Source organism: Physcomitrium patens, chromosome 6 (genome assembly GCF_059467195.1).
Source record: "Physcomitrium patens ecotype Gransden chromosome 6, ASM5946719v1, whole genome shotgun sequence".
NCBI lineage: Eukaryota > Viridiplantae > Streptophyta > Bryopsida > Funariales > Funariaceae > Physcomitrium > Physcomitrium patens.
The window spans coordinates 13,597,263-13,662,193 of record NC_143415.1 but is presented as its reverse complement, the minus strand read 5'-3'; the positions used below and the strand labels follow the sequence as shown (position 1 = coordinate 13,662,193).

General features: G+C 35.2%; 3 protein-coding genes and 1 long non-coding RNA gene across 7 annotated transcripts; 1 reads left to right on the top strand and 3 right to left on the bottom strand.

Annotated features, from left to right (window-relative positions):
* Positions 1 to 13,986: 13,986 nt before the first annotated feature.
* On the bottom strand, positions 13,987 to 17,284 carry LOC112283850 (nuclear cap-binding protein subunit 1). The gene has a single exon (XM_024523107.3). The coding sequence runs from the start codon at positions 17,081 to 17,083 to the stop codon at positions 14,438 to 14,440; it is 2,646 nt and encodes an 881-aa protein (XP_024378875.1). The 5' UTR covers positions 17,084 to 17,284; the 3' UTR covers positions 13,987 to 14,437.
* Positions 17,285 to 21,687: 4,403 nt separating this feature from the next.
* Positions 21,688 to 24,150, bottom strand: LOC141045568 (uncharacterized). The gene is made up of 2 exons (XR_016503392.1): positions 24,018 to 24,150; positions 21,688 to 23,737 (listed from the first exon to the last, which is right to left on the bottom strand). It is a non-coding gene; the product is annotated as an uncharacterized LOC141045568 (long non-coding RNA).
* On the top strand, positions 24,121 to 29,826 carry LOC112283212 (uncharacterized). Of its 3 annotated transcripts, none has more exons than XM_024521653.3 (19): positions 24,121 to 24,263; positions 24,406 to 24,496; positions 24,640 to 24,752; positions 24,913 to 25,042; positions 25,171 to 25,239; positions 25,499 to 25,624; positions 25,935 to 25,997; positions 26,214 to 26,330; positions 26,466 to 26,540; positions 26,673 to 26,858; positions 26,946 to 27,092; positions 27,230 to 27,346; positions 27,440 to 27,601; positions 27,709 to 27,906; positions 28,005 to 28,190; positions 28,386 to 28,550; positions 28,660 to 29,007; positions 29,176 to 29,411; positions 29,541 to 29,826. In XM_024521653.3, the coding sequence occupies exons 1-19, from the start codon at positions 24,121 to 24,123 to the stop codon at positions 29,734 to 29,736; spliced, it is 2,868 nt and encodes a 955-aa protein (XP_024377421.2). In that variant the 3' UTR covers positions 29,737 to 29,826. The 3 variants fall into 3 exon arrangements, with proteins under 3 accessions (XP_024377421.2, XP_073391096.1, XP_073391097.1); XM_073534995.2 differs by having other exon boundaries at positions 27,706 to 27,906; XM_073534996.2 differs by lacking the exons at positions 24,121 to 24,263; positions 24,913 to 25,042 and having other exon boundaries at positions 25,151 to 25,239; positions 27,706 to 27,906.
* A 135-nt stretch (positions 29,827 to 29,961) lies between these two features.
* Positions 29,962 to 33,307, bottom strand: LOC112283213 (uncharacterized). 2 transcript variants are annotated; one of them, XM_024521655.3, is made up of 4 exons: positions 31,714 to 33,307; positions 31,345 to 31,435; positions 30,718 to 31,227; positions 29,962 to 30,511 (listed from the first exon to the last, which is right to left on the bottom strand). In XM_024521655.3, the coding sequence occupies exons 1-4, from the start codon at positions 32,559 to 32,561 to the stop codon at positions 30,410 to 30,412; spliced, it is 1,551 nt and encodes a 516-aa protein (XP_024377423.1). In that variant the 5' UTR covers positions 32,562 to 33,307; the 3' UTR covers positions 29,962 to 30,409. The 2 variants fall into 2 exon arrangements, with proteins under 2 accessions (XP_024377423.1, XP_024377422.1); XM_024521654.3 differs by having other exon boundaries at positions 30,682 to 31,227; positions 31,714 to 33,298.
* Positions 33,308 to 64,931: the final 31,624 nt, after the last annotated feature.

Below are 64,931 nucleotides of genomic sequence, written 5' to 3'. Positions count from 1 at the left end.
TCTACCCAAGAGAGTTACAAGGCATCTGCAGATAAATATCAAAATGAGGTGCCTACTTTTAAAGTTGGAAGTAAAGTATGGCTTCTTCGAAGGAATATCAAGACCAAGCGGCCATGTGACAAATTGGACTATCGGAGATTAGGGCCATTTGTTATCGAGAAGCAGATCAATCCGGTGGCATATCGTCTGGAGTTACCAGCTACTATGAAGGTACATCCAGTCTTTCACGTGTCTTTGTTGGAACCTTATCGAGAGTCAGCTTTTCCCCAAAGAGTACAAAGTCCGCCACCAAGTATCGAAATTGAAAACCATGAGGAATACGAGGTGGAAAAGGTACTAGATTCACGACGTAATAGGAGAAAATTGGAGTATTTAGTGGATTGGAGTGGATACGACATCAATGAACGAACGTGGGAGCATGCCGAAAATCTTGCCAATGCACCAAAAAAGGTACAAGAATTTCATCAACGATATCCTCATAAACCTAAGCCGATTCAACGATAGCTTCTTGCTGAAGCTTGCTCATCAAGTAGCATAAAAAGGGGGGAGGGCACCTCCAAAACCCATAGTTCGATAGTGTAGAACTTTGTTAGCAACTATAGTTTGCTCTCATCATTTTAGCCTTTGGACATGGATAGTCAAGATACTACACTTGTTATGTCATCTCAAGCGACTAGCTCACGAAGACGACCGCGAGATGAAGAACCACCTGTACCACGACGACGTCGGAGGATACCGAGCAACAGATCGCTAGTAATTGTATTTGAAGTTGAGCCTGCCTACGACGGTCAGCCAGAAGGTGTGTTTGGAGGACAGTTTCACAATGAAGACACAGAAGTCCACGCTTGGTCAGAGGTTGAAGGTGTTGGTCACTACCGTTGGCTCCAAGGGCCGATGAATCATTTGCCTTGCGAACAACAATTGGAATTCATAGCGGATGTGATGCGACAGATTTTCATTTTCTTGCGTTGGTATTGACTGATAACAACATTGCTTCTCGGAGACCTCGAAGTTAGAAGAGGAGGTGATGTCATGGACATACATTAGAAGATTCTTCGAATATTCTTCTAGAATATTCTCTAAAGATTATCTAAAGATTCTTTTAGAAGGTTCTAGAAGATTCTTAGAATATTCCCTAAAGATTCTCTTAAAAGGTTCTAGAAGATTCTTAGAATATTCTCTAAAGATTCTCTTAGAAGGTTCTAGAATATTTTGATAGATTCTAGGAAGTTGCTCGAGAAGTTTCCTAATTAGTAGAAGTTGTTGGAGAAGCGTCCTAGTTAGCGGAAGTAGCTCGAGAAGCTTCCTATTCAGTAGTATATATAGGAGTCGAGGTTGAAGGGTTCTTCAGTCTCGACAACACATCTCTTGGAGTTCTAGCTCACCTTTCTGGTGTTGTTCTTGTACTCATCTGTTTAATCTAGTTCTGCCACTTCTTCTTGAATTTCTTGTTAGATTTCAAGTCTGTATTTTGTATCCGTGACAGCCTCTTAGCCAATATGAGACCTGAATTGGTTGGGCGACTCAATGTAGTCCCAATTACGGGGTTTCGATTCTGTTTCAAGCTGTCCTGTTCTCTGTGTCGTTTCAGGGAACATTGTTTTTGGTAAAATGATCTCTTAGAGATAAAAACGGAGGAGAGAACTCTCACGAGGAGCCAATTCCGGATCCAAGACGGAAGATTGAAGAAAATTCAGAGGCTAGGATTTGAAAGAGGAGAGAATTAGGATTAAAGGAGAGGATAGGTTAAGAAATGAAAGGGAGAGAATAAGTTTTTTGGGGTTTTGAAGGATCAAAGAGCTAGCTTCATGCTTCGGGGCGGGAAAAAAAAGACAGAGATTGGGGTTTTTTTTTCTTCATAGGGTTTTGGGAAGACTAAGGCAATCGTTGCTGAAATCAGTGTTGTAATGGTGAATTGAGATTTTTAATGAAGTGGGTTTGATTACTCTTGACTGTTTTATGAAATCGAAGTTACGTTTGTGATTGAAGAATTAAAAGGGTGTCTATAGGATTGAGTATGTGGAGTGAATGAAATTTATTGGGTTAATCTAACGAGACAGTCAGTGGATACAAGATCGTGAATATAAAGCGGTATCGAAGATTAGCAGTTTGGGTTATTCGGGGTTCTCTGTAACGTCTAGAGACCTACCGGCTGGGGCAAAAAGGACTTCGGCAAGCAGTCGAAGGGCATCAGTATAGATTTACGGTGTATTCTTGCAGTCGTTTATATTCCAACAGTCAATAACCGATAGATTGCTTCAATATTGGCGAATCTCCAAACTACTTTCTACAGCCAAACGCCTGACACGTTCTCGAGCATGAAAGCACGTAATACGACAACGTCATGAATTTCTAGTAGCCAAATATTTTGGATACAATAAGACTTTAGAATTTATATCTAGAGATTTTTGGTGGCGACAAATATGGAAGGCAATGAAAGACTTTTTTTTAGTTATGTGATATTTGTTCAAGGTCAAAAACTCCTTGTCATCAATTGTATAGACTTCTTCAACCATTATCCATTCTAAAACAACCATGGTCTTTTGTTTCTATGGATTTTATTATGGATCTTTTAGTATCAAGTTCTTATGGTTCTATATCTATGACAATAGATCATTTTACTAAAATAGTATATTTTCTATTATGTATAAAAGCTATTATAGGTGAAGAAATAGCCAAGCTTTTCCTTGACAATATCTATTGCTATTATGGATTGTGTAAGGATATTATATTAGATAGGAGAACTCAGTTTGTATCAAAATTTTAGATAATGCTTTTCAAGATTCTAAAAGTCAACACAAAACTATCTTTGGCTTTCTATCTTCAAATTGATGGACGAATTAAGTATATAAATCAAGTTTTAAAGCAGTATTTGAGGTGTACCACCAACTACCAATAAGATGATTGAACAATTCTTTTGCCATTGAAAAAGTTTACTTATAATAATATGGTACATTTTTTTATGCAACAAATACTTTTCTTTGTTAATTATGGTTATCATTGATGACTTGATGTTTTTGACTTTTCAAAAGTTGATAATTTTGTAGCAAAAGATTTGACAAATCATTTATTTGAGTTACATACAACAATAAAGGCACATCTAGAAGAGATGGATATCATGGCTTGGGAAGAGAATCTCAATATTTGGTGATTTTATTGGTGGTAGGAACAACTCTTGATGGTATTATAAATATTTTTTTTGAAGGAAGTTATGAAGATTTCAAAAATGATGAAATAATAGGGTGGTCTTTTTTCCCTGAATGGGACATAATTGATGGCTATGAGGACCTATCAACTAACTTTAAAAGAAAAAAAGATCAAAGTACATGACAAATACAATTCATTACACCTTAGACTTTTTCAACATGTGATTGCTACTCCTTGTCAAATTCGTCCCTAGAAGAGAGGATAATATCACAGATACATATCTATTATAATTATTATCTAGATAATATGAATAGATAGAAATAAATAAAAGTAAAATAATTTCATAATACATTTTAGAGAATTTTCTTAAAATCTTCTTAGATACTATTTTGACTTTATATGTATTTATAGTTAATTGGTAGGTTAGAAATTTGATCAACAAGCTAACCACATGCCACATATGTTGATAGCTTGCAAAATAAGCTTATTATATGGCATCCATATAAAAAACTTGCCTTGCAAATTAAAATACATGTCATGCAAAGTTAATATATTTTTAGAGGTCTTATAGAATGTCACTACAAAGATCCTAAATAGATAGTATAAATAGATGCAAGAATGAAGCCTTCTTTTTTCTTGTCAATTCCTTGCTTGCTTCTAATTTAGTTTCAAGAGTCTTCAGTTTCTTTATCTTTTAGCAATAGCCATTTTAGTTTCCTTTTCAATATACATATTTTTCTATTTCTATTTTGTCATATTTCTTTGAAAGAGTCTCACTTGTTTATTTGCTTTCATAAATTTTTTGTCCTTGACAACTTATTGGTTGTTGTAGTTGTAGTATTATACTCAACTTCAATAGATAACAAAGCAATATTGGATTACTTTTTATTGCTCTAAGATAATAAATTTCTATTCAATTAAATGATATGGCCAAAAATAAATCATTTTGAATCTAATTCACTTATCAAATTTGCATTATTCTATCTAGCAAGTAAATATTTAGAAAAAATAAAAGATAAAAAAGTGTAGATAAGACACAATTACAAGTATATTTTAAATAGTAGATAATTTATTTTTATGTCATCTAATAAGAATATCTTGGATGAATTATAAACTAAGCTAAATAATTTACAATAAATGCTAAATCAAAGTAGTACTCAATTACGAATCATTATGAACAATCAATAGTTTAGGCATAAAAATTTCTTGTTATCATATATATATATATATATATATATTGAAAAAATATCATATATATTCTTAAAATTTGCCAAAGTATGAAGAATATTCCTATATTTTTTTAATAGCAAATTTATCTATTACTTTTGTGATAATTGTGAATTTTTTGTTTAACATGATAAGCTATCTATTTCTCTTTTTTTATGGTTTGAATTTGGCCTAACCAAGGTACTTTGTATTAGTTACTAGGCCCTGTACTAAATGGATGTCTCCGCCCTTACTGCCATATCCTGCCTAGAACATGATCAATAGATCAAGTGTTCAAAAATAAATACCAAATTTTGTTTACCACAATGTAAGAATGGCCAACCTTATTTTTACATTCAAAAGGTATAATTGGATTTGAAGAGAAAACAGAACCAAAGGTAAGAAGATTGTGACTATATCAAAGAGACAATATTGAAAGGGTGTAAGATACCAACGTGATTTTGAGAACAGAGAGGTTTAAAGAGATTTTATAAAAAAAAATATTATTTTCATGTGAACAATATTTCATTTGTATCACTTGTATCAAGGTTGACAATCCTAAGCTTAAGCCATAGATGATGGTACAAAAACCAAGAGTATACTTACAAGAATATATAAATATGAAGCCTAATGTATATCATATTATATTATTATAAATAGTAGACTTATTTGGACTCTAAATATTGAGATCTTAATATAGCAAATCTATCTCCAATAAGGATATTTTTGATATTTTAGCAAATTCCAAGGACATATATAATATTTTTTTCTTTTTTAAAAAATTTGAGACTTTTAGCTTAAGTTTAAGAAGATTAAATTCTTGAATCAAATAGTGCAGATATCAATTTGTAGTTAGTCATATTAAACTTATTAAAAAGATCAAAAATATGTTTTTTTGAGACAAGTTGAGTATTTTTTTCTTGTTATGAAGTCAAATTTGAATATCTAGTAAGTATTTAAGTTTATAACTTTTATACATAATTTTTTAAAAAAAATTTGCTTCAAAAATAAAGAAATATTTACAATTTCTAAAATTTAGAATAATTTTATTTGTGTAAAGGCCAATAAGTATAAGAATTAATGGTGATTTTTTGAAGTAGAAATTTATTTATAATTTATACTGAATAATTCTTTGATTAATAGGAAACTTTTTTAAAAAAATATTTATCAAAATCTCAAGGCTTTACAAAGCTTTGAGCAAGACCCATATTTTGTTTTTACTACCAAGAATAAGAAAACCCTTAGACTAAGATACATAAAGTACTATTGGAGTTGTATTTGTATAAGAATAACTACTTAGTACCAATAATAGAATATTTTAGAAGAAAATCTATTAATTTTTAGGTTTTGTTTGCAATAAGAGATGTATATCCTTATTCCATAGTTTTAAACAAGTACATAGATTCAAAACTAGTAGGAATAGTCTAAATTGATGTGAGATCAAAAATTTAAATTATAAAGATATGAAACAGATTTTTTATTATAAAAATTTATGAATTTCCATTTATCTTTGATATTTTGAGAGAAAATAAAAAATAAAGAGCTATTTTTTATTTTTGTTTCTTGAAATTTAAGAAAAAATATTCTAGAGAAAAACAGAGAAGATTATTATTTTCATTAAAGTAGAAGATAATAAAGAACTAAAGTTAGGAAATTTAATTGATTTTCCATGCTAAGAAAAATTAATAAAGGTGTTTAAAGCTAAATCATAAGTACAATTGAGAAGCTGATCAATTTACACCAATAATATGTTAGATTAACTAGAAGTAATAAGAATAAAGATAATATTAATTACAATAGTTAAAAGTATAAAAAAATTTAAATAACTCTTTCGTGAAATCAAGAATCTTATAGAAAGATTAATTTTCAACTTAAAAATAAATAAATTGGTTATTAAGATAATATATATAATTATGTTTTTACAATAGTAGGTTTGTTATAGATTTATTATCATATATATGAAGTTAAGCCTTACAACTAAAAATTTAAAAACATAAAATATTGATTATGGATGCCATCCGTAATTCATATAAAATAGAAATTTTCATTAAAAACCTAAAAAAGAAGTTTTAAAAATAACATGTTGTATTAAGGTTTTTTTAAAATAAATTTGGAAGATTATTAATATTAAATATATTATGAACAAACTCAATTAAAGTCTAATTATAATATTTAGAAATACTATTTTAAAATAGATTATATGAATTAGTGAATTGATGCATAAAATCATGAGTAATAAAAAAAACTTCTTAAATTGATTTGAACAAAATGTATCACTATTATTACAAAAAAAATATCTTTTTTTTTATCTAATTTTCAATCAATTTCTTGTATTATAAAAATTGGTGAAAAATATCAAATTTCTTAATTAAAAGATACATATAAGTACAATAAGAATAATCTATCTATAACTTAATAAATAATAAGAATAAATAAAGAAAATACTATTAATATATTTTAAATTATGGTTTAAGAAGTATTGTAGATATATAATTTATAATAGATAATCTAATACTAGTATCAAGACAAAAAATATTTAATTATTAAGAATCTTAAACATCATTTGTTGATGAGGAATGAGTGATGTCAACTTTAAAATACACTTATCACATGTAAAATGACAATATTATTAATTATGTTTATAATTTGAGTCATAGAAAGAAAACTCTTATCTAACCAAAAATAAATAAAAAATCTCTTATAAATAAAGTTTAATTAGTTAAAACTTGTAGAAAGATGGAACTAAAACCAACAATATTGTAGGTGGTATTGGAACCAAGTATTGAAGTAAGTCACTTAATAAAAGATATTACCTTAGATAAGTTGCAAGTGGTCAAAATGAGGCAAAAGAGTATAACAAAGTTATTATGGTGGTATGTAGGATTTGTAGATAGCAGCTAGATTAAGAAAGAACCTATGATTTAGTTGGATGAAGTAAAAATGGATGTAATGTTAATGGAAGTTGCCTCGTTAGTTGGCAACCACCACCTATAAGTAAGAAGTGTTGGAAGTAAGAATTATCTTACTCCATACTCCCTTTTGTAAGCAACCTTGCTGATGCTAAGTATTGTGACTTCAAAGTGCTTGTTCTTCAATAGGATATGTGCCCACTCACCTTTAGTTGTGAATTTTGAAGTTCTTTGAAGTCTTTGTTGGTGTTAAGAATAGATCTTATGGTTGTTATTGATGTTGAGATTTGGTATCTTCTAAATCTCTTTTTATATCTAATTGTTGATGTAGTTATGCTCTTACTTGTTATTAAGTACATTCATAATCTTGGAGGTTGTTAGATACCTTAGATTGATGTTTAAGGACACTTGTGTTGTGTTTCCTTGCTAAGTTTCATCATTGGTATTCTAACTTTGTGCTTTTATGTATTAATCTCCTTAAGAGATCCACTTATTATGATAAGAGGTGCTTTGTGAGGTTAGAAGTATTTTGTAAAAGAAGAGAGGTGATTAAAGATAGACAAAGCTTATTCAAGAGGTTATTAGACATGTCAAAAGTCTTATAAGTAAAGTTGAGAGTGATTGAAGAGTATAAACAATAGTTTATTCATTAAGAGGGCATTCTAATTTTCTAAGGCACCAACATCTTCTTTTTGATTTTGAGAGTTCATTCTTCTTTTTTTCTTGATTTTCTTTGATACACCTCTTTCCTAGATATGGCTGCAAGTGAAGGTGAGGGTTTGAGAGTAATTGAGAAGTTTAGGGGTGACAACTTCTACCATTGGAAGAAGAAAATGGAGCTCTTGTTAGCTTCATTAGACCTTTGGGACATTGTTGATGAAAGTGAAGACCCTCCAAGTGACAATGCTGATGTGAAAGTGAAGAAGGAGTACAAACAATGTGAAAGGAAGGCTTTTGGCATGATTTCAACAAATCTTGATGATGCCAACTTTTCACATGTAATTGCTTGTACTTGACTAGCGGAAGTATGGAAGTCTCTTTACAATATCTATGAGAGTAGAAATCTTGCCAATATTCTATGGACAAGAAGGTAGTTCTTAACAATAAAGGTGGAAGAAGGAAATGACCTCATGGCTCATGTCAACAAGGTAAAAAGACTTGCAAACCAACTAGCAGTTATTATTACATTAGTTAATAATAGAGAAATTATATTGATATTACTCATGAGCCTTTCTAAGGCCTACAACTACCTCATTGTGGCATTAGAGTCCATCAACATGAAAGAACTTGCTATGAACTATGTCTCGTCAAGACTTGCCTATGAAGTAACCAAGAAAAAAGAAAAAAAGCATAAAAGTGAGGATTTGACTCTATTTTTAAGACAAGGCAAAGGTATCTTTTCTCACCAATATGGTAATTCAAAGAGCAACATGAGAAATTGCTATATTTGTGGAAAACCGGGTCACTTTGCTAGGAATTGCTACAAAGCCAAGAAAGGAGATAGAGAGAATACAAACAATACTTGTGATAACTTTGGTAAAGATGGTTATGCTTTCATGGCAAGTGAAAGAGCCTCTAATCTATGATGTTTGAGTGGATTATAGATTCATGTGCTACTCAGTATATGACACCATATAAGTATTCATTTGACACTTATGAAGAAATTTCAACAACCAAAGTTTGGTTGAGAGACAATGGCATGGTACAAGCCATTGGAATTGACTCAATTGTTGTGGAGATCATTGTGAAGGACCAAATCAAGAGGATTAGATTGCAGGAAGTCTTACATATGTCAAAGATGAAAAAGAACCTCTTATCGGTGAATAAACTTGTATCACATGGTTGTAAGGTTCAATTTGACATGAATGGATGCTTTGTGAAGACAATGGGTAGACAACATGTTGTTAAATGCCTTAGAGATGGAAATCTCTACTTCATCAATTGTAAGAAGGTGAATGGAGTTGAAGTGGCTACATTTGCTGATTTTTCACAAGACTAAGACAAGTTTGGAATCTAGCATCAATGATTTGGTCATTTGAATGCCAAATGCATGAAAGAGCTTCAATCCATGGTAGGTGGCTTGGATCTTGGTCATTTTAGCCACAATGCCATGACACTTGCTTGTGAAGGTTGTATACAAGGCAAACAACAAAAGAGTTCATTTCCAAATGGAGTGGCAACTTGTGCAACCAAATTATTGGAGATTGTGTATTCTAATGATTGTTGACCTATGAAGACACCATCAATTGGAGGAGCAAAGTACTTTGTTATATTCATTGATGATTTTTCAAGAAAAGTATGAATTTACATCATAAAAGCTAAGAGTGAGTGTTTTTCAAGGTTTAAGGAGTTTAAAGCTCTTGTAGAGAAACAATGTGAGTGCAAGATCAAAGTATTGTGCACTAACAATGGAGGTGAATACATGTCAAAGCATTTCAATGAATTCTTGAAGATTCAAGGTATTGCAAGAGAAATCTCTACTCTTTACACTCCACAACAAAATAGAGTTGTTGAAAGAGCAAATTATACCATTGTAGAGATGACAAGGAATATGCTTCATACACAATATCTTGCATATGAGTATTGGGCTGAAGCCGTCGTTACTTCAGTGTACACAAGGAATATGTGCCTTACAAGTGCACTCACATCAATGATTCCACAAGAAGCTTAGGGTGGCAAGAAACCTTGTATTTCACACATGAGGATCTTTGGATGCATTACTTATGCAAAAATACCAGATTGCATGAGGTCCAAATTTGATGCAAAGAATACAAAATGTGTATTTGTTGGATATTGTGAAGGTACAAAGGCATACAAGCTAATGTGTTTAGAAACCAAAAAGTTCATCAAAAGTCGTGATGTTGAGTTTTTGGAGCATAAGAGTGCTTTTGAGCACTTGGAGATGTGTCCAAGTGGAAGTAATGGTGTGTTTGTGGACATATCATTAATTTCAGCAAAGAAAGAAGAAGTTGATGGTAACAATGAAGATGGAAGAAATGCAAATCAAGGTAAAGTGCCAAAGAAGGTAGACCATAGTGTGCCTTCAATTGTTAGAACCAACAATAAATACAATGAAGATATTGATGATGATAATGATGATGATGAGGAGTATCAACCTTTAAGTGAAAAAAGACAAGCTTTAAGGAAGAAGAAGCTTAGAAGAGAGCATGAAGTATAAGAAGATGAAGCCTCTCCAAATGAAAGAAGATATCTTTTGAAAGAAAGAAAACCATGTAGTGAATGGTGGAAGGACCACATATTTCCTTAAGTTAGTGAAGAACATGTCAATGTTTCTCTTCTTGTTGATCCATTAAGCTTGTGTCATACAATGAAGTCCACAGATGCTATCAAGTAGGAGAATGCTATGGAAGAAGAATATAAATCACTTATGGACAATGGAACATGGGAATTGATTTAACTTCCACCAAATCGAACTTCAATTGGTTGTAAGTGGGTATTTAGAACCAAAAGGGATGCAATGGATAATATTATGAGATACAAGGCTAGATTGGTTGTCAAAAGCTACTCACAAGTTGTTAGTGTTGATTTTAATGAAATATTTGCTCTTCTGGCCAAATTCACCACCATTAGAACCATTGTGGCAATTGGGATAGCAATGGACTTGGAGCTGCATCAAATGGATGTGAAGACGGCATTCTTGAATGGAAGCTTAAAAGAAGACATCTATATGGATCAACCTCAAGGATTTGCACAAGAAGGCAATCAACATCTTGTTTGTAAGTTGAAAAAATCTGTGTATGGACTAAAACAATCTCCAAGGGCATGGTACTAACGCATTGATACTTTCTTTGTGATTGAAGGATTTGTAAAGAGTGAAGTTGATCATTCCTTGTGTATCATGCAATCAAATGAGTTCATATTGATTATCATCTTATATGTTGATGATCTAATTATCTTAACCAATACTATGAAGATAATAAAATGGTTGAAGGCAAAGTTAGAAAGAGAGTATGAGATGAATGATTTGGGAGAACTTCACTATTGTTTAGAAGTGGAGTTTGTAAGAGATCGTGCTAAGAAGACCATTTCAATGAGACAAAGCAAGTATATTGAAGAGGTATTGAAATGATTCAACATGAAGGAGTGTAAGCCTATTGGAATACCATTGGAGGCCAATTTGAAGTTGATGAAGCTTACGGATGAAGAATTTGCTGAAGTTGAAGGTCAAATGCAAGGAATTCCATACAAGGCAACAGAGGGCTTATTAATGTATGCAATGGTTGGCACAAAGGTGGATCTTGCATATGCGGTGAGTGTTGTGCGCCAACACATGTCAAAGACTAGACCAATCCATTGGGCAACTATCAAAAGAATCATGAGGTACTTAAAAGGCACTTTGAACTTCAAATTATGTCTTGGAGGTGATAACATTACTTTATATGATTATTGTGATGTAGATTAGGCTGGAGATGCAAATGATAGAAGATCAACAATGGGATATGTATTCTTTGTTGGAGTGGGAGCTATATCATGGAATTGCAAGAAACAACCAACAATTACAAGGTCAACAATGGAGGTGGAGTATATGGCAGCAAGCCATGGTGTAATGGAGGCAATATGGCTAAGATAACTTTTGGAAGACATTGGAGATGTGCAAATGGAAGCAACTCCAATGGAGTGTGACAATCAAGGATGTCTTACATTTGTAAAGAATCCCAAGCATCACTCAAGGACAAAACACATTGACATTCAACATAACTTCATAAGAGAGTAGATTGAAATAGGAGTACTTGATATGAAGTATTGTGCAATGAAAGACATGCTTGTTGATTTGTTGAGAAAGGCATTAGTAAAGGATAGACACCACATGTTGACAAAGGCATTAGGATTGAAAGCCCTTGATTAAAAACAAAGTGGGAGTATTGAAGTAAGTCACTTAGTAAAAGGTATTACCTTAGGTAAGTTGCTAGTGATCGAAAGGAGGCAAAAGAGTATAAGGAAGTTACTATAATAGTATGTAGGATTTGTAGGTGGCGGCTAAGTTAAGAAAGAACCTAGGATTTAGTTGGATGAAGTAGAAATGGATGTAACGTTAATAGAAGTTGCTTTGTTAGTTGGCAACCTCCACCTATAAGTAAGAAGTGTTGGAAGTAAGAGTTATCTTATTCCATACTCCCTTTTGTGTGCAGCTTTGCAGATGCTAAGTGTTGTGACTTCAAAGTGCTTGTTCTTCAATACCAAGTAGAATAGTGTTTTCGGTTCAGCTAAAAATATCGGCTTACTCTTTGGAATCCTTAAGTTTTCAAGCAGCTAATCCAAACTCATCAAACTCTCCAAGAGCAAGTTCGGTGCCATCTAATATGGCTCATAATTTGGACCTGAACACCATATGTGATTCACACAAATTGAGGTGGTGCAAGACGATTCGGTTTAACTTCAGGCAAGTGGCTGATAGAACCATTTGCAAAACCAGCTTGATTGAGAGGTGATTCAAACAAAGGTCTGGCTGATAGAACCAATTGCAAAACCAGCTTGATTGAGAGGTGATTCAAACAAAGGTCTCACCTCTGCTTAAGTAGAGCTCATAGTGATTGAGACGTATGATCCAGCTCTGATACTATGCTTGAGGAAGAACAGTAGATAAGAAAGTAAATTGTTTCATATATATATTTATATTTATATATTTCTATTATATGTTAATATCATTGTAACAGAATATTGTTAGATACGAAGATGATCACCAAGTGCAACTCTAAATTAACCCTAAAGTTGTGACTCTTGCTAATCTGACTGGATGCTAGCTGATAATCTGACTAGATAAACTAATGTTCTATTAACAGATTGGCTCCCAACTCCGCGACTTCCTCCAAAGCCAAGTTCGCCACTGACGCATAGCCTATGGCTGCCGCACTGCTTGACAAGTGAAGCTGCTGCATAGTAAATTTGGATCCGAATCCGAATGAACGTCGAGGGTATAGTCACACGGGAGCGGAGGAGACCTAGAAATCAATGCCTGTACGAGGTGGGTTTGTGCCAATGGTCGCAAGAGTTGCAGTATACAACCGTCCTGCTGGACGTGTCGTTGATGCTTGTCGAATTGTCACCAATTTACTCCGCTACCTCAGAATGTGTTCTAGCATTCGGAATTGGTTGACGTTTCTATTGACGGGCGTGCACCAGATACCTTTCGATATCTGTCTCGTTTCTCTCCCCAGCCAACTGTGTCGACTTTTTCTTCAGACATTCTAAGTAGCATGGTCGAGTCCGACTCTTCCAGCTCCTTTGGGAGCTTCAGGAGATCTTGAAGCAGTAGCCATGGCGAGTAGCATCCCAGCGAGTCGAGCAGTCGAGGCGAATCAGATCTTCGGAATGCGAAGGTCAAGAGTTCCGGAAGTGGGTTGATGGTCATGGCTGCGCCGAGGATGATGAGGATGGTGGGTGCACCGAGTGTGTTCAACCTGAGAGCGAATCTGGGAGCTGGGGCCTTGAACGGGAACGTGTTCAAGCCCTTGATAAGCGAAGGGTTAAGATGGAGAGAGGAGCACAGGAGCGCGGCGTTTCCGGCAGAAACGGAGGCTTCTGGAAGCCCGGAGGAGCCTGTGAAGCAGGAATAGAACTCCTCAGAGAAAGTTGTGTATGTGTTAAAGACGATGTTCCCTGCGTGGATCATTCTTGAGCCTTTCATTACAATTTTTATGCGAACGAGAATTCTTTCGCCCGTTGCACGAATCTACAGAGATCTCAAGCATCACCCAGCACAAGGTGAAAGTAATCATCTGGTATGAGCACGTAAAATTTTACAAAATTGTCGGTCGATTACAACTTCCTGGGACTCTCAGCAGAAGTAACATAAGATGTGCTAGAGGGCAGAAATTTGAGTCATATAGTGATCGCTGCTATATCAGACACCTCGAAGTAAGCCTCTACGCTCGTTGCGAGTCTGGCAAGATGAGGGAGGTAAAGTAGAACAGAGCCATAAATGAGGAGATCTTGCAACATGAAATCATGTTACTCCAAACTTCATCTTCGTGAGTAAAATTCCAAGCATTTCGTAGACCTAAATGAACGGCCGGCTCATCTGCAGCTCACATTTGTGACTTAGAGAATTGGGAGGTACTTCAGGCCAAGTCTGAACTTGGCAGTAACTCGAATCCTCTCCGCCTTCACAACTCGTCAAAAAAACAAAATGGACAGGAGGAGGTACATGAAAATAATCATGATGACCGTTGAAGTCCAGCGTAAGTTGTCGACAACACCAGAGGGTGAACCTTGTCAGTGAAGACAGTAGAGTCAAGCTTCTCCATCAGCAACCATACCTCGTCACAGTACTGTCTTGAAATGGCGCGTAGATAGCCTAGGGTACACTTGCGCCATTGCTCTTCCTCCTGTGCATCAGCAAATAAGGTTGTAGTACCATTGATTACGTCTTCTTGATTTTTCTGCTTAGTACCGTCTTCCTCGATATTTTCTTCATCAGGTTCCATGGCAACTGGTGCTTGAGCATCTGCATCTTCCCCTTTCGTATCTTCCATTGGATTCGGCGCTCCATGAGACTCGGGAACCGATTTTGAGAGGCGGTCGGTTAGTAAATCTGCAAAGCTTTGATAGACGGCCATAAACAAAGCCTCCTGCTCTCGTAGTGCCCGTGCAAGCAGAGCCTCTTTGGATTCCAGAGAGTCCTGTGCGGAAGTTTCTTCGTCTTGGGCTTTGTCAGCTACAGTTTTAGCCCAGTCAACCTTGGCACTCAACGCATTACGATTATCTTCACTTTTGGCTTCAGCTGCCTTGAGAGCTGCCACAGCTGCCTCCCACTTGGTATAAGCTTTGGCTGTACCTGCAGTTGCCAGCTTCAGGGCCTTCTCGGCGGCTGCAATTTCCTTCCGCAAATCGACTGTACGATTGTTGGTCTTATTGATTGCATTCCGAATAATTTCCCAAACCTGATCGGAAGTGTGAAACTGCTGCACGTTTTGAGGACTAAATACCCAGGCCACAATGGATAAGTTCGAGACCATGCGATACCCCATCATGCGGTCGATGACAATGGCTGTCATCTGAGCTGAGTTCCGCCACAGCTGCGAAACGGTGTCAATCATTAAAATCTGAGAGGTCTGGTCGGGTGCTATCTTCCTAAAAATTTGACCATACTTCTCAAGGACAGTAACAGTGTGGGTGAAACTTTTTGACCCAATGTACAGCAACGTTTGCGCCACAATTTGGATTGAGGCTTGCTGCCCTTGTGTCGGTAAGATGCGCTCATCAATCCATACTTGAATTTCACGAACAGTTTTCTTGCCTCTCACAAGATTCGTGAATTCAGTGGCGAGAGTAGTTTCTGCTTCAGGAACCGATCCTCTGTTCTCAGGTGCATACACATATACAGGCGTGTTTTTTGGAGGAAGAAGCTCCATGAGCCTTGGCGTCGATGTAACACTGTCTTTTACTTTTTCCCAATACGCCAACCTGACCTCCTTCTCCAGCACCTCCTTCGCAAAGACCCGCTCTGGCGCCCATTTGGGAAGGTCTAGAATGTGTGCCCATTCTTCCCACGGCCACACAAACTGGAAGTTGGAGAGATGATGAGATAGCCACTGCACTAAGCGAATGCGACACTCCACATCCATCTCTGCGACCCTCTTGAAGAGAGCACGAACTGCACCAGCCACTACAGCAGGAAAAGCGCCTGGAAGCGCCTTACACAGGTCCACCATCACTACTGTGTAATAAATGAGACGGAATGGTGGCTTTGGAAGCAACAGAAGCTGCGAGAAGACTGTCTCTGCCATGATATATTCATATCGAAACGGCACTGGAAGGCCAACCATGTACGCAGCACACTCCTTTCGGCATCCATTGAGATAGAACAGTACATCAAGCAGGTACTCCTCTACCACAAACCTATCAATCGGTGTGATCTTCTCATCTGTTTTTGAGGAGGGAAAAATGCGCAGGCGCATGTTTCTTCGAGGATATGTGCGCTCCGCCTCTTGGCGTTGACGGCCCAATGTAATCTCGGTAGCATTCTCTGGAGCTTTAGGATTATCTGGAATTAGGACTGGATCAAAATCATGAGTCTGCGAGTTCACAAAGCGTGACTCAAATGAGAGGTGCGGCCGCGGCACGCTGTCCACTTTCCATGAATTTTCCATTAGCGCCTGGATGCTGGACCAGAGATTCTCCAGATAGTCCTCTGACTCAGGGAGCTTCATCTCTGTGTCGTCCCCAACTTCTACGAGCTTCTCGCTTTCCTCGAACACTTGGAGGGCGCTATACACCACCGGTTTCCGCAAATTCAAGTAAGCCTCGATCCCGTTGAGGACACGCTCTAGCTCCTCTGGGACACGCTCTGAAAGCTCAATACCACCCCATGGCAGAGACGCAAGGATACAAAAGACGTAAAAATCAGCACGCGCCTGCCATGCGGGGTTACCGGTCTCCTCATCTACCGTAGTTGCGGCTGAGGACACCAACGATTCATACAGCTCAATGAGCGACGTGGGCGACACCACGCTATTGCACATCAGTACCGTCAAAAACCTGGTGAGAATCCGGAGCTTGTTACAATTGTCTGTGTCCAGCGCTTCCTGGACCCCTGCGTGCGTCCGATTAACGACTTTACCCACAAACTCTCTATCCTCGGTATTGATAAGCCCCACCAGGGCGCCATACAAGGGATCTTTGTGGGGCAGCTCCTCCACACATTGCATCAGCAGAGCCAGGATCTCACTCTCGTTGTGCGACAAGTCCCTCGCGAGATACCCAAAGCAGGTTTCCACATGCTCCTCGGCATCCGCCAGCCCTCCATACTCTGGACACCGTTCTCCAATTCGCACCAGAAGCGAATGCCAACTCGCACTCATCTTGCCAATCTCCTGAGACCCACCCCCGAATTCCTCAACAACCACGAAAACAACAACAAAAACAACAGCTCTTGCACGACATCACCAGCAATCTCTCGTATCCGTCCTCAACCGTCGAACCTCCCCCTTCCGCAAAACCCCTTCTCGTGTCCACTAACCCTAACCCACAACTCAACAGTCACCCACCCAGCACAGACTGATGTACCATCTAGGATTCATCCGTGGTCGATCAGCTCCTGTGCCTGGCTCTCCGTCAAGGTGGCGCGCAATTCATTAGCTGCCAGCGTGGAATGGCAGCGTGGACTGGGGAAGTGGGGAGGAGCTATTCAAACCAAATAAAGGCGCCAAATTCCATCAAAAACTCCGTTGCCCTCCATCCTGATATGCTGATGATGCTCAAACCTTGACCTTCCATGCAACCATTGTCACCATGGGCTACACCACTTACCTTGTAAACTCCATATTCTTGCATGTCATTTTGATGCACATTTTGCATATTTTTAATCTCAAATTAAACATGGTTGTTGATTGCATGTAGAAGTGAAATTCATTGCTTATATATATATATATATATATATATAACAATTTTAAGTAAGGCAAATACACAAAATATAATAGTATATTTGATATAAGAATTTTTTTGGTTTTCTTATTAATTATAGAAAGACACAATTTGGCAGTACTCTATCACTATATTTTATACTTCATTTTCCATTCTATTGGTGACCTACACAATCCTTTGATTCTCTTGCTTGTAAATAGACTAGCTATATATATATTTTTATAAATTACTTAATTCATGAGATATACACATGCATAAATATATTTTAATATTTTTTAAATTTATTACAACCAAATACAAGATAATAATTTTTTATAAATTACTTAATTCATGAGATATATACACGCATAATTATATTTTAATACTTTTTTAAATCTATTACAACCAAGTACAAGATAATATTTATTTTGATTTTATATTATTCAATTACTTAGTTGATTAAAGTTTTAAATTTATTTGTATTAACATGAAAGTAAAAATAATATAATATAAAATAAAATCAAAATATCATATTTTCAATATTTAAAGGCTAATTATTTATTATAATGATTATATATTGTTATTTATTTATATATTTGCATAATAATCATAAAAATGATCTTATTTATAAATTTAGGGAAATGATAAACCAACCTAAATTTTTACTAAAGCAATCCACTCTATCTTAAGCATCATTGCACCTTTGGAGCTCCAATCCTTGTTCCTAGGCATTCTCCATTTTCAACCATTGCTAAGGACGGGGAAGAAGGCTAAGAACTTTGGGAATAGGAGCAACGGTTGGAAACAAGGAAATAGCTGGGAACAAAGGAATGGCGCATATGAATTGATTTAGTAAAAATTTGGATCACTTTATCATTTCTCTAAATTTATTGCAATACTTCTTATTCATGTTTTACATTTATATATACTTCTACTTTATTTCAAATTCAACAATGTTTTGACTTATGCTTTATGATTGATTAAGCTTTCTAATAGTTCTATATTTTTTTGTGCTTACCAATAATTGATAAATTAATTTATCTAATATAAAAATCACATCTTATTTTAATATTTTTTTGTTTATTATTGACCTACATTCATAATGATCTTTCTTTTAACATGACTTGTGGATGCACATCATTACCAAAAAATGACATATGTTAAAAAATTACTCTTTTTTTTAACTTTTAAGTTATCAAAGCTTATTCTTAGTATATTCTAAATATTAAAATTACTATTTATTTAATCTCTATTCAACTCTTATTATCTTTTTAACATTTGTAAAACTTATTTTCAACATCTCATTCTCTTTTTTTTTCTTCTTAAAAATAAAGCCATTACTATTAGACTCAAAAGTAGGCCATTGAATAATTTAATAGTTTTTGTTTATCAATCCCAATAAATTTGTCGTGCACCTTCTCTCAATATCCATAAGAATAAATAATAAAAAACTTAAACTTATTTCTTTATTAATTTCTTTTATATTTATTTTATTAACATTTATAAAAGAATAATCTATTAATTTTGAACTTCTAGTTCACACAATTAATGAGCTACTATTACTAGCAAATAAATCATCTATGTATACAATACCTTTAATTTGACCTTGATTCTTTATATCATCAAAGAACAAAAGTACTTTATATTTTATTAAAAACAAACTAAAAATTTCTTAAGCTTCTTTTATATTCTTTGGTTTTGATTTGAAATTAAATTGATCTAAAATATTGTATAGCAATCAATACTACCTTTAATATACTTAATAAAACTCGATGCATTATACATGTAATTTATATTATTAAATATATATATATATATATATATATATATTTGTTATTGTTATATTATTTATTCCATCTATTGTTACGAACATATGCATGTAGGCTAATAATTACATGTATAAATAAGTAGAAGTAAATAAAAGTAGATAAAAGTAAGTTAATTCTATAATATTTATTATAAAAGCTTTTTAGAAGCTTCATAGATGTTACTTTGACTTTATAAGTATCTTTAATTGACTTTTTAGATTAGAAACGTGGTCAACAAGTTGGCCATGTACCATACATGTTGTTAGCTTAAAGACTAAGCTAATTATGTAGCCTACATGTAGAAAAACTTGCCTTGTAAGTCAAGGCATGTGTCCTACAAAGTCAATACATATTGGAGGCCTTATAGAACATCGCCACATAGCCCCTAATTAGATAGTATATATAGAGACAAGAGTGAAACCCTCTTCACTCTTGTCAACTTCTTTCTTACTTCTAGTATAGTTTCAAGGGTCTCTAGTTTTGTTGTCTTTTGGCAATAGCCATTCTAGTTTCTTTCTTAATATACATATTGACTTATTTCTATTTTGTCATCTTTCTTTGAAAGAAGTCTCACTTGTTTATTTATTTTTATCAAATTCTTATCCTTAACATCTATTCCAACAAAATATAATACCTTAGCTTCATTTGCACATATTTGTGTAGTTTAAAATAAGCATTGTATTCTACCCAATACTTCTTCTTCAAATAAATTGACATGCATTTAGAACTTAAATCCCAAATAAACATAAACTAAAATAAAATAAAATTACATTTTATACTATAATCTAGTTTTAAAAACCTATACTAATATTTAGATATCTAACCATTACCATAACATGTAAATATTTGTATTAAAATTAATTCAATACATGTTTATTACAAGTTTTTATATAACTTATTATAAGCTTGTTAGTGACTAGCAATTTATTATAAGCTTGTTGTGAATCTATATTTTAATTAGTATTTACTTTGACAAACCACAATATGATACTTTGGCCATACTAATTTCTACTTAAAATCATTTCTTTAATACTATCAAATTTTCACAAATATTTTCAAATTTTGGCCTTTGTGAAGAATTAAGGCTCAAATGTTCTTTGATAGATTTAGTCAATTCAACACAATTCAAAAGTAACTTTGGTGTTTCACATTTATTTTTTTATTTTTATGAAATGTCTTTTGAATCATTAACATTGTAAACTTGTCCTTTATTTGAGAAAATCTTACAGCACACCATGACAAACTCCCACCAACCTTGCAGGCCTCAAATTTAAACTTCAAATTTATGTGTGTCACAGTTACTTTCTTTTATTATCAGACAGCAAAACCCGAAATTGGTAGCAGTAGTAGAGTTGGTAACACGGACTAGTCGCCACACTCGTATAATCTCCAACTTTCCATGGAAAAATATAAATAGTTAAGTAGAACGGAAATACTGACCTCTGCACTGGTTCAAAGCTCGTTCAACACCAATGACTGCGTCAGTTCCTGCACACAGAACCACCGTAGAGAAAACAACACATGTTCATCAAACGAATACCTCTCAGTCTGCGAGTGCAAGCAATTCAAGCCCCAAATGCAGTAAAACACCGATAGTTGCAAATCAACTACATGAATCTTTGGTGGGATAAGGTTAGAAACATCCCAAGGAGATAATCTTTAGAAATCTTGTCACAAAACACCTCTCTTCTTTGATCGAGATATATCTGAACATTGCCTCCCCACTCACTTTAAAGCTCGGGCTTTAAAGTCACCCTCCCCCAAACTGCATCAAGCCAAGGGTCAGATGGATTGATGCGACGCTGCCCCCTTAAAGCGGATCTCCCCCACCATGACAATACATTCACAAATAGATTGATACATACAGCCATGAACACGGCATTGATCCAGGTTGCTAAGCTAGGCGCAACCGCTACACTAGTCATGACTGTCTTCCATTCGAGGCAAAGTTGCAGAAGATATTGTCTTAGCTTTTGCACTCTGCGACCAATATCGATGACTCATGAACCACTCGTATCCTCTGAGGAACAGAAATCGTGAAGTAGTCAAGAAGTTGAGTCAGAATCCGCAAGAACAGCCCAATGTAGTGTAATTGAACTGAAATGTAAGTTTGCAATGAATAACTGTCAACGCTTCGAACGCAACATCAGGAACATATACATACAGGGAAAACAGTGATCACAGGAAAAAGAGGCGCAACTCCAACGGATTGCTGTAGGTAAGCAACCGAAAGCTGGGGAACGGAAGATACACAGTGCAGAGCCGAGTAGAGCAATTGCTCAACAATTCACTCAAGGATGGGAACTTGCGAATCAGGCCTACTTTCAAACACTCACGGGCACATGCACACCAGCAAAGCAACTGTTCATCCAAACAGTCCAAACAAACTTACTGTTATATCAAACTACGCATCATCTCGACCTTCACGATAAATCCTCGAACTCATGTGCTCGCGCTTCAATCCACTCAATCCACAGCGCCCTATGCAGACTACTTCTTGCTACGTGCTAGTCTAGAAGCTAGCTGTCTCAAGAAGAAGCACACTGAGTGCAATGACCTATAGCAGCTACTTATCCACGGCGCAACTCGCACACAACAGAGCAACGTTACATGATGTGCATGTCCATGGAAGCGAGAGGGCCCAAAGCTATTGGTGATGGCGAATCGAGTCGAGCAGCAGTGGGTAAGCCTCTTCACTAAGGGCACAAAACTTTTGGTGATGACAAGGCGAGGAGAGCAGAAGTGGGCAAGACTCCCCGTGCGAGGCTCGCGATGGTGGCCAGCCCTTTCGTCTGCGGGCAGCCACCCAGTTTCCCTCGATCCCCTCCGTATTCAACTTCTTACTTTTCATCTTTGCGCACTTTGCTTCCTTGACGCCTAAAGTCTTTATCGTGACGCTTCTTCCTCAACGACAGCGCTTGTTGTTCCTGCCTGAATTTGTCTCTTTGTAATTTTCTCATTTTTATTTTTTTCCTTTCTAATGAGCTTAACTCTTATAAAAAAGGAATACCTTTGCTTTGCTTGAGATCGTGCATGTTTTCAATGTAGCTCCTGCACTGTGTCATTGGACAACCTCTGTCACACGAGCATTTAAAGATGCTGCTGTTGACATCAGTAAGCGAACCGATCATGGTGATGTTGGTATTTTTTGCATCTCGCAATAAGTAGGGACGTGTATGATCATATTGAGACCAATTGTGAAGTTATCAGAACCACTCTGATTGAATTGAAGCATCTATCAATGCACGAGTGAGCCATGGGAGTTTCACCAACAAATCCTGCTAGCGATGGAACTGGTGTAGAGGCCTCCCGCCTTTAGTCCATACGGTGGCATAGAGGAATACTTGAGCTCCTCCTGTGCTTCGTCGATTCCAAACACTGAGTTATACTCGAAGGGGTCGTCGATTGAACAACCTCATTGACGGAAGGGCATTGCAAACTTGTTCCCACCTTTGCTTCGAACATCCGGTTGGCAGCTTACCAACGATGTGGTACTTCAAAGAAATCTTTTCTGCCGCGCACATTTCGACGTTTTGTGTATATTCGGTGATAAAGGGGGCTCAATCTTAATGTTTGAAGAAATGAGTTCATCCGTCGGCACGCAAGCCCTGAGAGACAGGAATAAGATATATACACACACACACACACACAGATACATAATATACACACAGATACATAATATACATACAATATATACACACAACGCAATTGTCAACGCGACTGAATCACTTTCATATTCAAAAGATCGGTCATTAATGTTCAAAATTCACTTTGCAATGTTCATTGTATAGATTTAACTTATTTCTCCAACTGGTTTTCCTAGCAACAAAGAGCACTGTTTTGCTCACAGCGTTTTCAGCAGCTACTGGACACCTTACAAACCCCGGACTTCGTGTTGGCGGTTATTCATGCCTCATGTTGTTGGCTGAATTTGTAACTTCTAAGTTGGTCTTCTGCCTTGCTTGGACGTATACTAAGCCGGAAATGAGACACCTTTTTGGCTTGCGACGGATTGTTGTCTCTTAACGAATGTACTCCGTAAGTACATTCAGCCGAAGGCCTCATTAGGGTTGCTGCATGAGAGGCTGCCGTTGTTGTTGAATCAATCTGGACCTCCTCTACCCTGCCACGATTATTACGTAACCACTGCAATGAAGTTGATGGGGGAAGTGAATCATCGTCGCACTTGCAACTGCCGAGCACCAATTTGCTTGAGTCTGTTTGGAGAGGCAGTGCGTAATATCTGCGCTGAACGGGAACCAATACCCAGATTGGCGAGAGTCTGGACACCTCACGAATGCTCTCCTACACAGGACCACTCGGAAATTTGGTGATGGTGGCGATGTACAATATGCTTTGTGTGATTATTAACAAATTCGTGTAACTGGGTGAAGAGAGTGAGTTATCTCTTAACCTACTTATAACTAATGCTGCCTCTTAATTAGACACAACTGGGTGAGGGGTGATTGATGGAAATCCATACCTCAGCAGCTATATTCTGAAACACTGCTCTAACGTATGAACAGGAGGAATATGCGCGAATGGACCTTGGCATTGAACATGACGGGTCGTTTCACCCACTTACAGTTCATACGAAGATTGGTTCCCCAAGAGCTGATTTAAGCTATTCCATGATCGTATTTCAGTCGCGTTGACAATTGCGTTGGCATTATTGTTCCGCAAGCACAATGATGGAGCCTGCAGAGATTGCGAACCCAGAAGGCTACTGTCTATTGAAGATCGAGAAGATTGAAGCTGTCCATGGCTGCCTCCGGCTGGCTGTCCAGACGGGTCGTCTCAATCCTGAAAGAAGGGATCAACTGAAAAACAAGTATTGCGCGGATTCCCAAGCGTCGTCTCACCTTGGTTCTGGGATAAATACTTCAGTTCGTTGCCGTCAAACTAAGCGTGATGTAGAAACAGTGTCTAAATTATCACTTGAACTATTATTGTATGGGCTGGCATGGGTTCAGATTTGAAGAACTTCGAGCGGTTTTACGGCAAAAAATTATACACGAGAGGAAGATCTTTGCTGAAAACACTGAGTTGACCATGGAAAGGGAGGTAAGTTGTTGCTATGTCCTGACATTGTGCACCAATGCACTACCTATTAGGTCCCACAAGTCAAAGCTGGTGATTGGCAGTCAAAAGTACATACCTACTTCGCCTACATGTCTTATGCTCTGTATATTACCTTTTGGTTGCAGCAACAAGAGAAGAAACTCGAAAAGTGGCTGAAGGAGGCAAAGAGAGAGGAAGAAACGGCAGCCATGATCAGTGAGGATGCAGAAGAAGCTGACTTCGAAGCCTCCATGGCCACGTACTACACCTCCGCTTTCTGATTCTAGCTTTTTATTCGATTATATACCTGACTTTTGGATATCTTCCCTTATCTTCTTCAACTGAAGCAGTAGGTAGATTATTGTCTAATCTATGCGATAATTGCCAGCTTAAATTGGGACCAATTCTCGCATGATCAGAGAGAGGGCCGAGAGAGCGCTGCTGGAACTCGACGAGCTGAAGCATATGAGACAGACCTATGGGGATAAAGTTGAAGAGATTAGACGGGAGCATGTCTTTGCCTTAGAGCCTGTCATTGCACGAATACAAGTTGGTGAAATTAGCCCACTATAGTTTATTAGCTATAACTTTTGAAGCAGCCCTTAAGTTTTCATCTGAATTATGTCTACGCCTAAGTGATGCTATCTTGTGCTACAGCTGGCTTTTGGTGGGTGCAGCAAGAAATCCAAACGGCTGGAGAAGAACTCAAGGAACGAGATAAGCAGTTGGATCAGAGTAGGAAGGAGGTGTGGTTACGCATGTACATCTTGGGCACCCAAACCTACTTCCTTGATTTACTTTATAACAAATCACTGCTGGATTAATCTTGGAAAGCAGTTTAATTGAAAAAGGTGAGTAAAGTAGAGAAGAGCCCAATTTTGTAGAAATATCTTTGACCTCTGCACAAGGAGCTCTGTATTAAGTTTTGCACGCTGAAAATGCAGGCTCTCTGGAATACTCATGTTGACCTACGTGTGACGGCCGAAGCTTGTTGTGCATTTGCAGATTGAAGACAGCAAAGCAAATCACACGCAGCTAATGGAGGATATGAAACTTCTGAATCCTACGAAGTTCGACTACAAAAGCAAGATGGAGGACCTTGCTGGCAAAACGGAGACACTGAAAAAACAGGTCCAGAGTTGGATCCAAACTTCACTTACGTTGTCATTATTACAGAATTGATGTTAGCAGTCATGAATTAACGTTGGCAGTCATGAACTTCTGCCTAAGAAGAATCATTGAGTCTCCACATCTTGCAGAAACCCAAAGCCCCGAAGTGGAGCAGGTATTGATTTCCTGATGCAATCATTAGATATTCAAACGATGAAACCACTCATGTATTTCTAAAGCTACTGTTCCTCAATTATGTGCTGTAGTCAGGATCTAACGAGTTGAATGTATCAGTTGAGAATTAATGCGATTCAACGTGTTGTTGGTGTAGGTTGATATTATACTCAATGCCATCAAAGTTTCTCGTGTGCAGTTAGAGAAGTGGACTGGCAAGGTTCGACACTCGACATTTACATTCCCCAGGCGATGACACTCCTGTATTACGCAAACCATGAGTAGACACTTATATATATTATGAGCTTACTGCGTGTCACAAGCTCTATGGTATTTTGTCTAAAGAATCCTCTTGATTCGATCCCATGAATGTGGATCATTAGTCAGTATACACATCAGCATTCACAGCACACTAAGAGATGATCAGCATTCGCAGGTTGGAGAGTGTGAGAAACAGTTGCTCAACGCAAAACATTTAATCAAAGTGAAGAAGGAAGAGCATGTCAATGCAGTTTGCGATTTCCACAAGACACAATTGCATGAACAAGAGCAAGTAGGACTTAATTGGTCATAAGAGTGCTGTACTACTTTACCTTCTCCTGCATCCAGCTTGCCTTTCTCAAGCTTAGATCGCCTGAAGTAGCTGAAAATTAGGACCTCACAAGGTTAGGGCTCCAACATTGTGTAGGAAAAAATGTCGCTCGTCTTAACCAAAGATCTGGAGACTGCAAAAGCTGACGCCGAGAATCACCTCAATGATCAGGTATCCATCTACAATGCATTACATGTGAAAGATTGAGTAGCACCACGATCACTAAACCGCCGGCCGGCCCACTAAATTGACGGCTTCAAATTGTAATCCTAATTCCTCGTGTGTGAATTGCTACTGTTATAGATGTACTTGGACCTGCAGCTGATGGGCAAGTTGTCGGACTTGAAATACGCTCAAGAGCTGCACAGCAGAAGCTTGCGGCAGCGGGATAGGGATCACACCAGACTTCAACAAGTCCATCAAGCGCTGGAAAGCCTTCAAGCAAGCATTCCCAGCTATAGCCAAGAGAAGAAGAACGCTCAAAAGGAGGTTCGTTTCATTGTGATGTGCCCAGTTCTCTGTCCTGCTTCCAATGATATCGTGGTCACGGATTGAATATCTGCGGCCAAAATGCAGTTCATTTCCGCGGAAGAAGAGAGCATAAAACAGGAAGAGCTAGTGGTCGGCATTCGCGGAGAAGTCGACTTCATGATGCGAAGCTTGAGAAAATCAGAGCTTTTAGGAGACAATATTCTCAAACAAGTGCGCCAATGTAACCAACGGGTATGATCTATCCTACCCACTTTCAGCCCGATGCTGCAACTCATTGGCAACCACAGCCTATTTCATTATCCTTTTTTAAAGATTAGACCCACCAAAAATAGATCTGCAAGAAAGGAATTCTGTGACATGACTTGCAGGTGGAGGTGCTGGAAAAAGAATTGATAAAGTGTGCTGCAGAAGATCACAGTAATCAAAAGCGCTACAACCATTTGAAATTGACATGTGAACGTTTTCAACGTGTTGTATCGGAAAAGGTTATTGCTTACCCCACCCTCCCTCCCTAATGGATGTTTGAAATCATCTCCATCCCCCTCGTTAACATCATGTTCTCGTTTCAATCGATGTAGCATATGATGTGGAAGAAAACTCTGAAGACAATCGAAACACAGAAGAGTTATCACAAGGGGTTTCTTAAACGGGAGGAGCAACTAAACAAGGAATACCAAGCCAACATTCTACTCTACAACGACATTCGCAGTCAACGCAACAAATATCTGCGACTTGTCGATGTAATCAACTTCTCAACCATTCTGCAATTTGAAGACACAATATTACTTAAACCTTATCTCCTGATATCCTTGAAGCTTCCGAATGAAATAATTCCTCTTCGAAGCAGGAAAGCAACGTTAAGTTGATGGAGATGGAGGATAAGATAAACCCCGCACAGAAACAGGCGGAATATCTTCACGATGATGTTACCCACAAGATGAAGATCTTCAACAGGCTTCACAAACACGTTCTTGACAGCCAGCAAGCTTGTGGCTGTGTGAAAATAGATATCAACAAGTGCTTCATAGTTCTGGCGCAAAAAAAGGTCTCCAGCATGCCTCTAAGTTATGCAGATGCAATTCTACAGCATGCAGAATGTTTATATCATAACTTAGAAATGGGTTGCTCTTGGATTTGTGTCAGTTCATTGCTCGTGAACTCAAGCTGGAAAGGAAGCGGTTGAAAGAATCGCTTCAAAAAAATGTCATTGCTCAGAAAAAGATGCAAGCTTTATACGCCGTTCACATTAAAGACCGAAATAAATATGGCCTCAATGTGATAGATCGGAACGACGAGCTGACTATTTTGTACGAGAAAGCGAATGTGCAGGTCCGCTGGCGAGCCACCTGCACTCTTCATTATGACCTGAAGTATATCAGATCTAATTGTGATAAGTCAGTGATTACCTTGAGCCTGGAGTAAAGATGTATAGGAATCAACCAAGGATGAATTAAGGGCTTTACTCGGTGGAAGAAGAAAATTATAGTGTCATGTTGATCGATGTTTCTGTTCTCATGATTTCAGGCTGATTTAATGAAATTTTCAGAGCTAGACCATCTTAGACGGCTGGGCGAAATTGCATTACTTCGCCGTGAGTGCAAGAGCGTCGCAGCAGACATTGCCACTGAGAAACGAATTACTCCTGATCCCACGGCTCTCTATGAAGAATTCAGGTCCCTTAAAAAGCAGGTGCACTTCTAAAATGAGTCATGATCAATCGTCTTAACAATGATCTGTAAGTTCGATTCATACATTTCCGACTGAGAAAGTGGGCACAAATTACTCAACCGTTGGGTAGGTCCATAAAGCACAAGTCAAACTGGCGCAGCTCTCAGACTTGTGCGAGAATCCCTTGGAAAAGACCAAGCGATGGCGCCAGTTGAAAGGGCATGATCACAAACCTATGGATCTAGAACGCAAGGCCCGGATAACGCAAGCGTTTATAAATCAGAAAGAAAACCAGGCCACCGAGAAAGACATCATTCTGGAAGAGTTGACAGAGTTGCTGGAGACCTCCACGATACAGGGGGCTCTGAAATTGGTGAAGGGCATAGAACTGAGCAAAAAACTCAACGATACTGTGCGGCAACGGATCACTACAAGCCGCGCGGTGGTTGCAACCATCTCTGAACTCGCTCTTGTTCAGGTACTCCCATTCTGCACACAAAAACTGACCCCCCAGATTTCTGCTCCGTTTCACTGGTTTCTATCATTTTCTTACGTTTACAGAAGTGAAGTTCTCTTCAGCAATGCTTTCCGCCATATGTTGCAGATTTTGTATAAAGTTCATTTCTTGGGTAAGAAACTTGTGTAGGCTAAAGCGATGGCGATGAGTCGAGAGAAAGAAGACGCATGGAACCAGCTCGATGAAGCTCAATTACGACTGGCTGCTGGAGAGCCCCCAACGGAAGCGGCAGCAAGGGAATTAGCGTTCAAGAAAAGAGAAAGTGCGGTGGTTCGTAAGATTGAATCGCAACGGCAAGCTTTGCAGCAAGAGGAGCGGGACTATCAAGAAGCGCTACATCACCCATCAATTGGCAAGAGACCGAAGTAAAGTCCCACGATACTTGGCACCGTCTTTGCGATTGCACTATTAGTCTTTGAAATTACAAAAAACAATTCATCAGCTAGAGTGAAAGATGAGAAACTCACCATTGATGTGCATATGTGGGAGTGCAGGACGACACCCAATGTCACCTCTCGAGCAGAGAAACGACCCAATGTCTATCTAGGGGGACCTCACGGCTTGCCTCAGCCTTTCCCTGTCCACTTACCCTTCAGACCTTCCACAGGAGGCAGCGTCCTGCGACATTTTCGCAAGCCCAGCTCCGCCTCCACAGGCCTCCGCCGCTCACTTGTTGCTACTAAGTCATGAGATATATTTTCTGCCCGACAAATAACATGATGCATTATGGTTGCTGTATCTCATTTAGGCTTCTATCACACAACAGGCGAACAGCAAAATACCATTCCATGGTTTCATTGTGGACGGCGTCAGCTTTGGGATGGCTCTGCAGGAGGTTTGCTCGTCTTACTAATAACCAATTCCTTCTTGCTACTCGACAACAACCAATCAAAGCAACAGCAAGGCCCCTGGCAGTAAGCGAAACTTCATAGGTTCCTTGTCCAAAATTATTCTCATCAAAGAGGTGCGATTTTACAGATCTCACACTAGAAACGAATTACTTTCTTTTGTGTGCTTCCTCCCTGCAGTTCTTAGCTTCTACTCTGCATCACAAGGAAGTGACACTCACGCCCCTTCCACCATGTGGCCCTATACCGGCCTTTGCTTTGAAGTCTTCGTCCCAATTCAAATCTCTGTTGAATTTAAATAAGCTGCCAGATCTTCATATGTGATTGTCGAAACTTGTGCTGCTTTTGTCAACAGCACGACGTGGCAACGAAAGGCTCCCAACGGCCTGTCTTAGAAATGAAGCTTTACCCTCACCTTGCTAACTTAGCTCCAAACATATAGTCCGATCACCTTTTGAGCTCCTCATGATTGTAAATATTGTTTGAAGGAGTTGAGGGTCTGTCTATCTCTAAATCTAATGAACCCCGACAACAAGCTCACCTTGTTGACAGGGTCTTACAAAGATGTCGATTGTGTCATTCTTCCACATTTCGACTCTCCCGCAAAGTCTTCGCGGCTGGAATCACGAATACACATTGTGCAAGCAAACGAAGCCCATAAGAAAGATAATAAAGAGGGATAGGACTCGATCAACAAACCTTAACCCCGAACTGAAAGAAGGTCACAGTAGCTATGCATTATCAGAAGTGAGCTTGAAAAACATTAAAATGGGTAAGAAAATTTCACCATAAACCAAGAATGATCTAGAGGGGTACTACGGACACGAATTCTCTCCACAGAGTTGATTCTCTCGTCGCAGCCATTTGAATTCGATTCGGAGAGCCTATGCTTGAGGTAGACGGTTTCAATGCACCCCGAAGCGGTATTATTCAAAAACCTTTTGGACAGGAAGAATAGGGTGGGCTTCTCACAAGGATCGTCGGGAATCTCTCGTACGTCAAAAGGGAAATGATCGTGGTTCTTACTTCCATACCATGAGTAGAAGGTGCGCGGAGCTTCTTCGAGCTCCCACGGGGCCACGAAACCTTGGTAAACGCGCACCACGTAACCGGAGGAGATTGAGAATGAGTATCGTCTCTGCTGGGCGTACGTGATGGTTTGCTGGAACATGCTAGCTTGCTCGACCCTGGCCGCTCTCATCAGAAGTCGCAGGGCTACAAGCCGGCTCTTCCTCGGGAAAAGCGACCCGATTATGTCCAAATGGTGAATCGACAGCACTGGCGTCATTGGGTGTGCCGCCAACAGACCCATCGGATTTCCCCGAATGTCAAACTGCGAAATGCATAAACAGATTGCGCGATCGTGACGGATTGATACAAATCTGACACCACCATTTGTCAAAACCTTCAACACTCCAACAATCTGTACAGGGAAAAATCTGAGTGTTACCTGGTGGAACCCCTGATTCTTCGTAATTGGAACTCCAAGTTCTGTAATACACGCATGAACCCGATCATCACTCCCGAATAGCTCCGGATATCTGGAAACAAGGTCGAAATGAAGCACCAGCGAACAATCACATATAAAAAAGGGTATGATCAAATTTTCGAACTAATTGCATATCGCCTACTTATTCCACACTTTGTCATCAGAGTAGAATCCACAAAAAGTGTCCGAACTGGACAAAAATGACAATCATTACGCTTTCGAGAATTCGAAGCTCGGGAGACTGTCAGTTGCAATCTTCGGAAAATTAATTTTGCAGATTTGAGGCAATATAATCGGCCGATCAATCGAAACTGTAGAGAGGAGCAGTACCGATTTAGGCAGCCATCCTGCGTCGTAGCGAGGGCTCTGGCGAGCGGATAGCTGATGGCGAATCCCCCGCCACCATAGGCCATGCTGTAGGAAAACCGCGTATTCTGGACATGGCTCTCAGAGTGACTGCCAATGTAGTGCATCTGCTTGGGATCGTAATTTGACAGCATACGCACAAGATTGTCTGTGAAAATGATGGTGTCATCATCACCCATGACAAACCAATCCACGTTCTTCAGCCCCAGCTTGAATGTCTCCGTGACAATGCGCGTCAAGCGCAACGCAGCCCGGTTGCCTTTCGGACGCGAATACTTAAACTGGGAGGTGTTGGCGCTGATTTTGAAAGGGGGTGCGAATTCGTCCCAAGTCCCGTTTATCGGCGTCTCTAGCCACACGTACCCTCGCATCGTTCTCTTCTGCCACCATTCTCTCACATAATACTTCCGCGATTGCCACAGCTTGGACGATGCCGCGATCCCGAAGACAATGTTTTTCAAGTTCGTGTTGTAGCTTTTCTTGAACACATCGTCGATCACAATTTCCTCTGAATCGATCTTCCTCTTCTTGCTGGGTGAGTGATCCTCGCTGCTATAAAACGAATGCATTCGGTAATTTTGTGCCATCCTTTCCATCGAGGCAGATCGAAACGTAGACGCACTGATTCTTTCCTCGCATGAGTTCGTGATGATGGACAACGCCGATAAAGCAAAAATACTAGAAAGCACGCAAGCTACTGTGAACATCAAGCAAGGCTTCCTGTTACCACTTAGTTTTTCCTCTATCTGAGGCGATAATCCCCCAAGCAACCCGCTAGTACTGGTCTGGCCACCATGTTCCCCTCTCGCCATAGCTACAACAACGGCTTCACACTGTCACTGCTCAATCTAAGCGATTTGCAAACTCACGCTTTTCAGATTCCAACGTCGTCAAAGATCATTGAAAGAGTACGTCTCTACTACGATTTGGAGCTTTCAACGTGCATCGTTCTTAATCTACGAGAGCCACGAATTCACTGGCAGGAGAAGCGTGAGATGAACATCTATATCAGCGCGCGATGGAATTCGATCACCTCAGCACCCCCACCAAGCACCGACGAAACCCTCAGTAATTTCCATCATTCTCACGGTCCAAACTCAAGATATGGATCCCCCCCAGCAGCTCAAGAGGCCCCAACAACATTTCGTAATGGAATATCCCATCTAACGGATCCCTCCTATCATGATCCCTCCACCGAAGTACATTTTTGATTACGACTCATGTGCAAAACTAGCACCCGATTCAGCTGCCATATTTTTTAAAGTATAAATATATGTATATATCCTCACATAATTCCTCGATTGCTCATCAACGAAATGCACAGAATCTCCGCAACAACACCCTGCGCAGCACTGATTTTGTAGCTTGGTACAGTGATAGTACGATGAGCAGGGAGATCAAAGAAGTGGGAGCAAAATCAGCCGTACGAAATCAACCAGTGTCCGATTCATAATAGAAAAAAAAAAAAAATAAAATAAAATAACGCTTCGGGAGAGAATTCGAATCCGAAAATGGTAGACGCCCGTCAATGAGGGGAAGGCAAAAAAAACCGCGACCCAAGAGCTCCCCCACCTCATTATTGCGAGTGACATCCTGATGTTGACCGGTTCTAAAGGCGATGTGATGTGATATTGTCCCATTCCAGACGCCGTGCCGGGAATATAATAAAGTGGATGGCGGGGTTGAATTCAGAGTGACGGAGACTGGGGGTTCAGCGATGCCAACGTGGCTGCGAATGAATCCACAGCGCAGACTGATTGATTGCAGCGGAAGTGCGCCATGCAACCCTCCCCCCCCCCCCGCCTTGCCATGCCATGCGCGCCTGCCTGCCTTGACAAAAGCCTGCCGCCGTGCTTGCTTCACCATAAGAATACTAAGGATATTAAGAATGCATGGGTACCCTGGGTAGAAAATTATGAGGAACGAGTGGATGAATACATGGATGAATGAAAATGTGGAATGTTGAATGGGTGGTTAGATGAATGTGTGTATGATCGATGGATGACTGAGTATATGGATGAATATATGGAAGGTTGAGTGGACGGCTGGATGAATGGGTATTAGGATGAATATGTGGAAGGTTTGATGGATGGGTGGGTGAATAAATGGATGGACGGATGGATGGATAGATGTAGGGAGGATAATTTTAGTTGGCCGTTCATTGGAGAGGGACTGCAAAAAGACAAAATCACAAAACATTAAAAAAACCAAAATACTATCATAAAGGGAGAGAGTTCGTTTTGACTCGTGATACGTTGCTGACTGTATTAATGAGGGTGTTTTTGGGACCACTGTTTAAATCTGGAGGAGGAATTGTAGCCAAACTTAACTACGTTTTTTTTTTTTAAGTTCGGAATAACAAAAATAAATTGCTAATGTATCTGTTATTTTGTTTGTTTGTTTGTTTGTTTGTTTCTCTTTTTTGACAATTTTCTTTGAGTTTTTGAGTTTCGTCACTTCTGTTGGTCTTTTCTTGGTATGTGTAATTTTTGAATGTTTATTTGTTTGATCATTTCCTTGAAAGTAGTATTATTGCATTAATGCATTCATTTATAAAATGATGGAGGTTAACATTAGAAGTTTTGTGATGGAGGTTAACATTAGAAGTTTTGCCTTGATGTGCTTCAATTGTAATTTGATGTCAGTGTGTATGTGTTCAGAACAATTGAGATCTTGTTATAAGAATTATCAATTTGTTATCAATTGGTTTGCTGAATTGTTATTAGAACTGTATCATGCATAATGTATTTCTAATCAACATATTTTATCTACCATTTTTCAATTGTGGTGTGTAAATTTATAGAATGTTTAGCCATTTTTTGTGATTGTCTGAAGCACATGAATGACAATCAAAAGCAGATTTTCTGAATTTGAATTATCAAGCTTAATAACAATATATCAATTTGGCACATTACACCTATAGATATATCTTTATTAAAACAAAATATGTTAGGTTCTAATTTTGATATGATTTCATTCATGAACTATATTTATGATAAGTGTATATATATTGACCTATTTACTTTATTGAAAGTATAATCAATTTTGTTGTCACTAACATATTCTTGTATATGTTGAAAATGTTTTATAGAGAGACATAAGAGTAGCTAGAAGTAATGTACATACATACAAAACACACACATACACACACACATAAGAGAATATATAGAAGAAAAGAGAGCTTCTAAACAAAACTATGTATTGATATAATAAAGAGAGGATAAGCAATTTCTCCCCACTACATTCTAAACATTATAGCTACAATATTTGTTGTAACTATAGTGAATGTTATGGAGAGTGTTGGCTACATTTAATGCTCTCAAAACTCCTCCTTGCTTATTATAATATTTATATAAGATAGAATTTGCATAGAATTATAATCTATACTTTTTTGTAATCTTGCATGATTAACAGTTGTTGTCTCATTAAAACCTTATCTGAAAAAATCTTATTACATTCAAGGGCAAAAACCATAGATGAGGAAAAAAGAGTACAACTTCATTTTTCTTAATTATTTAAAAAATTCATTAACTTTTTTTCTTAAGAAAAGTAAGTTGCCTAATATCAATGCCATAAATAAGTCGGCAATAGGTGCACAAAGAAAGAGCTTTGGTGTAGAAATCAATAAGATTATTTATAGATTTAATTTTTTTTAATTTTAAAGGCTTGATCAATAACCAAGTCATGGATATAACTAAAATATTTTGGATCAATATGCTTTTTCTTATTGCCTTTAATGAAATCAACTTGCATTTGTGTAACATAAGCACTATTTTCTTCATGTAAAATAATTGAAGAATTATCATATGAAAGTCTATAGGTTATCTAAATGAGTTTATCAATTGATCGCAACTAAATACATTCTCAAGTTGCTTCATGTAAGGCAATAATTTTTGCATGGTTAGATAAAGTTGCAATTATAGTTTATTTCACTGATTTCCTTAATATTGCAACTCCATGTCTTAAGAATACATAGCTTCTTTGAGATTTAGCTTTTGCAATATCAGATTTATATCTCGCATCTTAATATCCAACCAACTTTGGATTTGCAGATCGTGTATAATATATTTTAAAGTCTTCAATGTCTTTTAAATAATGTAATAAATATTTGATGCCATTCCAATGTCATATTATTAGACGTGCATTGTATCTTATAAGAACACTAACTGCAAATGCAATATCGACACTTGTAGATGTAGCTAAATATAAAAGTGTTTCAATTCCTATAAGGTATAGATATTGATCTCGTATTATTTCTTCTTCCTCCTTGCACAAATGGTATGGATCATCACCATCATAACTACATTAAATTATTGGTCTTGATAATAGATAAGCATCAATCATATTGAATCTCAATAAGATTTATCTAATATACATTAGTTGGTAGAAAATAATGCTACCATATTTAATATGTTTAATTTGAAGACAAATATAGAAAGTTTTTTTTCCTAGCATTTTCATCTCAAATTTATAGATAAGTAGGTTAATAGGTACAATACATGCAGATCTAGTATCCAGTAGGTTAAGATCATTAACATATACAACAAAGATCACAAAACTAGTTTTTATCATATTTGATAAACAAACAAAGGATTTGTAGATCACTTATAAATTTATTTGTAATTAAATAATCTCAGAGACGTTGATACCACATATGTCTAAATTATTTTAGACCATACAAGGCCTTATGTAATTTAGTACCACAATATCATCTTTGAATAGGTGCTTCTGGAGTTTTTGTTTCCAAACTAGGTAGAACTTTCATATAAATATGTACATCAAAAGAACCATACAAATATGTAGTTACCACATCCATGAAACACATCTCAAGAGTAGCATAGACTACTATTTCAATAATATATTAAAATATAATTGAATCCATGACTAGACAATATGTGGATTTATAATCAATGCCTAATTTTTGGATAAATCCTTAGGCAACAAGATAAGCTTTATAGTAGATTATTTGACCTTTGGTATCGTGCTTGTATATTAATACCATCTTATATTCTATAGGGCAATATATAAGAGTATCTACAATTGGACAAAAGACTTTTCTCTCATATGAAGAGATATACTCTTCTTCAATGACATTTTTCCATTTTAATAAGTCAAAGCAACACATTGCTTCCTCAATGGTTTGAGGTTCAGGATCTTGTTTCTTGTAAGAAAGAGCTTCTACAATCATGCATATAAATTTATGTGCATCTATATGGCATCATATAATTTTACATGCTGAGGCATTAATATGCTTCTATCTCTTTTCTTGAAATTATTACACCACAAGAATTCATTTTAGATTATGTTCCTAATATATTTTACCTACAAATGTTAGGTTGCCATGCTTGGGTTCTAGTATCAAAACCTCAGCAGTGTACCATTGGAGCTCATCAACAAAGAAGACATATATATTGGTTTTGATCCATCAAACATTATTTGTATTATTGATCCATTAATTCATACATTATTATATGTGCATTTTTAAAATTATTATTTTGAAGAAAATTTATTTTCTTTTCTTTGAAGAAGAATATTTAATCAACAAAGAATTATAATACTTATATTTGGAGCATCAAAAATATTTATAATAAATCTTAATCCTAGAATATAGGATCTTTGATTATAAGTAGATTATAAAAAGTATAATATTTCTAAATAAAGTCAAATATAAAAAGATAGCCAAAGATTAAGTACAAAATTTAGACTAATTTCTTTCTTGTGTTAAGGTGTATCCAATTCCTAACTTAAATCTTAAACTCAAATCACATCTTATTAAAATACTTATAATTGACATATTACTAATATAATTTAGGTAAATTTTAGCTTATTGATCTTAATTCATACAATAAACTTCAAATTATTAAAGTACATAAATAAAATCTTTAATGCAAAAAATCTATATCTCTAACCCTCTCCCAATCTCCATTTTTAATTTACTTTCTTGCAATCCTTATGTTCAATGATATCCCATCTAATTCTCATAGAAATTAAGTTACATTCTCATGCACTTCAACTACTACATAGGATCCAAATTAACGTAGTGCAAACTTACAAATAATAGAATATTGGTGCATCAAACTACTATCATAAATCAAAATCCAATCACCTTCTTTAATTTCTTTAGGCTTCAACTGGTGAATTTTATTGAACTTCTCTTTATTGTTCAATCTTGTTGCTTTAAGCCTTTCTATAGTAACTTGATGATTTTTAAGAAATCTCTCTAATTAACAAATTCAAAGCTCCAATAATCTCTCCATATCAATATCAACTTTTCAAGATAAAAACAATCAAGAAGAAATAGACCCTTCTATTGGAATTAAGGGCTTTTGTTCCAATATCAACTTTACTATCATGTAGCGAGTAATTGTGCTATAAGTAGTTCTATCTATCTATAAAGCAAATAACAAAAATCTAGGCCACAATCTTAATTGACTCCTACATGCCTTGATCAAAGCTTGAATAATTGGAAGGTACCTCTTTTCACTCTTACTATTAGCTTTGAAATTATAAGATGTGGTCAATTTCAATTGCACCCTATATTTGTGAAAAAATCTTGTACTTCTACCACATCAAGCTTATTTCCAATTGCTTTCATTCTTCTAATGTTTCCATAGTGACATATAATATCCTCCAAAATAAATCAACACACCACCTCTATAGATTTTGGCTTCAATGTCCTCCTTTCTGTATAATTGGAGAGTTTTTTTTTGCTAAAATTAAATACTTCATTTTTCAAAGTTCTATTAGCATGATAATTAAATCAATCATCTATTGAAAATGAATAATAAGTGGATAGATAAGGCATAAACCATCTCTATACCTCATCTTAGATTGCAATTGGCACTCTTTATAAGAACTCACAAATTTTTCTATATTCTTGTATAAGTCCTTCTATCAATATCATTCCTTGATCTTAATATAGGTAGTCCAAACTTTTCTATGCCTAGCCTACAATGTATCATAAAATTTACCTAATACCTTGTGTTTGATTACCAAATCATCTACCACTCTCAATAGCACACTATTTCTTCTCTTTAGTTTCTTTTATAAGAACCCATCATGTAAAAGATAGTTGTAGGATTAGTGACTAATATCCTTAAAGGACTTATCCAACCAATCTTCTTGCATCTTCATAGTGCTCAAATACAAGCGAATGTCTTTCAACCTCCCTTCATAAAAATTAATTTTGAAGCATAGAACTTCATCACCTTGGTCTCTTCCACTTTTGGCAAATGCAAAGCCTTGGACTAAGTCTCTATCTTTTTCTTTTGAAATCATTTCTTTTTCTTTTGATTACCTAGCTTTAGATAACATATGTGCTACTAAATTTTTTTTATCCATAACATGCATTTAGATAGGATTTAGAGATTTAATAAAAAAAATCCATTTAAGCATATCAATATTTGGTGTAATACAATTAAAAACTATTTCAAGTAGACGCAAGCAATCAATCTCTAATACCACATGAGTACCTATTAAATAATTTCTCTTAGCCTTCAATGTAATAAATATATCCCAAAATTCTCTTTTCATATATAAATAAGCTCTTTGCCTCTCAGTGAATTTTTTTGCACCAAACTTAATTGCAAACTAGTTACTTTTCTTATCATCTTGTCCAATAGCCCATCTAATAGGTATGGGACTTGTGTCAATTGTCACTATTACCAATTTTCTATAATTATAATCTACTTGCTTTAATATTGGTGGAGATTTGAAAACCACCTTTAATTTATCTATGGCTATTTCTTGCTCCTCATTTCATACAATTTTTTTTTTTTTCAATAACCAATACAAAGGCTCTGCAATATGATCATAATGAAAAATCCATATATGATAAAATATATGAGGACTCAAAAATCTTCTTATTGTAATAAAGCTCCTACATTCCTTCATCCTTGCTTTAGCATCTATCTTCTTTCACTTTGATTTCCTCCCATAGCTTTTGCATAAATGTCTAACAACCATAATTTCTTAAATCCAAAGTAAAATTTACTTCCTCAAATTTCTTCAAGATATGATCCACAACTTCAATATGTTCCTTTACAAGTGTATAGCATCTATCTTCTTTCAAAGTCAAATTTATAGTTTCTTCCTTACAATCCTTGATTTGATCATCCAAAAAAGATATGGTCTTCTCCAATACAAACTTCCTTAAAATTTGGTTCATTGCATTTTGCATATGAACCATTGAATTAGTTGCACCTTATGGCAAAGTACACATACATATTAGACCTAAAAGAGTTTTCATACTAATTAAGTTCCTTTTCTCTTCTAATAATTAAAATTGATCATAATCCGAGTATAAATTTCCGCTAGAGTAAATAGCATGTCTTACAAAAGCTTCTGCTACATCATCTATCATCGGTCTGGACCCTATATTCCTAATAGTTACTTCATTGGCCACTTGTATATCTTGAATAAATCTAAGTGCCTCAGAATTCTTTATCATGGTGAACCATTGATTAGAATAAGGTGCAATAGATGGTTCAAGCATACCTATCTTAATCCTTTCTTTTAACAAATCTATCAATTTGAGAAACAAAGCCTTTGACACTAGAATAGGCTTTAAGTTCCAAGGCACATGTAGAATAGTAAAATAACCATATGTACTACTATGCTAGGATCCATGGCTCTATGATAGCTTGTTTGATATGCTCTTTGATGTCTTGAGGTAATTGAGTTGTCATGGGCTTTGTCTTCTTGGCCACGGTCTTATATATATTGTGTGTACCATAGCCTCTTATAATATCACATGACTATCAACTATTCCAAGCCTTTTAGAAAACTTAAAATTTTTCTCATATAATTATCTTTAATAAAGCTCTACAACAGTATTCGCTCTATTTCTATCCATATGTAAAGCCGATTCCTCTAAAACTTTCATATAATCATCTTTAAATCATTTTTTTTAAATAGTATCCAAAATGCATTCATCACTTGAAATCACAGTCAACTTTTTTTAAATTTTTTTCATATTTCTTTACCCAACCTTTACATATGATCGAAATTTCTAACTCTTTGAAATTTCAAAACCTCCAAAATTGTCAAATCCAAAAATCTCCACTCAAAACTATCTACATTTACGACTGTATAGATAAAAGATTCACCTATACCCTTGTACTTCCATGCTACATAGGTACTTTTTAAAAATCCAATTTTTTTTCATTTATTCTTCAAAGAGCTTCTCTCAATTGGTCCCTATTTTGTTTATGATCTGGTCTTATCGTAAGAAATTATATTGACCTTTTTCTATCATAGTTTCTAATTCTTGCATAATGAAAGCCATCATCTAAGACTTTGGTCTCCATCCTTGTAGCTATGATATAAGATTGTCCTAAAATCACTACATAAGTAGTAGATTTTTGCAAATAGAAATTTTTTTCCACCTCCACATCCCCAATGCTTATTCTAACTTTTGGACATATTCCAAAAAAATCACCTTACTTATTATTGGCAACCTTCAATATCCATCTATGGTTAACATCAATGGGCCACTTTTCCATTTCATAAAACTTTCTTGACATGATATTAATCTCCGATCCATAATTAATAAGTGCTAAGGTATGCTCCTTGAGGTCTTTCACTCTCACTTGAGCTTCTATAGTACCTCTAGCTCAAAAAAGATGTACAAATTTAGTACTCATATTCTCACCTTCAAACCTCTCATGAAAAATATAATTAGATATATTTATCTTATTTATATCTACTCCATACTCCACCTCTTTGCCTCTACCATAACTTTGAATAGTCACCTCCTTCTTTTTAAGTAGAATCTCTTCAAATTTAGATGCACAAAGTTGAAAAAAGACTTGTTGTATCTCTTGATTCTCAACTTTGATCAAATAGGAATCTAATGCCTTCATTATAACTTCTTCTACTGTCATTTGCTTCTTCTTCTTAATAACATCAATAATAAGCTCATGGAAGTATTTTTTTGCAATGCCAAATATCTTATTCAAGGTAAACTCAATTTTTGTATTAATAATCCTCTCTTTTAAAATTCCCTTTATATCAATTGAGCTTTTAATATCTGATTGAAGCTTATAGAAAGGGCCTTTATCTTTAGGCTTATTTGATTTTTTTTTTTTTTTTTTTTTTTTTTTTTGTCTTTTCCTCCACTTTCTTCAGCTCTAAGTCCACTTCTTAATTGAGATGAAAATATTGCTTGTGCTTATGGATGGGAAGATCCTTCTCTTCCTTGAGTACTCTCTTTAATCCTTAGTGGTCTCTTCTTATTGAAAAGTTCCACCACATTTTCTTGACATGACCTAATTATCTTCTCTTTGACAATGGCATCTTGGTCCTCAAGTCCTTATAGCCATTTAAAAAGATTTTGATGCTGATAATATCAACTAGGTAATTCCAATCCATTGCTATCTTAGTAGCTTTTGCTCTTCTAACCATAGCTTCTATTGATAGCCTCAAAGTAGCTGTTGTTCTTCTAATCTCTACCTCAATGAGGTAAGACTCAACCTCTTTCACATTCAATCTACTTGCTCATCATAATTAAAGAAATCTTTCTTCTCATACTCAATACTATCATAATACATTCATTTCTTAATAAATCCCTTTGATTCCTTCAATGAAAGCAAAAATGTAATTTTTTGCTCTTCTTTAACTTACTCATCTCTACTTTTAATTCTTTCATGCCTTTATCCAATTCTTCAAGAATATCTTTGAAAAGAATCTTATATGTTTCTTAGATTGGAATAGATGTCATTGAATTTGATGGAATAATTGGCATCATAGGTAGTAGAATTTCATGCCTCAAAGTCACTCTTCTTACCTTCACCTTTCATTGCTTAATCATCAATAGCACTGCATCTTCTACTCTCTTCCAATCATTAGTTAAACCTTGCTTAGTGGACTTGTCAACTAAGAGCACAAAGACCATATCTTCTAATGTTTCATGTGCTACTTGTAAGAAGAACTCGATCTTCCTTTCATCTAATAAAAGTCTTTTTAAAGATGAAAGTTGAGAGAATTTTTTCTTAAACTCCCTAAGTAACTCATTAGGGCCATAGACCTTCTTGATTGTTGCTTAATCCACTTCAAAAATGATCTCTTGGTTATTCTATTAGAATCTTCATTAAAATATTCATCTCTCAACTTCCCTTCAAAGTCACTCCCAGCCTCTAAATTGCCTATATTCAAATCCTTCACTTTCTTCCTAATTTCAAAAATACATGCCAAGTCAAAAATAAAAATATAGGAACTTGATGTACATCCATCTCTTCTACATACGCTAAAAGAAATTTAGTGATGTCTCTCTTATCAGACCTCTTATGATTATTAACCATACTTTGCAATACCTTAGTCACCCTTTTTTCACTTGCTTATATCTTTTGTTTTTTCTCCATGAACATACTCAAAGTTAAGAGTAAATCATTGGCACTTGCTCTTCTATTGCTACTTATATTAGCCCCTCCAAAATTGCCCATCATCTTTAAATGTCAAAAAACCACTCACTTCTCCTTTTCTACTCTTAAATTCTTTTTCATGCTTCAAGCTTATATCCTAGCTTCCTAACTCTATTATATTCCATTAGTATTTTCAACTATCTCTAGCATGCTTTCAATAAAAGCACCAAATTTATATCAAGAAAGTAAGTCTTCTCAAGAGAATACAAGGTCTTTGATTACAAGTGGATGGTAAAAAGTACAATGTTACATAAATGAAGTCAAATATAAAAGGATAGCCAAAAGTTGAATACAAAATTTAGACTAATTTCTTTCTTGTGCCAAGATGTATCCAATTCCTAACTTAAATCTTAAATCCAAACCACATCTTGTTAAAATACCTACAAGTTACTTATTACTAATCTAATTTAGGTAATATTTAGCTTTTTGAGCTTAATTCAAGCTACAAACTTCAAATTATTAAAGTCCATAAATAAAATCTTGAAAAAATTAAAACCAAATCAAAGAAGAAAAAAATTGGCCACTTGCTATAATTGTTGACTTAAAACCTCCATCTATAAATTAGCTTAGATCTCCTTCATTATAACTCTTTTTCTTGTATACTAAGGCTTTAGCTTAGATCTTCCTTGTCATAGCTCTTCGTCTTGCATACTAAAGATTGTTGAAAAGCTAAAAATAAGCTCTAATTTCTTCCAAATTCTCAAAATAAAAAGAAAAAAAATCCAATAAATAGCATAGTAAGTTCCAAACCAATCTTGAATTTTGCTATCCAAAATCTCTAGCAAATTCCTTCCAATAAATTCATGTGAATCTTTCTATTCATAGCTCTATTTCTTACATGCTATAACTCATTTAAAAACTAATAATATGATCTAACTTCTTTCAAAATTTTAGAATAAAAAAATAAAAATTCCATAAATGTCATTCAAAACCTCAAACTAGGCTTGAATCTCATCTTTTTCCAAAAATTCTAGCAACTCCCCTTTCTCCTCCTTTTTACCTCCAACTTCATCTCCAACCTCTCTTCTCTCTCTTTTCTCCTCCAAAAATTAAAATCTTCAATTCCAAAAAGCTTTATTCCTAACCTTCTTCTAATATCCATCATGAACCACTATAGAGCCAGGTATTTATCCTAAAAGATAATACCTTCAAGCTCAAATAATCCATTTAAGATAAAAATTTCATATTCTAAATTCTATTTAAATTTGTAAATGTTTTAGCATTATATTCCTCTTTTTCATACAAGTAAAATTAATTATCATTTAAATATCTTTGATACACTTAAATTAAGTACATGACAACATTGATATAAACTATTTGTTGCAGCAAAGGCTTTTTCAACAAATTTATAGTTTTGTACAAATCAAAACCTCCAGCCTATATAAAATGATGGTTGAAAGGTAATAACTATTGGCATACACATCTCAATAGCTGATCAAACTTTAAAGTACTAAAGATGCAAACATTGCATGTTTATATTTTAAGATGGAATCCACAGGCAATTTTACCATCTTGAAAATAAATCATTTTTTTTTTAGTCATGATTATCAAATTTTTAATTTTCTAAGTTAAGGATTTTTCAAGAAAAAATTATCTATCTTGCAAAATAGTATGTGTTGTTGTAGAATCAATAATTATATCATTTGACTCATTATTAGAGATTTTTTTTATTCATGTAAGCTTCTAAATCATAATATCAATTGAGTCCATAGATGCATCCATAGTATGAACTTCATAAGCCTCAACTCGAAGTTTTTATTTTCTTGAAATATTTTAATACAGTATTCTAAAGTATAACATATATGTACTAAATGTCCAATCATGCCACATTTATGGTAAGAATGTGTCTTTGATTTATTTTTTATTATAATATGGGTAAAAATGGCCACGACTATCACTGCTTTGGTGCTCATGAGCACCTTTCCTATATTCATATAATTTTTTCTTTGACTTTAAAATAATAAATGTATAAGATTTTAGAACCATAGTTCCAATAGGATGAGCTTCCGCATTATACAAAAGAAATTCATTTTGTTTCTCCTCAAGAAATAGATAAAATATGAGATTAAGGTGAATTTAAAATTTTATGTTCCTATATTATTGTGCAAGCACATCAGATGCACAAAGAAATATAGAGAGATTTTTTTTAATAATTTTTCCTTCAAAGATGCTTTCTCTACACAATTGTAGTTTTGACACAACACAATACATTTCACTATTGAAAGCATTTAAATTTTTAAAATTTAAGACACAATTTTATATTATAATTATTTATAATATATAAAAATTAATTAAAATATATAATATATTTGTAATTATTGATATACATTAGAATGATTAATAGGTTAATTTAAAGAGAATTGATGTAAGAATTTATTTTGAAGTTTACCTATGTTAATTATATTTTTAAAATTATATAGGACTTAGATATTTAGTAAAAAATTTAAGAAAAATATTGAAACTCAAAGATGAAGATCCAAATCTCTAAGAAACTTATTTGGAGAAATAAAAAGAATATATGGATGGATGAAAGTAAAAGGTGAGGATCTTCATCTCTATTGATCAAAGGCCATGCCTAATAGGCATTCAACAAGCTATCTACAACCATAACAAGAATTTTGGTAACTTCAAAAGAGACATTTGAGAGTCAAAAGTAAGAATTATAAGATTTAGAATTTGAACTAAAATTTGTAAACAAATTTTAGAGGATTTGGAATTAGGATGATGAAGTTATAGCCATTTAAAATTAAAGTATCTTTTTAAGATATACTATTATTCTTTTGAAGATAAAAGAAGTTTTATAATATTTTTTGGATATTAAGAAGTATGGCTAGAAGGGTGATTTCAAAACCTACATCTTTTGTGAAGGAATTTTTATATTTGAAGTTTTTATGAAAGAATTATAGAGCATTGAAGACAACATATTTTATTCAAAGGGAGTAAATGAGTTATTTTGTTGATAGTAATGGTTGGAGCCATATCTTTAGTTTTCGGATGAATTTATAGCTCAAAATTTTTAAAAGTATGTATTATTAGGTTATATATCAAAAATTTATGGTATTTGAGTATTTAATTTGTGAGATATAAAGGTGATTGCACAAAGGTGTATGTAAACAAGGCTTTGAAGCTATTGTTAGGATTTGGATGATACCTCAAGATCTGTAATGAATTTGTAGCTGAAATTTGTTATAATAGTTGTTGAAATTATATCAATAATTTATTTTAAATTTTTATTTTTTAGGACAATCCAATCGTGAGATATGAGCTATTGAAGTTCATAAAAAATTCACCTTAAGGACATATAAGGTTTTAGAATATTTTTATCACATTTTTTATGATCTTTGGCACTTAGGACTTATGTATTGATATAATTGCCTCTTATAGGGACAATTTTATATACAAACTTGATATTTTTTTTATCTTAAGCCTTGATTGAGCAATTAATAATAGCCAAAAGTTTAGCACTTTTTTAACGCAAATTCTCTCTACCTCAATAATGTAAATGTGTCCATGATATGTATGTGGAAGGAAAATGGTCTTTTGATGATTAAACTTGGATTTAAGATTTTTTCAAAGCTTGGCTAGATATTCCATTTCTAAATATTGATATTGGAATGAAAATACAAGATAATGATAAAAGAAAAGAAGCACTTTCTAATAGAAAGCGAGAGAAATAGAAGTACTCACAACATGAGATTCTTCAAACATAATTGTATCCAAGAGTTGTTTTGCAAATAATATTTTTTTTGCCATTTTTGTCCATAATAAATAATTATTTCTATCAACAATCAATGGAAGAAATAGAAGTGCTTGAAATTTTTGGAATGCAATAGTAATAGTTGGAAACATAGTACAAGCAATTGAGGATGTTGAAGCACTCATTATAAATAAATCCATGAAGAAAATACAAAATTAAGTGAAAAAGGTTGTGTAAAATGTACCTTGAAATGTAAAGTCAAATAAAATGATAAAGTTGAATTTGAAATCAAATATGTTAAAAAAATTGGAAAGATTTTTTTTATTTTTTCACAAAAATAAAGATTGATTGTAGACTACAATAGAAGTAGCAAATGGCGGATGGCATGCAACAATAACAATAGTAACAATGGACAAAGACGGTGACAATAATGGCAACAGTGTGTCACGGCCATAATCATGTAAGCTAATAATTACATATAGAAATAGGTAGAAGTAAGTAAAAGTAGATAAAAGTAAGTCAATTCTATAATATTTAATATGGAAGCTTCCTAGAAACTTTCTAGATGCTGCTTTGATTTCATAGGTGTCTTTAATTGACTTTTTGGATTAGAAACGTGGTCAACAAGTTGGCCATGTGCCACACATGTTGTTAGCTTGAAGAACAAGCTAACTATGTGGCCCACACGTAAAAAAACTTGCCTTGTAAGTCAAGGCATGTGTCCTACAAAGTCAACACATAATAGAGGTCCTATAGAACGTCGCCATGTAGCTCCTAGTTAGATAGTATATATAGAGACAAGAATGAAGGCTTCTTCACTCTTGTCAACTCCTTTCTTGCTTCTACTCCAGGTTCAAGAGTCTTTAGTTTCTTGTCTTGTGGCAATAGCCATTCCAGTTTCCTTTTAATATACCTACTTGTTTATATTTTGACTTATTATATCGAGATAGCCTTTTTGTGTATATTTTCCCTCATTGAGTCTTTGTCCTTGACAGATTGACAAGAATGTACTTACAATATCGAAGCTTTGTTTTTCTTGAGTAAGAGTGGATTACCTCTTTCTCTTGATAAGGCATAAGTGTATTAGAAGTTTGCGGATTACCCACTTCTAAATTGATATTGTTCTTAGTATCTTCTTTGTTATCAAGTCTTTCTTTTCTTTTGTCTTGAGCAGTATCAAAAAAAAATTTCTTCTTAGTGTCATTATGGCAGAGCTTGTTGAAATGAAGAGTGCAATGGCACAAATGCAAGAGCAAATGAGGGAGTTAATGCTTGCGATGCATCAATTCAATTCACCAACACAAGAAAGAACAAGAATAGCAGAAAGTGGGGATATAGAGATGATCGGAGCTGCTTCAACATCTACAACAAATCACATTCCTTCTCCAATGATAAAACACCCTATAAGCACTAGAGAACCAAGAATTACCTTACCTGAGAAATTTGATGGTACGAGATCAAAGTTTCGAGGATTCATCAATCAAGTACAATTGGCAATTGAACTTCAACCGCAAAGCTATCCAACTCCAGGATCACAAGTCAGGTTTATTGGCACTCTACTTTCTATTTCTGCATTATCATAGTTTTCATCTTTTCTTGAACAACAAAATCCAATATTGGACAATTTGGAAGCTTTTTTGGTGGAGTTTTGTTCTATGTATGGTGAACACGATGCAACTCGTGTTGCAACAAATAAGATCCGAATTCTGCGACAAGAAAATCACTCAGTAATAGTATATGCTTCACAATTTTGACAACTTGCAATTGACATCAAGTGGAATGATGCTGCACTCATCAGTCAATTTTTTTATGGATTGCAATACGAAGTAAAGAAATTGATGCTCAACTTACCTGATCCTCAAACTTTGAGTCAAGCAATCGATTTTGCAGTAAAATGTGATAATCAACTTTTCGAATTTTGATCCGAGAATCATTCACGGAAACCTCAACGTTCTTACTCAATGGCAACATCAACATCTTTGCCAAACGTACATTCGAAAGTAGATGACATGCAAATTAACGCGGTACGTTTTAAACCCCTAACTGAGCAAGAAAAGATTCGTCATCGTCAAGAAGGATTATGTTTATATTGCAGAGAACCTAAGCACACTACTCAATATTGTCCAAAGAAACGACGCAACTATAAAATGAGGGGTACGACGGTCAAAGAAGACAACATGTCGGAAAACGGATTCGTCCATCTACAATAGGGACCGTGCAGCTGGAACCTTGTACAATTCCTAATGAAGGTCCTATCCTCTCCTCAGAACCCTCTCCTTGTTTTATGATAGACTCTTATTTAGGACCTAAGAATAACAAAGCCTCTACTTTATTAGATTTGGAAGCCTCAGCATGTTTTTTAGATGAACAATTTGTTAAAAGTCGTAAAATACTCTTTGTACAGAAACCTAAATCAGTACATGTAGAAGTCATAGATGGTCGTTCCTTGTCTTCTAGAGATGTCACTCATGAAACTCATCCTATAAAAGTAACAATAGACGGTCATGATAGCTACATAGCTTTTAACATAATTAAATCCCCATCAAATCCAGTTATTTTAGGTTTATCTTGGCTAGAAAAATATAACCCTTGAATAGATTGGAATTCACGTAAACTTGACTTTTTCCAAAGTGTTATTAATAGTTCTACCAACCAAGTAAAAAATTACAAGTCTAGTATAGTAAAACCCATACTTATAGGTGTAAAAGCATTTATACACGCAGCAAAAGAAGGATCAACTTTTGCTATTTATGCTGCACCTATTTCTGAAAACGTAAAGACTTCAAGTGGCATTCCAAGTCAATATCAGGAGTATCAAGACGTTTTTGAAAAAAAGAATGCAGATATTCTTCCTGAGCATCACCCATATGATTGTTCAATCGACCTCAAGGAAGGAACTCAGCCACCATTTGGACCAATTTACAGTTTATCGCAAGATGAGATGGCTGAACTCAAGACATATATTGACGAGAATTTAGCGAAGAATTTTATACGCCATTCAAAATCTCCAGTAGGAGCTCCAATTCTATTCGTAAAGAAAAAAGATGGATCTTTACGAATGTGTGTTGATTATCGAGGACTCAATAAGATCACAATCAAGAACAGGTATCCATTACCTTTGATATCAGGACTCCTTGACCAGTTGAATCAAGCTAAGATCTATACAAAAATAGATCTAAGAGGAGCATATAATCTAGTACGGATCAAAGAAGGAGATGAATGGAAGACTGCATTTCGAACCAGGTATGGACATTTCGAATATAATGTCATGCCCTTTGAACTCACGAATGCACTAGCTGCTTTTCAACATCTCATGAATGATGTATTTCATGAATTCTTAGACAATTTTGTCATCTGCTATCTAGACGATATCCTGATCTATTCTAAGAATGTCGAAGAACATGAAATACATGTTCATCAAGTATTACAAAAACTTAGAGATGCAGGATTGTATGCCAAGATGGAAAAGTGTATATTTCACACTACTCAAGTTGACTTTTTAGGATACATCATTTCAAATGATGGTCTCATGATGGATTCTAAGAAAGTCCAAACAATCATAGATTGGAAGATTCCAAGGACGGTAAGAGATGTCCAATGTTTCTTAGGATTTGCCAATTACTATCGGATCTTCATCAAAGATTTCTCACGAGTTGCAGCTCTACTTACACGCTTGACTAGTAAAGATAAATTCCAATGGAATCAAGAAGCGGAAGCAACATTTGAAGCTTTGAAGACATCGTTTGTCTCTGCACCAGTCTTATATCGTGTTGACTTTTCCAAGGCATTTTTTATGGAAACAGATGCATCAGATTTTGTCTTGGGTGCAGTTTTATTACAAATGGAAACAGATGACAAACTTCATCCGATAGCTTTTCATTCAAGAAAATTCTCAGCAGCCGAGATCAATTATGAAATCCACGATAAAGAACTTCTTGCGATCGTGGATTCCTTTCAAGAATGGCGTCATTATCTAGAAGGCGCTTCTAGTCCAGTCACTGTGTATACAGATCACAAGAACTTCAAGTATTTCATATCAGCACGCGTGTTGAATCGTCGTCAAGCTCGTTGGAGTATGTCTTTGTCAAGATTCGAGTTCATTATCACTTATCGGCCAGGAAAACAATAAGGTTTATCCGATGCCCTATCTAGACGTTCTTATTTTGCACCAAAAGAAGGAGATGCAGCTTTTGAGCAACAAAGAACGGTCCTCTTGAAACCAGAGCAATTTCATCTCCGAGCAATGAAATCAACATTGACTGTTGATTCAACTGTTCTCAAGCAAATCTAGTCCAGTATGTCCTTAGACCCTCTTGTTTATGATATCGAGAATAATTCTTCCAAGTCTCATAATCCTTCTAAGTTCGAGTGCAAGAATAATCTATTATATTTTGAAGGACGCCTATATGTTTCAGAAAGAGAAGCACGTTTACGTGTTCTTCAAGCACGTCATGACTTTCTGTCACGAACATACATATAATTACCTATATGAATAGATAAAAGTATGTAAAAGTAGGTTAATTGTATAATATCTTCTAGAGAAGCTTCTTAGAAGCTTCATAGACGCTGCTTTGACTTTATAGGAGTCTATAGTTGACTTTTAGGTTAGAAACTTGGTCAACAAGTTAGCCATGTGCCACGCATGTTGGAAGCTTAAAGAACAAGCTAACTACGTGGTCTATCCATAGAAAACTTGCCTTGCAAGCAAAGGCATGTCGCCTAGAAAGTCAACATATATTGGAGGTCTTATAGAACATCGCCACGTGGCTTCTAGTTAGATAGTATATATAGAGGCAAGAGTGAAGCCCTCTTCACTCTTGTCAACTCCTTTCTTGCTTCTAGTCTAGTTTCAAGGGTCTCTAGTTTTCTTGTATTTTGGCAATAGCCATTCCAGTTTCTTTCTTAATATACATATTTCTATTTTGTCCTATTTCTTTTTGAGAAAAGTCTCACTTACTCTTTAGCTTTCATCGAGTTCTTGTCCTTGACAGATTGACAAGAGTACACTTACAATATCAGAGCTTTGTCTTTTCTTGATTAAGAGTGGATTACCCCTTTTTCTTGATAAGACATAAGCGCATTAGAAGTTGCGGATTACCCTCTTTTAAACTGATATTGTTCTTAGTATTTTCTTTGTTATCAATTCCTCTCTTCTATTTGTTTTGAGCGTTGTTAGACATCTTCTCTTTTCTAAGTGCTACTATGGCAGAGCTTGTTGAAATGAAGAGTGCAATGGCACAGATGCAAGAACAATTGAGGGAGTTAATGCTTGCGATGCATCAACTCAATTTACCACCACAAGGAGCAACAAGAATAGTAGGAAGTGAAGATATAGAGATGATTGGGGCTGCTTCAACATCTGCACCAAACCATGTCCCTTCTCCCAGAATGGAACACCTTTCGAGTGTTAGAGAACCGAGAGTTGCCTTGCCCGAGAAGTTTGATGGTACCAGATCCAAGTTTCGAGGATTCATCAATCAGGTCCAACTAGTGATTGAACTTCAACCCCAGAGCTATCCAACTCCAGAGTCACAAGTAAGATTCATTGGTACACTTCTTTCAGGTTCAGCATTGTCATGGTTTTCATCTTTTCTTGAACGACGAGATCCAATATTGGATAATCTGGAGGCTTTTTTGGCGGAGTTTCGATCCATGTTTGGAGAACATGATGCAATTCGTGTTGCAACCAACAAGATCCGTATTTTGCGACAAGGCAATCGATCAGTAACATTATATGCTTCGCAATTTCGACAACTTGCAACTGATATCAAGTGGGATGATGCCGCACTTGTGAGTCAATTTTTCTACGGATTACAATATGAGGTAAAGAAATTGATGCTTAATTTACCTGATCCTCAAACATTGAGTCAAGCAATTGACTTTGCTGTGAAGTGCGACAATCGACTTTTTGAATTTCGATCCGAGAGTCGCACAAGTGGGCCTCAACGTTACTACAATTCAATGGCAACACCGACGTCTCCTCAACACATACCTTCGGAAGTAGAGGATATGCAAATTGATGCGGTATGTTTCAAACCTCTTACTGAGCAAGAAAAGTCTCGTCGTCGACAAAAAGGATTGTCCTTATATTGTGGAGAACCTAAGCACACTGCTCAACATTGTCCAAAGAAGCGACGTAACTACAAAATGAGGAGTACGGCTGTCAAAGAAGACAGTATGTCAGAAAACGAGTACGTCCAGCTACAATAAGGACCGTGCGGCTGGAATCTTGAACAACTCCTAATAAAGGTCATATCCTCTCCTCAAAACCATCTCCTTGTTTTATAATAGATGTGCGTTTAGGACCTAATAATTACAAAGCCTCTGCCTTGGTAGATTCAGGAGCCTCATCTTGTTTTTTAGATGAAGAATTTGCTAGATGTCATAAAATATCATTAATACAAAAAACTAAACCTGTACACGTAGAAGTCATAGATGGTCGTCCGTTGTCTTCTGGAGATGTAACTCACGAAACACTTCCTGTAGATGTAGTAATAAATGGTCATAGTAGTTGCGTAATTTTTAATATAATTAGATCTCCCTCTAATCCAGTAATTTTAGGCTTATCATGGTTAGAAAAGTATAATCCTCGAATAGATTGGATTTCTCGTAAACTTAATTTTCCTCAGAGCATTAGTAACAGTTCTATTAACCAAGTAAAAAACCATGAGTCTAGTATAGTAAAACTCGCACCTATAGGTGCAAAAGCATTTATACACGCAGCAAAAGAACGATCAACTTTTGCTATTTATGCTGCACCTATTTCTGAAAGCGTAAAGACTTCAAGTGGCATTCCAAGTCAATATCAGGAGTATCAAGACGTTTTTGAGAAAAAGAATGCAGATATTCTTCCTGAGCATCGCCCATACGATTGTTCAATCGATCTCAAGGAAGGAACTCAGCCACCATTTGGACCAATTTACAGTTTATCGCAAGATGAGTTGGCTGAACTCAAGACATATATTGACGAGAATTTAGCGAAGAATTTCATACGCCATTCAAAATCTCCAGCAAGAGCTCCAATTCTATTCGTAAAGAAAAAAGATGGATCTTTACGAATGTGTGTTGACTATCGAGGACTCAATAAGATCACAATCAAGAACAGGTATCCATTACCTTTGATATCAGGACTCCTTGACCAGTTAAATCAAGCTAAGATCTATACAAAAATAGATCTAAGAGGAGCATATAATCTAGTACGGATCAAAGAAGGAAATGAATGGAAGACTGCATTTCGAACCAAGTACGGGCATTTTGAATATAATGTCATGTCTTTTGGACTCACGAATGCACCAGCTGCTTTTCAACATCTCATGAATGATGTATTTCGTGAATTCTTAGACAATTTTGTCGTCTGCTACCTAGACGATATCCTGATTTATTCTAAGAATGTTGAAGAACATGAAATACATGTTCGTCAAGTATTACAAAAACTCAGAGATGCAGGATTGTACGCCAAGATGGAAAAGTGTGTATTTCACACTACTCAAGTTGACTTTTTAGGATACATCATTTCAAATGATGGTCTTATGATGGATTCTAAGAAAGTCCAAACAATCATGGATTGGAAGATTCCAAAGACTGTGAGAGATGTCCAATGTTTCTTGGGATTTGCCAATTACTATCGGATCTTCATCAAAGACTTCTCACGAGTTGCAGCTCCACTTACACGCTTGACTAGTAAAGATAAATTCCAATGGAATCAAGAAGCGGAAGCAGCATTTGAAGCCTTGAAGACATCGTTTGTCTCTGCACCAGTCTTATATCGTGTTGACTTTTCCAAGGCATTTTTTATGGAAACAGACGCATCGGATTTTGCCTTGGGTGCAGTTTTATCACAAATGGGAACAGATGACAAACTTCATCCGATAGCTTTTCATTCAAGAAAATTCTCAACAGCCGAGATCAATTATGAGATCCACGATAAAGAACTTCTTGCAATCATGGATTCCTTTCAAGAATGGCGTCATTATCTAGAAGGTGCTTCTAGTCCAGTCACTGTGTATACAGATCACAAGAACCTCGAGTATTTCATGTCAGCACGCGTGTTGAATCGTCGTCAAGCTCGTTGGAGTATGTCTTTGTCAAGATTCGACTTCATTATCACTTATCGGCCAGGAAAACAACAAGGTTTGTCCGATGCCCTGTCTAGACGTTCTTATTTTGCACCAAAAGAAGGAGATGCAGCTTTTGAGCAACAAAGAACGGTCCTCTTGAAACCGGAGCAATTTCATCTCCGAGCAGTGAAATCAACATTGACTGTTGATTCAACTGTTCTCAAGCAAATCCAGTCCAGTATGTCCTCAGACCCTCTTGTTCATGATATCGAGAATAATTCTTCCAAGTCTCATGATTCTTCTAAGTTCGAGTTCAAGAATAATCTATTATATTTTGAAGGACGCCTATATGTTCCAGAAGGAAAAGCACGTTTGCGTGTTCTTCAAGCACGTCATGACTTTCCAGCAGCAGGGCACTTTGGATATAATAAGACTTTGGAACTCATATCAAGAGATTTTTGGTGGCCACAAATGTGGAAGTCAGTCAAAGACTTTGTACAATCATGTGATATTTGTTCAAGATCAAAAATTCCTCGACATCGACCTTACGGACTTCTTCAGCCATTACCTATACCAGAACAACCATGGTCTTCTGTTTCTATGGATTTCATCACAGATCTTCCAAACTCAAGATCTTATGATTCTATATTTGTGATAGTAGATCGTTTCACCAAGATGGCACATTTTAAGCCATGTACAAAATCTATCACAGGTGAAGAAACAGCTAAGCTTTTCATTGATAATATCTATCGCTATCATGGATTACCTAAAGATATCATATCGGATAGGGGAACTCAATTTGTGTCGAGATTCTGGAGGACTCTTTTCAAGATTTTAAAAGTGGACATAAAGCTATCTTCAGCTTTCCATCCTCAAACTGATGGACAAACAGAGCGCGTAAACCAAGTCTTGGAACAGTATTTAAGGTGTACCATCAACTACCAACAAGATGATTGGACAAACCTTCTGCCATTGGCAGAGTTTGCTTATAATAATACGGTACATTCCTCCACGCAACAAACACCTTTCTTTGCCAATTATGGCTATCATCCACGACTTGATACTTTTGATTTTTCAAAAGTTGATAATCCTGCAGCAGAAGATATGGCAAATCGGTTGTCAGAGTTACATGCAATAATGAAGGCGCAGTTGAAGAAAGCTCAAGAACGACAAAAGATAAATGCAGATGTATATCGTAAAGAGCAACCACAAGTCAACGTGGGTGATAAGGTATGGCTACTTCGTCGCAATATCAAGACCACTCGACCTTGTGACAAATTGGACTATCGTAGGCTTGGCCCCTTTTCTGTTTCTGAACAGATCAACCCAGTTGCATATCGGTTACATCTACCGGAGTCAATGAAGATCCATCCTGTATTCCACGTGTCTCTTCTTGAACCATATAAGACAGTGGATATACAAGGAAGAAGACAAATGCCACCGCCTCCTATAGAAGTAGATAATAATGAAGAATTTGAGGTGGAAGAGATATTAGACTCAAGGCGGCGCCGAAATAAGCTGGAATATCTTGTTCATTGGTGCGGATATGATATTAGTGAGCGCATATGGGAGCCATCCAGGAATCTAGCAAATGCATCAGCTAAAGTCAAAGTTTTTCATCAACGACATCCATCAAAACCAAGATGAAAACCTCTGTTATAAAAGAGACAAGATTGAGGCAAGATAACATTCAATTTCCTATCCTTGTTTGTAACTTCTTTGCATTTTGTGACGCTAATTAGATGGAGAGCCAACAACCAGCAGATTCAACTCAAGAACCTTCGTTTACTGACTTACCGGATGAGACATTGCGATTGTCACAACTTCAAGACGACGCAACCGAAATGAAGACCCTCAAGAACGACATGTTCTTCCTCGAATAGATGGTGAGATACAACGCGTTTGATATCACGACCTTGGAAGAGATTCTCGATGTTTGGTGATATTATTGGAGATAGGAACGACTCTTGATGGTCTTTCAAATGTATTATTTGAAGGAAGTTATGAAGGCCTCAACAGTGATCAAATAACAGGGTGGTCTTCTCGCCCTGGAATGGGACACTATCGATGGCTAAGAGGACCCATCAACTATCTTCGAAGAGAACAAAGATCAGAGTATGTAGCAAATACAATTCGCCGCATATTAGATTTTCTCAATATATAATCACCGCTCCTCGTGGAACTCGTCCCTAGAAGGGGGGGTAATGTCACGGACATACATATAATTACCTATATGAATAGATAAAAGTATGTAAAAGTAGGTTAATTGTATAATATCTTCTAGAGAAGCTTCTTAGAAGCTTCATAGACGCTGCTTTGACTTTATAGGAGTCTATAGTTGACTTTTAGGTTAGAAACTTGGTCAACAAGTTAGCCATGTGCCACGCATGTTGGAAGCTTAAAGAACAAGCTAACTACGTGGTCTATCCATAGAAAACTTGCCTTGCAAGCAAAGGCATGTCGCCTAGAAAGTCAACATATATTGGAGGTCTTATAGAACATCGCCACGTGGCTTCTAGTTAGATAGTATATATAGAGGCAAGAGTGAAGCCCTCTTCACTCTTGTCAACTCCTTTCTTGCTTCTAGTCTAGTTTCAAGGGTCTCTAGTTTTCTTGTATTTTGGCAATAGCCATTCTAGTTTCTTTCTTAATATACATATTTCTATTTTGTCCTATTTCTTTTTGAGAAAAGTCTCACTTACTCTTTAGCTTTCATCGAGTTCTTGTCCTTGACACTTTCCAGCAACAGGGCACTTTGGATATAATAAGACTTTGGAACTCATATCAAGAGATTTTTGGTGGCCACAAATGTGGAAGTCAGTCAAAGACTTTGTACAATCTTGTGATATTTGTTCAAGATCAAAAATTCCTCGTCATCGACCTTACGGACTTCTTCAGCCATTACCTATACCAGAACAACCATGGTCTTCTGTTTCTATGGATTTCATCATAGATCTTCTAAGCTCAAGATCTTATGATTCTATATTTGTGATAGTAGATCGTTTCACCAAGATGGCACATTTTGTACCATGTACAAAATCTATCACAGGTTAAGAAACAGCTAAGCTTTTCATTGATAATATCTATCGCTATCATGGATTACCTAAAGATATCATATCAGATAGGGGAACTCAATTTGTGTCAAGATTCTGGAGGACCCTTTTCAAGATTTTAAAAGTGGACATAAAGCTATCTTCGACTTTCCACCCTCAAACTGATGGACAAACAGAGCGCGTAAACCAAGTCTTGGAGCAATATTTAAGGTGTACTATCAACTACCAACAAGATGATTGGACAACCCTTCTGCCATTGGTAGAGTTTGCTTATAATAATACGGTACATTCTTCCACGCAACAAACACCTTTCTTTGCCAATTATGGCTATCATTCACGACTTGATACTTTTGATTTTTCAAAAGTTGATAATCCTGCAGCAGAAGATATGGCAAATCGGTTGTCAGAGTTACATGCAATAATGAAGAGGCAATTGAAGGAAGCTCAAGAACGACAAAAGATAAACGCAGATCTATATCGTAAGGAGCAACTACAACTCAATGTCTGTGATAAGGTATGGCTACTTCGTCGCAATATCAAGACTACTCGACCTTGTGACAAGTTGGACTATCGTAGGGTTGGTCCCTTTTCTGTTTCTGAATAGATCAACCCAGTTGCATATCGGTTACATCTACCAGAGTCAATGAAGATCCATCCTGTATTCCACGTGTCTCTTCTTGAATCATATAAGACAGTGGATATACAAGGAAGAAGACAAATGCCACTGCCTCCTATAGAAGTAGATAATAATGAAGAATTTGAGGTGGAAGAGATATTAGACTCAAGGCGGCACCAAAATAAGCAAGTTTTTCTACGTGTGGACCACATATTATAGAAATATTTCTATAGAAATAGGTAGAAGTAAGTAAAAGTCGATAAAAGTAAGTCAATTCTATAATATTTAATATGGAAGCTTCCTAAAAACTTCCTAGACGCTGCTTTGACTTCATAGGTGTCTTTAATTGACTTTTTGGATTAGAAACGTGGTCAACAAGTTGGCCATGTGCCACACATGTTGTTAGCTTGAAGATCAAGCTAACTATGTGGTCCACACGTAGAAAAACTTGCCTTGTAAGTCAAGGCATGTGTCCTACAAAGTCAACACATAATGGAGGTCCTATAGAACGTCGCCACGTAGCCCCTAGTTAGATAGTATATATAGAGACAAGAGTGAAGGCTTCTTCACTCTTGTCAACTCCTTTCTTGCTTCTACTCCAAGTTCAAGAGTCTTTAGTTTCTTGTCTTGTGGCAATAGCCATTCCAGTTTCCTTTTAATATACCTACTTGTTTATATTTTGACTTATTATATCGAGATAGCCTTTTGTGTATATTTTCCTTCATCGAGTCTTTGTCCTTGACACAGTGATAAAGATAATAATTGTAGATGGCAGTTTGACGGCAGGATTATGAAAGCAAGCAAGCAAGAGCAAGTAGTAGTAAGCAAGCAAGTAAGTAGCACGCAAGCAAAGCAATGTAGTGTAGGAAAAACAAATAAAGAAAAGATGAAGGGCAAAGTATACAGAAGGTTTTAAGAAACAAGAGTAGTGCCTAGAAGCAATCATGTTGATAATATGTTGAGAATGTTTTAGAAAGAAAAACAAGAGTAGTTAGAAGTAATAAGCATATACACAAAATATACACATACATAAGGGAGTATATAGAAGAAGAGAGAGCTTCTAAAGAAAACTATCTATTGATGTAGTTGTCTCACTTGTATTCAAAGAAAAGGAAGAAAAGATAAGCAGTTTCTTCCTACTACATTCTAAATATTGTAACTACATTATTTACTGTAACTACAATAAATGTTATGGAGAGCACTAGTTATATTTAATACCCTCAACAGTATAGAAACCAAAACAACCAACATAATATAAAAGTTCAACAAACTTTTGACATTTTTTATACTTAATATATTTATTTATTTTAGAATAGAATTTTGCATCAAATATTGTTAGAAGAAAAATCAAATGAAAAACAATTAATTCTCTATACCCAAAGAGTACCACAAAGTAAGTTATTGATGACCATGGCATGTAATATGGGATTACAACTTCTAAGCAAAGAAATCCAATAAAATTCTCCAATAGAAAAAAAAAATTGAATTAAAACTACTTTGTTCATTTGATATTATTTCTAAAAGCCCAAGTTTTGTCTAATTATGGCCCCACACCAAATTACTCACTACATACAAATCTTTAAAATAAGTAGATATTCATATATACATGTATCAATCAAAAGTTGGACTAAATCCATGTTTGATGCCAAACCATGTAAGACGAGACCCTAGAATTTGTTCATCCATGCTAATATGCTATATAAGAGAGGCACACATGACAATCCTAATGGCCATGTGGTGTGCTTCATCAAACCTTTTGTTTGCGGGGTCACGGAGTTAATATACTACTTATGTTGATATCTTCTTACTAATCAAACTTTCTAATTACTATGGTTCTTGAAGATTCAATGGACTTTGTAAGCATTTGATTTGTATGAAATAATACTTCGGTGAATTTTATACCTAAAAGTTCCACTTTAAAAGCTTGTGGTTTAAAAGTCTTATCAAGATCCTAACTTAGTGGAAATAAACTCTTATCTAAAAGTTTTAGTTTTTAGATGTAATAGTATATTTAAATACTTTTTTTTTATGCTTCCTTTTTAAATAAAAACTCACGTCTAGAGATAAGCTTAGTAGAAAACCTAGACACGACACTATATATGTTATGTATGAAAAAAATCATTCTATTATATTATAATTTCTAAGAGAATTTGGATTGATTTTTCTATGTAGAAATCTAACCATGTAAAGTTTCTTAATTTTAATTAGTTAAAGAATTTAGAAATTGTGGCTTTTCACCTTATTTTTTAAATTTAAAAATATCCTCTTTTTTAAATCATGAATTAGATAAAAAATTTCAATGTTGAAAATAAAGATGATATTACAAATTATAAATGAGGTTTAAGAAATAATACCAATTTTTTTATAAGAATAATTTTAAATATTTAAAATCATTATAAAATACATTTAATAATTTATTATTATATCTAATTTATTTATATTTATATAGAATAGAATTAAATATTTTTAATCATATGCAAAATTCTAAAACCACCACTTTCTCATTGGTAGTTTTATTTGATTCTCTTAATTATTTTGTGATAATAATGATAATTGCAATTATAATAGAGACCACAAATTACTGGAAATTTTGTTTCTAAAATTCAAAAAAAAATACCACTTTGTTAATTGTTCTAAAATATTTATCAAAAAGATTTATTTCTTTTGAAAAATATTATGCTACATCATTTTAAAGTTTTTTTTTATTCATGAAATGATTAAATCAAAGATTTATAAATATTAATACATAAAATAATATAGTTTTAAAACTTTATGCATTTCTTACAAATAAAATTGCACTTACATGTATAATAACATGATTATTTTAATTATGTTATCTATTCTTGTTAATCTCTTAGTGAAGTACAAGAAACATTTAGTTTAATAATTTGTGTGCAATCATCACACTGAAATCAAAAAAATGAAATCACTGCTTCAAGTGATTGAATGTTGTAGAACCACAGTACAACATAGTCAAGATAAGTTTTATCGTTTTCAAACAAAACATCCAAAAAAAAATAAACAATCTCACAATAATAAGAATCTATTAAATTTTTACAAATAAATTTTACTTCTATCAGAATATTTTTGACATGTAAAGTTTTATTAACAACACAAAGCTTTCATCAGACAGAATTTTGGGTGGGTATTTACAGAATGTTTGACATTGTGTCTTGTCCCAATACAACCTGTTAAAAGATCAGTGAAGATGCTTTTTAAAAAACAAACAAAAAAGTAAATAAAAAATCCCATGAAATTAGGAATATTGACAGTAACATATCCACTTTATATTAAATATTAAATCAAATCAAATCAAATCAATTACTGGTGTCTGCTTGAAATTTCCTGATTGGCTGAATCTTAACTGTTAAACGATGACTATTAACTTCAGTCAATTGACTGAGTTCCACCTGATATGTGATTGGCTGATTTGTTTTCATACATTACTTCTTATGTTTTTTTAATATATTATCCAACCCAGATGTGATTTTTTTCGAAAATTTTAGCAAAAATCATGAGAAAGAATATTTTTAAAAATTCAACCAATTACATGTAAAATCTTCAGATTATTTGCAATGATATTGCGATAATATGGTCTTTTAAGATATAAATCTTCTTGGACTCAGCAATCAGTTAAGCTGCTGAAAGGGTCTCATTTTTTTCATATATATATGTATGTAATTTTTATTTTGTGGAAGCTTACATGTACCACAGAGCCCCTTTGACTATTACTTTTAAAAATGATTACAATGTTGATGATGATGAACTTATGTAGCCATCTACATGGCAATATTTTATGACATTTTATCAATATTTTTACAAATCGATGTTTACCTTGATGGGTTTGGGGAATACTTGAAATGGCCACCAAGAAGCTTATCCAAATGCCAAGTGTAATGTCTACCAAAGAGGTCTGAATGCAGTTCCCTGTTGTCTTTCACACAACTATCTCAATTTCAACTTTCTTGTGCTAAATTGACCTATGACTAGAATTCATGACTTTTGACTTTCTATGGTCAAACTTTTTAGACATGTGGTCAAGGACTTGTGGACAATATGGAGCTGCCAATTCTACTTTTAATCAATTCAAGTATACACAGTTAGCTTGTTTTCTGAGGGTTTTGTTTTACATTTAAGGGCCTCAGTTCACAAGAATGAGTCAGTGAATAATATTCAAGGAATTTCACAATCACATTTAAAACTTGAAATAAAATTATAATGTGTTATATTATTTGATTTTAAAATATCTTTGGCATTATAAAAAATAAGCTATATGTCTTTTAGGATAACTTTAGCCAAACTTGTGGTCAAATTTAATGTGCATCTATCTATATATATATATATATATATATATTTGATTAAACTTTTACAAGATTGTTTTGGCATCTAAGAACTTATTTTTTCATTTTCGGAATAGATATCCTACTACCTTATTTAGTTTCACTATATTCTACTTTTTTTCCCATTGTATTTATTATACAATTGTCATTAAATTCTATTAATAAATATCATTTGATACAAAATATAATTTAAAAATACTAATATAGACATCTAGCAATATTAGAAGAATTTTTTGAATTTTAAATTTTTTAAAAAATAATAAATTTTAATAATTAATTAAAACTTTAGGAATCAATTCTAACTATTATGGACATGAATTTGAATAAAATTTTAAAGATAATAGTACACAATTATATCACCAAAAGAAGAAAAAAAAATAGATATAGAATTGAAACTAGAATGACTATTGCCAAATACAAAAGCACTAGAAAATCTTGAACTAAGGTAAAGTACAAGAAAGATCTAACTCTTGCCACTATATATACTATCTACTAATGTATTATATTGTGATATACTATAGACCATATGGTACATGTCCAACTTACAAGACACATGTTTAATTCATAGAGTAAGTTTCCAATATGTGCACCACATAACCAACTTGGAATATAAATGGATAAATGTGTAACATGTGGCCAATTTGTTAACTTATCAATTACTCATAAATATATTCAAAGTCTAAAAAGCTTCTAAGAAACTTCAAAACAAGTTATCAATAATTTAACCTATTTTTCTTATTACTTCTTATATGACACCCATATATATTCACTAATATCATATCCACGTCAATGTATGAGATATTTCAATTTGTTTCAACATTAATTTGAATCTAAGCTCTCTTCTACTCCAAATTCTTGGTTTTTATCTATTTTAACAAAAGATAGTAAAGAATTTTTTATTCTTAATATATTGATTTTTGTATAAGACTCAATGAGAGATATGTGAAACATAAGAAAGATCTTTATTAATAGTAATAATTATAATTAATATGCCACCAATTTTTTTTTATTATTATAAAAACAAATTGGCCAAGCTTTTGATGATAAAACTTGTTAAAAGACGAATTAATTTTGATATTACAATGAAGTAATCATATCTTATTAATAAATTTGAATAAAGTTTTTTTTTTAAAAAAAAAAAAACATCTTCAGTTATTATTTATTTTTTTTCATTTTACATACCAAATAATCTACTAATAGATTTTTAACTTTAAAAAAAATTTAAAAATTAAATTAAGGATGTTAATCATAATTGGTAAAAAAATAGAGTTTTTTAAATAGAAAAATATAATATATTATTATATAAAAAATCTACTAATAAAATATATTAATTAAATTTTTTTAGTAATAATTGAAGATGCATTAAAAATACTATTTAAATATATTATTTCTTTATCAGTTTAAAAAAATTTAAAAATAACAAGATATTAACTTATAATATGATAAAGAGTATTCTCCAAAAATTGAATATGAATTGAGACTTACAATCAATTATAATATCACTTGAAAGTCCATGATATTGATAATTATTATTTAAGGAGAATTTAGTTGTTTCTTCACTATTATTTATTTTTTAATATTACATAAAATATATTATTTTGATAAAAAATTTAAAAAATTAAAAAAAAAAAAAAAAAAAAAAACACCATTACAAAATTAGAATCATAAGAATTTGAAATTAAAAGATTTATGATGAAATCTATGGAAAGAGTTGATAAGAACTTCTTTAAAATAGGTAAGGATTGAAAAAATCTATAAAGTCTATACCATATAATCTTTAATTTAGAATAAGAGTCACTTAACTAAAAAAAATGTTTTCACTTCTTTCTACACCGGAGGCCACTAAAAATCTCTTGAAATAAGTTCCAATGTTTTATTATTTCTAAAGTGGCTGGTTGTTGGAAAGTCAAGTTGTGCTTGTAAAGTATATAATATTTCTTTAGCTTTAGAAATATCTAAATTCTTTTAAAGAGATTTTGTTTTTAAATTCTTACTTATT

Bases quoted from the DNA above. Each gene is read 5' to 3' on its own strand.
- LOC112283850 (XM_024523107.3), bottom strand. From the start codon at position 17,083: ATGAGTGCGAGTTGGCATTCGCTTCTGGTGCGAATTGGAGAACGGTGT.
- LOC112283212 (XM_073534995.2), top strand. From the start codon at position 24,121: ATGATGGAGCCTGCAGAGATTGCGAACCCAGAAGGCTACTGTCTATTG. The intron at 27,093-27,229 runs GTATGATCTATC...CATGACTTGCAG, and splicing joins TGCGCCAATGTAACCAACGG to GTGGAGGTGCTGGAAAAAGA. The intron at 27,347-27,439 runs GTTATTGCTTAC...CAATCGATGTAG, and splicing joins AACGTGTTGTATCGGAAAAG to CATATGATGTGGAAGAAAAC.
- LOC112283213 (XM_024521654.3), bottom strand. From the start codon at position 32,561: ATGGCGAGAGGGGAACATGGTGGCCAGACCAGTACTAGCGGGTTGCTT. The intron at 31,436-31,713 runs GTACTGCTCCTC...CCTTGTTTCCAG, and splicing joins CAGGATGGCTGCCTAAATCG to ATATCCGGAGCTATTCGGGA. The intron at 30,512-30,681 runs GTGAAATTTTCT...TCGTGATTCCAG, and splicing joins TAGATCATTCTTGGTTTATG to CCGCGAAGACTTTGCGGGAG.